Source organism: Quercus robur, chromosome 11 (assembly GCF_932294415.1).
Source record: "Quercus robur chromosome 11, dhQueRobu3.1, whole genome shotgun sequence".
Taxonomy (NCBI): Eukaryota; Viridiplantae; Streptophyta; class Magnoliopsida; order Fagales; family Fagaceae; genus Quercus; species Quercus robur.
This window is the reverse complement of record NC_065544.1, coordinates 2,339,018-2,410,879: the sequence shown is the minus strand read 5'-3', so window position 1 is coordinate 2,410,879 and position 71,862 is coordinate 2,339,018. Positions and strand designations below refer to the sequence as shown.

General features: G+C 34.7%; 6 protein-coding genes across 7 annotated transcripts; 2 read left to right on the top strand and 4 right to left on the bottom strand.

Annotated features, from left to right (window-relative positions):
* The first annotated feature begins 3,026 nt into the window (after nt 1-3,026).
* Nucleotides 3,027-3,944, top strand: LOC126706323 (pectinesterase inhibitor 3-like). The gene has a single exon (XM_050405735.1). It carries the CDS (start codon nt 3,131-3,133, stop codon nt 3,749-3,751), a length of 621 nt encoding a protein of 206 aa, XP_050261692.1. The 5' UTR covers nt 3,027-3,130; the 3' UTR covers nt 3,752-3,944.
* A 4,685-nt stretch (nt 3,945-8,629) lies between these two features.
* Nucleotides 8,630-13,550, bottom strand: LOC126705853 (double-stranded RNA-binding protein 4-like). The gene is made up of 5 exons (XM_050405074.1): nt 13,225-13,550; nt 12,299-12,564; nt 11,151-11,361; nt 10,689-11,052; nt 8,630-8,900 (listed from the first exon to the last, which is right to left on the bottom strand). The coding sequence occupies exons 1-5, from the start codon at nt 13,367-13,369 to the stop codon at nt 8,807-8,809; spliced, it is 1,080 nt and encodes a 359-aa protein (XP_050261031.1). The 5' UTR covers nt 13,370-13,550; the 3' UTR covers nt 8,630-8,806.
* Nucleotides 13,551-24,750: 11,200 nt separating this feature from the next.
* Nucleotides 24,751-36,222, top strand: LOC126704622 (uncharacterized). The gene is made up of 18 exons (XM_050403659.1): nt 24,751-25,372; nt 26,805-27,324; nt 27,464-27,724; nt 28,124-28,215; nt 29,012-29,221; nt 29,301-29,705; nt 32,010-32,188; nt 32,392-32,485; nt 32,598-32,654; nt 32,771-32,905; nt 33,028-33,099; nt 33,287-33,400; nt 33,671-33,832; nt 33,962-34,090; nt 34,199-34,300; nt 34,382-34,458; nt 34,943-35,092; nt 35,406-36,222. The coding sequence occupies exons 1-18, from the start codon at nt 24,836-24,838 to the stop codon at nt 35,977-35,979; spliced, it is 3,870 nt and encodes a 1,289-aa protein (XP_050259616.1). The 5' UTR covers nt 24,751-24,835; the 3' UTR covers nt 35,980-36,222.
* A 2,688-nt stretch (nt 36,223-38,910) lies between these two features.
* LOC126707088 (uncharacterized) lies at nt 38,911-40,934 on the bottom strand. The gene is made up of 3 exons (XM_050406694.1): nt 39,359-40,934; nt 38,970-39,246; nt 38,911-38,916 (listed from the first exon to the last, which is right to left on the bottom strand). Exons 1-3 carry the CDS (start codon nt 39,529-39,531, stop codon nt 38,911-38,913), a joined length of 456 nt encoding a protein of 151 aa, XP_050262651.1. The 5' UTR covers nt 39,532-40,934.
* An 838-nt stretch (nt 40,935-41,772) lies between these two features.
* On the bottom strand, nt 41,773-49,428 carry LOC126705581 (3-oxoacyl-[acyl-carrier-protein] synthase II, chloroplastic-like). Its single transcript, XM_050404654.1, is given in 15 exon segments — nt 41,773-42,191; nt 42,504-42,661; nt 42,788-42,847; nt 43,382-43,462; nt 43,580-43,734; nt 44,324-44,408; nt 45,063-45,131; nt 45,534-45,613; nt 45,714-45,759; nt 45,938-46,033; nt 46,133-46,243; nt 46,668-46,871; nt 46,954-47,159; nt 48,756-48,880; nt 48,882-49,428. Coding segments are annotated over 14 exon segments (1,569 nt in total). The 5' UTR covers nt 49,016-49,428; the 3' UTR covers nt 41,773-42,191; nt 42,504-42,544.
* On the bottom strand, nt 41,773-67,090 carry LOC126705580 (3-oxoacyl-[acyl-carrier-protein] synthase II, chloroplastic-like). 2 transcript variants are annotated; one of them, XM_050404653.1, is made up of 14 exons: nt 66,262-67,090; nt 64,929-65,134; nt 64,643-64,846; nt 64,108-64,218; nt 63,913-64,008; nt 63,689-63,734; nt 63,509-63,588; nt 62,479-62,547; nt 61,408-61,492; nt 54,740-54,894; nt 54,542-54,622; nt 53,948-54,007; nt 53,664-53,821; nt 41,773-42,191 (listed from the first exon to the last, which is right to left on the bottom strand). In XM_050404653.1, exons 1-13 carry the CDS (start codon nt 66,650-66,652, stop codon nt 53,705-53,707), a joined length of 1,701 nt encoding a protein of 566 aa, XP_050260610.1. In that variant the 5' UTR covers nt 66,653-67,090; the 3' UTR covers nt 41,773-42,191; nt 53,664-53,704. The 2 variants fall into 2 exon arrangements, with proteins under 2 accessions (XP_050260610.1, XP_050260609.1); XM_050404652.1 differs by lacking the exon at nt 41,773-42,191 and adding an exon at nt 52,898-53,352.
* Between the last annotated feature and the right edge of the window lie 4,772 nt (nt 67,091-71,862).

Sequence of the window (71,862 nt, the reverse complement as noted above, 5' to 3'; positions counted from 1 at the left end):
CTCATCTAAATTTTTTTTTTACCCAAAAAAAAAAAAAAAAAAACCTACAATAATATTCGTCTGTATTTGTAATTTTTATGTGGTGGAGTTCATTGTAGCAGCACATGCTCTGTTTCAGAGCTTAATAAATAATGCATTTACAATGAGAGGCTAAGGTCACAAAATGCATTCGAGTGACATTCAATAATTTACGATAAGGGCCCGGGGGTGTCCCTCCTACTGACATTTGGAGATCAAATTCCAATTAAATTCCCTATATATGGACCTGTAAAGTAAATGCCTTTTGGCTAATATAACTGGATCAGCCAGGTGAGCTTGTTAAATTAGATGCTGCAAACTTTTAGGGTTGGATCTTTCTAGTACTACATATTGTCAGGTCTACTACTAAATTGGGTGTCATCCAGACATGAATCACATGATATGGTACTGATACCACAGGCATATATGTAGTACTGTCCTAGATATAAGGGTGTTTTCGACATCTTGCGCATTCAACATTATCATAAAAATTGTGTAAAATCAATAGAGATAAGTTCTCGATCTCCACTAGGGAGTGCATTGGTTTCTATCTTCCTCCTTATTGCCCTGAGTGCATAGGAGTTGCCACCCTCCTACACATTTTTCTTAAAAAAAAAAAAAAAAAAAAAAAAGTATAGAATTTGAGTCACTTTAATCCTCAATAGTGAAAGCGTTGGTATCTATCTCTCTTTGTATTACCTTAGGCGCATAGAAGTTGCCACCTTCCCCTTTTAAGCATTTTTCTTAAAAAAGAGTTTAAGTCTAAAGAAACATGCATTCAACATTTTCCAGTAAATAAAAAGTCATGTTAACGGATGTCTTTAGGACAATAATTAACAATTTATTTTTAAAAAGTTTTAATATCACTTTTATGGAAAATTGAAAAACCTATTAAAACATTAATTACTTTTTTTTTAATATAAAAACTTTCTTTACGTTGATTGTTAACCATTGTCTTAAGAGCATCCATTAGCATTTACCGTAAATAAATAAGTACAAAGAAATATGTACTCACCTGGGGCAAAAATTGAATCTAACCAAGATGATATTTTTCTCCGATAGTGATAGGGTAGGAGGCAATGAAGTCATTGGTTGGTCTCCATCATTTAGTGAATCATTTATTGAATCTTGACACCATGAAGATTTTATTGGTTGATCGGTTCCCACTCCCAGAGAGGAGTGGGCAGGTAGAGCTGGATTTTGGTCGGAGGATATGGCTAATAAATATGGGTGTAATAACTAATAAGTGATTGCGATGCTGCTGTAAACTTTACGGTTTCACCCATTTTTACACTCACCTTTCCAAAACTAGCCTCATGGAGTCATGGAAAGGTGAGGATAAAAAAAGACCAAACACACTTTGATTAATTTTCACTTTTTTTAATTATTATTTGGGTAAAATTGACAGAATTTTATTGAAATGAGAAATATAATTCATGTGGAACGTAGCTAGTCATTGACTTCCCCCTAAATTTTTTTTTTTCAATTTAGTATATATAAGTATTATATTTTAGCAATTTAGTTGAATAAAATTACATTTGGTCATCCTTAATAATATCATTGATCCTTATAAAAGCCATAAAAAAAATTCATAGATCTAAAATTTAAAACAAAATTAACAAGTCCAAAAAAATTAACAAAAATTACCAATAGTAAAATTTTAAAAAAAATTAAGTCTAATCAACCCATTTTACCCAAAACAAACAAATCAGCCATTTAAAAAAAATTAGACAAAATAATTTTGCTTTTATCCAACAACAAACGCACGCATAAAAAAACGCATTGTTGAGTTCCATTTTTATAAGTAATTGCATTATAACATATAAATAATAATTTTGTATTTTTATCTTTGTTGACGGTTTGTTAATACTGATTAAATTGATGCTTGTTTTCATAATGATTTTTTTTTCTTTGTTTATACTTCCGTTCACTTAACTTCAAGTTTTGACTCCATTCCTGTATACAACAATGGATGTCAAGTGTCAACCCAAATGTAACTTAATGATAACCACAATTAACAACGTTAAGAAACATAATTACTATCATTTAGCTTTAGGAAATGAATTGTAAAATCTACTCCTTTTTACAAATGAGTCAAATCTTCCTATTGTAGTATACTATACTTTTTGGGAAAAAAAAAAAAAGGTGTCAAATTAGCCTCATGGTTTCTCCCGAATGACAGTAATGGACATAAGTAAAAATATAGAAATTAACAAATCTTTTTCAAACGAAAAAATTTTTTTAAAAAAAAAATCATAACTATTCTAAATTTCTTACCACAAACCCAATTTTACACCCTGGTTAGTTGTAAAATACTTTTATATAGCTCTATAACTCATTATTTTCATCATGTAATGATCACGACTTATTGATTGTATGTAAAACTGACTGTATTTCAAAAAAAAAAATTAAGACTTATTGAAGATCAAAACAAAGCAATCTTATGGTTAAATAGTGTCTGAACTCAGAACAGCATCCTAATCACTACAATTTGGCTTCAAGTGCCAAATTTGGCTTCAATTTTTTTTTTTTTTTTTTTTTTTTTTTCTTCTTCTTGATTGGAGTCACTGAACAACTTCATAAATGATGTTGATAAGCTGCCCATCATAAGTTCAAAAGTAAAGTGATAATAAATTGCCTTTACCCTTCTAGGCAAAAAAAATACCTTATATATACATCCAAATTTCCAAAAATCAATCATGCATTCACACTTCATCCAACCCAAATCTAATAATTAAAATACCATATAGGGCATGGCTTGATAGTAGGAGTCTTTATCTCAACATCTAAAGATAAGTGGTTTGCACAATAACTCTAGCAAGCCCATGTGGTATATGTGGTATTATCCATTGTTGTCATGTAGCATGAAATCGATGAACCCGAGTCTAATTTTTTTTTTTTTAAAAACCTAATAAATAAAATGGCAATTTAGTAATTTCCTCCCAACTTTAAGACCATAGTCACAAGTTTCTAGTTCCCTACTAAATGCACAATTACAAAACCCCTATTAAACCGACACAACAAAGTATCACTCTCACACACACTCAGATCTTGATAGTTGAAACTACTCAAAAACTCAAAGTGTGTCTCTATCTCAGTCTCACAAATCACAATGGCTCTGGCTCACCACCCATTCTGTCTTCTAATAACTCTAACACTAGCATTCCAACTCACTGTTTTCTTCTCCCACTTCGCATCTGCACGAACACCCACCAATGCTGCACCCCAAACCCAAGATCTGGTCCGTTCATCTTGTGAACACGCTAGCTACCCCAACATCTGTATCCGCACACTCTCGTCCTACACTGGACCAGCCAAGACCCCCAAAGACTTAGCCCAAGCCGCGGTGAAAGTGAGCCTGTCACGAGCCAAGCGAGTCTCCAACTACTTGGCCCAAGTGAGTGAAGCCAAAGACTTGAAAATCAGCAAGAGACAGAGAGGTGCGCTGAGTGACTGTGTGGAGCAGATATCAGAGTCGGTGGAGGAGCTGAGGCAGACGCTGAGCGAGCTGAAGCACCTGCGTGTTGAGACTTTCAGGTGGCAGATGAGTAATGCTGAGACTTGGGCGAGTGCGGCTTTGACGTATGAGGACACGTGTCTTGATGGGTTTCAAGGGGTTGATGGGAAGAAGCTCAAGTCTGATGTGAAGAGGAAGATTAGGAATGTGGGTAAGGTTACCAGTAACGCTCTCTACATGATCAATCGCCTTGATGAGAGTCGTGGTAAAGCCTAGCCTAGATTATTGATCTTGATAAAAATGATGATGATGGACGGCCCTGATCACTCTGTGTAACTGTGGTGTACGTGTGTATCATATATGATATATATTTATATATTATGGAACTTTTGAATATCAATATTTTTATATTTATAAATATATATTAGGTTTTGTTCTCATAAGGTTAAAGCTTTATGTATGTATGTTACCATTTTTACTACATCTCAATTGTAATATGCTATAGTATTTTTCTTCCACAATATGAGAGTGAGAGATTAATTACCTTTGTTTTACTAAGAGAAGAGCTTAAAAAAAAGGGTGGAAGAAAATGTGTGTATAATTTAGACAGTTCATCACCTCATTGTCGCACGCATTTGATTGTACAAGTACAACTTTCAATTACCAGTTGCCAATGCCATGGATGGGTTTTTTCTTTTCTTTTTTCTCTCTTTTGAAGATAAAACATTTATCATCAACGAGAAAATCTAGTACCTAACATTTTTTTTTTTGGCCAAAACTTGGTCTAACTGTGATGTGACTTGTGAGTAGCAAAGAATAATGTAAAAGCCATAAGCACCCCCTCACACTTTACCACATTACAAATATTGCAAAATTGTAGCAAAAAAATTTGTTACCGTAGACAACTCACTGCCTTAACTAACTGTCCAAAAAGTTGAATGATAGGTGGTGTAAATTGTAATGCAAATTACTGGTGGGTTTTTTAACTTCTTTAATGGGTGAGTTAATATAGGCCAATGGTACATGACAACCTGTGCTTCAGTATGCCCGTAAGAAGTACTGTCTGAGAAGGTCCATTTTTGCTGGGGCCATAGAAAAGGATATACATGCGCATTTGCTAAACAACTAAAGTCTAAAATAAAAATCGCCTCAGCTGAGCGAGAAGATAATTGATATCAAATAATACTATGTCAACAGTAGTGGGTTAGTTATTTTTGCACATGTATTTTTTGTTTATTAAATTTTGATATGGATGACATAATATCATTTAATATAAAATACTTTTTTCCAGCTGAGCACTTATCTGTCGGTGCCTATCCTACTCTTGGTTGTTGTCACGAAAGTAACGTCAAAGAGCATCTCCAACTCCAAGAGAGTGTCTTAAGTCACCGGCTTCGGCTTGTTTAGCTGAAAATTTCACATTGTGAGGGTCTTTGTATTTTTACACCTTAAAAACGTGTCATGAGTATTGGTCTGGAATTTTGTCAAGAGGTAAAGAAAAATCGGACACGGCACTCCTATAGATTATAGAATGGGACTTGAGGTCCTGTACCATTCTGAACACAAACGCTAAAGCCCAAAATAATTAAAGCAAAGAAATTGAGCAATGATCATGTTAGATATATGATAATGACCGCCACCCAAACAAGACATGGGATTGGGAAGTCCTTTCATTTTCGTCCCTTTTGAGTGCATAGGATATGTAATATGACTCTTTACTACTAGAAGATTCCCAAAATCACTGGAATCCCTGGTCCGACTTGATGCATGAAGCCTAAACCTCAATGGCACCTTCCACATTTCAAAGACCTGGAAAATTTAATTATTTTGGTCACAAGCCCTTGGATTTTCTGTGAATAGAGTGTGAATTAGATTATCCGGCATTTCATATGCTTATTTATTCAAAGGATAGTTAAATTGTTGCCTAGCTTAAATAAAACAAGAACCTGCTGTATTTTAAACAACACTCGGCACAGTCTCTTCTATTAAGGATGGGTTGCCATTATCTACACCTTCACTCCGGCCCGCCCCAATCAAAAAAAAAAAATTTTAGAAAGTATTTTTAAATGAAATAGAGAAAGGATAGAGAAGATGTTAGAGACTATATTTCAAAAAGTATCTCTTCCTTAAACACCCAAAATATCTAATTCTGCTTGATATCTCGAAGCCAGAGCAAATATGGGGCGAGTATTATTAGAGCCCAACTCATCAGGTTGTATGCCTCCATCGTAGAGAAAATTAACCAATCTCAAACGGTTAGATCTCTCCTCAAACAAGCTCATAGGTGAAATTCCTATACAATTGGCAGGTCTCACATCACTAGCAGTTTTAAACCTATTAGAAAACTATCTTTTTGAACAGTCACCTCAAGGTAAACAGTTCAATACCTTTACAAATGATTCTTGCAATGGGAACCTGGGGTTATGTGGATTTCCAACGACAAAAGCTTGTGGCAATGATGAGGGACAACAATTATTGCCATCATCAACCACTTAAGAAGATGATTTCAAATTTGAAAATGGGTTTAATTGGAAAATTGTATTGTTGGGGTACAGTTGTGGATTCATGTTTTGATTGGGTTTGGGTTATCTTGTAATCTCAAGTGGGAAACCAAAATGGCTTGTGAAAAAAAGACTATATTTCAGAAAGTGGTTAGTTAAAATAGAAAAAAAAAAATGGTTTTGGCTTAAATTTGGGTGAAAATTTAAATAAGCTATTGTAGATGCTCTAAAAGGACCATATTGGTTGCTAATATCGCAAAACTAGTCAAATAACCACAGACATTTTAAAGTAATAGAGTTAAACAAATAAAAATAATGATAAATGTGAGAACCACAATCCGAGAAGACCGCTTTAGATTCTCCTTTATAATCGATAAAAAAAATGAATCTCTAACTTACAAATCTAAAAGTTGAGATTTGCTATTGATATTGATTCCCCCTAATTTAGGACACATATAATGAAGTCGTCACTTACTTAAATAATTTACAAGAAAATTATGAAAACCGCATAAATAAAACTTTATTGTCATAAATGAGAATTACATGCAATGTCAATAGAATATAAATTACAACACTTTGGTCCTAGATACAATTTAAAAAGAAGCTTACACAGCTTTGTTTCCTAATTAGATTTGAAAAAGAAAACACAAAGGATAATTGCATAGATAAGACCTAATTTACATCTCATAAACTATGTTGAGAGGCTAGTTACCGTGTGGAAATGTGTTAAGGATCTACCCCACCCAACCTAAATTGGTCTCTAGTGTAGAATGGTTAATACAAACAAATTCACCTATCTTACATACAATAATGATAAAGATGTCAAAATGAAAAAACAAATAAGTAACTTTATGCACAAGTTGTTAACATAATGAAAAGAAATTGCTAACAAGCTCGCACAAACGAATTAGGCATAAAAGAAATAAATTGATGGCATGTTTAGTAAAGATGAACAAGAAATAAAAGCATGTAAGACAATCTAATTTAAGATGCATGAACCATCAACCAAATCATATGAAAATGTATGAGCATGTGAGAATATGATTATGCAATTGTAAGTCCTAGATGCTTTCTATACACGATGAATGAACATATTTCAAATGCATTCACAAAATCATGAACTTGAATTGAACCTATTTCGCATGATCATCTGAACTACTTTTTATTTTTATTTTTATTTTTTTGAGAAAAAGGATAGTGCATTAAAATTAAGAAACACCGGCTAAATCAGTCTGGAGTACAGAAAAAGACTAGAACGGAACATCTTTCATCCAAACTAAAAAACCTGGCACATGAACAGCAAACCAAGTCAAACAATGAACTACCTTATTACTTTCTTTCTTAACTATTATCATTATTATTCATGGAAAATGCATGGATCTATCTAGATAACACGTGGATAGACACTAAATAATAATAAATAAATAAAATTTATTTATTCGTTTTCTGTGATCTAAAATTAGAAAACTTAACAAATGATGCATGAACCTATTATCTTTTGTGTTAAATGCATGTTTGAAGCAAATCTACATCGTAATGTTATCATAGGCATACAAATCAATGAATCTAACTAAGATATGCATAAGAATGACTGATTGACAAAGATACAATTTACACTCTTTAAGTTTGGTGCATTGTCATCTTAGTTCCCTGGATTCATAATTTGTCATTTTATCTGTTAATTGTAACAATTCTATCATTCTAGTCCTTCCATCCATTATCATTTGAAATATGTTCTCTTAAAACAATGTTGTTTCTCTAATTAATAGAGTTATTCACACTAAAAAAATTATTAACTCATTAAAATATTCAATTTAATATATATATATATATATATATATATATATATATATATATATATATATATATATATATATATTCTCAAACCTTCTCCACCCAAAACAACCAAAACGAAGTCGCTGGGTGGGGACTTGTGGATTTCAAATCCCCAATTTGTGTCTGTAACAATAGCCTAATCAACTGATCCTCTTCCATTAATTCTAAGCCACTCCTCCCATCCTAATAAAAGCCAAGCAATTCATGGGACCAAAAATTTCAATGACAAGGAGCGATAACTCTTGGGAGGGATCATTGAAAATAATGAATTTGTGTACAAAGGCTTCACGTATTTGTTTTATTGTGAAATTTTTTATCAAACCCAAAATATTTTTGATTGACCAGAAAAAGAGTGTAAAATTGGAAAATCTTTTACAGCCTCCCTTTACATTTGTCTTTTACATTTATCTGACAGTGCTTACCATTGTCTAGACTTTGTGTATATCATAGTGGGTGAAAAAAAATATATATAAATATATATATATATATATATTTTAGAGGCATATATCATGATTCATGAATAGCACTAACTTTACCGCCTTAACATTTATTTGCCTTAACATTTATTTTCCATACAGAAGTGATCTTTACATTAGGGAGCAGAAAAATTAAAATAATTTTTAATAGAACAAAACTTAGATACTGTTCTTTATATTCCCCTTTTAAGATTTTGCCATGTAGATTTTTTCTCTTTTAAAATCCTGCCATGTAGATTTTTTCTCTTTTAAGATCCTGTGCCATGTAGATTTTTTCTCATGAGATGAAAATGTATTTTTTTAATTAAGTAGCCATATAGTTGAATCTTAAGATGAGAACCTAAGAAACAGCACCTAAGGTATTATACCTAAGTTTTGTCATTCTTAATAACACTCGGACAAAAACAAGGAGGAATTATTAATGTCTTAAAAAAACCCAAGATGAGAGTTTTGAGTCAGCCTAAAGCCCTAAACTAAATACATACACAACAGGCTAAACTAAATACACAAAAGACACATCACAAATGAGCCACTTCATTCGTCAAGCCTACCGAACAAGGTGGGGCTTGAGTCATTGGGGCTTGAGCTACTGGCATTTCGGCAATTGAGAACCTGCAAATTAAACAACAGATTCACTTTCATTTATGCAATATAAACACCTATACAAGAACAGCATCATGCACAAATAGATTTGTGATGCAAAAGGGCATGAAATGGGGACAAAGAAAGACAAATGCCTGCCAGCTTCAAGAGTTAGTGAAGAAAAGTTTTAAAATGAGTGAGGAATTTGCGAACATTTGCAGAACAAGAACTGATAGTAACTTGACAGAAATGTAAGATCAAGCTTTCTTTCTTATGTAAGTATCTAATTTATGACCTCAATGATCATCCAAAGGACAAAGATGTGTTAGTCTAATGAAACCACATACCTTGAAAATGTCATTTTTCCTCAGTAAGATACAAAAAGCTTAAATTATTTTTAGCTTTATGACTAATAAATAACAGCATGATATGGAAATTTTTCCCAAAAGGAGTAAGTAGCAACAAGAAATTACATAGATCCAATTAAAGTATTTAACCATAATGCAACTTCAACTTGAGAATTTAGTTAAAGTATCATTGTCTTGTGATTATTAATGGACAACATAGCTTCATTCTCTTTGCTTTATAAAAATACATAATTGTTATAGCTATGATCAAAATGAAGTATATGAAAAGGCAAAAACCAAAAAGCACAAGAATAGAAATTATCCTTGATTGTTTCTTTTGATATGTAAACAAAAAACTGTGTTGTATAGAATCTTAAGAATAGTGTTTGTATAATCAAAAAATGGCCCATGTCATTTCTCCAAAATGAGTGGTTAATTTTAATGATTGCTAATTTCTTTTATATAAAAAAATTATTAAAAAAAAAAGTGCACCTAGGCGTGCTTTCAGCTTCTTCAAAAAGCACCATCAGACCTTGGAGCTTTGAGCTTTGAAATTTAAGCATACCTAGCACACTTTTTACAACACTGCAAACAATATGGATTAATATTTTAATAATTATTTCCAATTAAATATGACAATGCCCCTGGTTCAGACTTCAAAACATCAAAGAATATGACCCAGCAGCTCAACATTCAACGACAGTGTTTAGTGGCAAAGGCACCAATACATCATATTATGGTCAGAGGTTTAAAACCATGTGTGGTCAGGTGGCTGGAATACATGTGTGAAGAGCATTAGCAAGGATGGGTTCTTAAGGTAAACTGGCAAGGAAATCATTTTCTTTTCTCTTCTCTTAAACAACTATTTTTTTAGAAAAAATTGAAACAATAACTCTCTATGATTGAATTAAGGGAGTAAAACAATAATTTTCAAAGTGGGAGTGCAAATGAATAATAACTACGAGCAAAGGGTGAAGAAAGTAGTCCCCAGTAAATATAAATTCAATGAGCAGGATATTTCTCAGAAAAAAGTATACTGTGCTTGATATTAATTTATGGAAGTGATTATTCTCCCAAACTTTTCACCTACGTTCGAGAGCTGCCACTGCATTCTGCTAACAAGTTTGTCGATAACATGATTATTATACCTGTCTATTTTTTTTTTTTTTTCAAAAAATATTGCAGGATTAAATGAAAAGATCTTTTGAAATCAGTAGCTCCAATGATACCTCCCAGAAAATTATAGTCAGCATACAGGGTCAGATATAAACAAATCACAACATAAATGCACAGTTAGTTCAAAAATTATGAATTAATTTTAAAGGGGAGAATCATTTCTGAAAGTTTATTTCCATAGGCAAAGAAGAATTAATAAGTGCCCGAAGTAGTAATATTAACAAGAGAATGAAACCTACAGCAAATAAGACAAAAGAATCATGCCAGAAATGAAAAGAGAGAGGCTAAGACTTACTGAGTGTCAGACCGCAATTTCTTGTTAGCTTTGTTCTTATTCTTGCGGCGCTTCTTTGAGGAACTTGGACCTACACCTGAAGGTTCTGGTAAAACAGCAGGCACAAATTCAATTGGAAGATTGACTGCTTGAGATGAGGTTTGTGCACTGATCAGTTGTGTTGATGGTTCAGGTTTTGGTATTTTCAGTTCATGGATGACTTGCGTTCCTGAGGAGGCCCCTGGACTTGCAACTTGCACTTCAACACTCTGGGGTATGGCACTAATAGTGGCATGGCTTACACTTTTCACTTTATGCAATGCAGCATAGAGTTTTTCTTTAGACTTTATTATCTCAGTAAGAATGGTTCCTGACCCAGAATTTCCTGCATTATATCCTCAATTAGTTAGCCACAAAGTTTAGAACACATGTGGCATAAATAGATTTAAAAAAACTTCATATTAATCAAAAAGGAAAAGATACCCAAAAGAGATACAATAACAGCGCGCGCTGCCAATTGTTCAGCTTCTTTCTTGTTCCGACCATGGGTACCAGTATAGCATACACCATTAAAAACCGTAGAAGATATGAAAACTGGTAGCAACCCTTCTGGCTGAACTGTATTGAACGTAGGCTTATCCAGATTCATCTTGAGAGCAAACTCGTTAAGTATAGCCTTGCAAAATACCGTATCCTAGAAAACAACCACAAAAAGGTTACTTTAAAAAGAAAAAGATATTGGTCAATCCTAGAAGGAATAATAGAACATATAACATAAAATATGTCAAACATACATAAATAAAAACCTATTTCTCAGCAAATTGAGCCTATATTACATTTATAAGCACATTAACAATACACTTCATATCTGCATTCATCATTCATAATTCCTTACATTCACATACCTAAACAATAAAGTGCAAGTTTCATAATTAGATGAGTTACAAATATAAAGTGACGTAATGATATTATTTAAACCCCTGCCATTCTTCTCACAAAGAAACTCATAAATCTCAATGCCTTTGGAAAAGGCATTGTGATACTAGGGAGAACATATGTATATATATATATATATATATATTGCTTAATAAGTGAAGTCTAATCTGGGGAAAAAAATAAAAAAAATAATCCCTTTTCTCCAACAATAACACACTTGTCAGCTTGTCATTTAGAAAACACATACCTTATCAATAAGACAATAACCATATAAACATTAATATATAGTAACATAATATTTATCTACGATGTTAATGTTAAAGCAAAATAACATGCACATGGTTGCACCTTTAATATTACAATGCAACTATGACAATGAATTTTTTTATAAGCATCTTTTAGCCTTATGATCTGGCCTGAATATTTATCATCTAGATTAAATTACTTATGGTCAAAATTAATCTACCTAGAAAAGATGCAACCTACATATTTATGTCGTAAAGACTTCAAGTCACCAATATTTATTATAATAGAAATGAAAAGGTCATCTTCACAGATGAAGATAATCTTTCACACACACACAAGCATCTTTCAGCCTCACAATCTAGGCATCTTTCAACCTAAAAAAATAGAATCTCCTATCCTTTGCAAAAAGATAAAATATATCACAAGTTTACAATCATGATGTAACAAACCTCATGAATGAGAGGACATCCTTCATCCCTTATCCTCTTTGATATGTGTTCTAGTGCAATTTTGGCAACGTCCTGTTCGGCTGCTTTTTTATGTAAAAAAGTGTTTGGAGAGGTATAGGTCGCTCCATCCACTTCCACTGTTGACCTAAACCTTCGTGCATTTGGTGGTTCTTCACTCATAGTTTGATATAATGGCTGCGGAATGGCTGACCTTTGTGTGTATTCCTGTAGACGGTTCTTGTACATCAAGGGGGGGTCTAAACGGCCTAAACAAATTCCATACACAAGTTTTAGTGAATACTTCTCTACAACTTCTAGCAAAACAAATTCAAGATAAATATGCTTATATTATAGATGAACATGAAGTCACATACATATTAAAACGACAAACAAATGGGTTAAACATGAGTCAACAATAAGAAAGCACTTTGCAATATTATAAAAAACATTGCTTAATTACAATAAAAATAGAAGTGAACTAGTCTGCTATTTAAGCAACAACATCATCTTGTACATGGGAAAATAAAATATAAATCTGCACAGCCATTTTACATTCAGATCACACATCTTCTGATTTTTCAACTAAATTACTCCTATAAATTTTGAATATGCACAGCCATTTTACATAAAGACCACAACCCAAGTTCTGATTTTTTCTAACAAAATATAAAATATGAATAAAGGTCACATCCCAAGTTCTGATTTCTTATTTGCCTTTCTTCATCCACAGAGTCCACCAAATTGTAAAGCTTCATTCATTATTTTGACAGAGAGACCCTTTGGTTGCAAAATATATGAAACCCAAAAAAAAAAAAAAAAAAACTCAGAATTTTAAGTACCAAGACAAGGACTATTTATCAAAACCCAAAAAGGAAAACGCATGAAAAAAATAAATAAATAAAACCCAAAAAAGTTAATATAGTTACGCGCAGAAGTAGAGGGAGGCGGAGGCCGAAGCTGAGGTTGAGAGGGAAGCTGTGGCTGAGGCTGATGCTGAACTGAGAGCTGAGGCTGAGGCTGAGGAAAGGCATTTGATACCATTTTCATGGGTTGAGAGGACGAAGAAGCCATTATCTATCTCACACAAAAGTAGTGAGCTCAAAGGGTCTGTGACTGTGAGTTGGTGTTCAAAGAAATGAGATGAGACAGCTTTTTCTAGGGTTCTGCTCCGTTGTTTAAAATTTCTTGCGTGATTTTGGGGTCGACGATTGAGAGATTTTGAGAATGCTTTATATCCTTTTTAAGGAAAAATGCAAAAGCTACTAATTTTTAATTAAGGCCACACAACAAAAGCTACGACTCAAAGTCAATAGAGTTCCAATCAATTTCATAATTTAATACAAACAACGATTAAATTTAATTTCTTTTAAGAAAAAAAATAAATAAATAATTTGTATTTATTGAATTGGGAATTTTTTTTTTTTTTTATAAACATGATGTGTCTCTTAAAATGAGAAATCAAATATACTTGCACTCAAGTTTTGTATAATTTTTATCTTAAAAATATTTTTGTAAATGTGTGAGTTACTTTTTATGGGTTATGAAATTATGATTTATGATACTACAAATTTTACCATATATGTCTTTTTTTTTTATGGAAAAATAATTTTATTACATAAGTCTTGTAAATTAGTGTATAATCAAATATATAAAACTAAATTTTGACCTGGCACAAAATATATTTTTGCCACATCAATTTATAAGTTTTTTTTGTAATAAAAATTGTAGTGACTATAACATTTCCCTTTTATATTATATATGTAAAAGTTGATATAATAGTTTATAATATGTGTACTAGTATATAGTAACATTTATATTATTCCAATAATTTTGGTTCTATCCTTTTAAATGGCTATGAAATTTCTATTACTTAGATCACTTTTTTAAAGGATATATATAATTAAAAATAAATTGAGGCATTAATAGTAAAAGTTTTATAATTTATAGTGAAACGTAGAAGAAGAAGAAATGCAGATTAGTGTATGATAAGACCAAAATTCCCTTAAGCCGTTTTTTTTTTTTTTTCATTTTTCCTTCATTTTCCATTTTCACCTTTTCATCTCTCTCCCATTCATCTTCATCCACCTAATGGCTCCATTTTAAAATTATATTTTCCTATTAATAAATATTAAAAAAATTATGCTTTGGACATTCTTTGAACTCTTATTAAAATCAAATATTCAAATTCAACTTAGTAAAATAAAAATAAAATCTTTAAAGTAATCATTATTGTCATAAATAATTTTATTAATTTTTTATAGAATCCTACATAATAGGAAAATATTTAATTAAAAGTTATAATGTTAAAAAAAATTGAAAAACAAAAAGAGGTGTGTGCATGCACGCATACATCTGTACATAACATTGTTAATCTTGAATTCGTTTGATGAAAGAGTTGTAACCCATTTTTTTTAGGGAGGCTAATTTTATTACTCATAAATCATAATATTGTCAAAAGGGCTATTTTCACATCTCTTTTGTACTTGATTCTTGCCCAAGTTTATACGATAGAGTAAGATTTGATTCCCCCTTTCTATAATTTGCTACCTTTTTTCTTCCAGCCAAAAAAAAAAAAAAAAAAAAAAAAGGTTCATGCTTAAGAACTTAGCCAAACGGACTATTAGTTCATGCTTAAGAACTCAGCAAAACGAGCTACTAGTTCATGTAAGGTTAATGAATATCTATGTATATGTAATTTTTTCATATTTCCATAAGATCCTTAACTTTGTCCATACTCTCGTGCTTAAGAACTTAGTTAAAATAAAAATAAAAATAAAAACAACAATAGCAACAACAAACAAATCAAATAAGGAAACAAATAAAGAGAAAAATAAATGAAAAACTAATTCTGAATCACATAGACTTGTGTTAAGAAGGTAACCTTTTATTTTTATATTAAATTAATGTCCAATTGGAATTTTAAGCTTAGGTTTAATTGGTCAACTAATGTGTAACCCTGTAAGTATGCACGAATACAATTAAAAATAATCACAATTATACAATTCAAATTATACCTTTTTTTTAAAAGAGGTTTAAATTATACATTTCTAAAATATGTAATGGTTTCTTATTATATATATATATATATATATATATTAGAATCTAATTAGATTTGGACTTTTTAATTTTTGTACCCAATAATTCATTTGCTACAAAATTAAAAATTAGATTGACACGTGGTCAAAATTGGATTCCAATTGAAATCTAATTGAATTCAGACTCTTCAATTTTTACACTCAATAATTCAATTGCCACAAAAATTAAAAATTAGATAGAACACATGGTATAAAATTAATAATCCAATTAAAATCTAATTGGATTTTTTCTAAGTTTTGGTTTTTAATATATATATATATATATATGGGGCTTAAGTATGTAACAATATAAATTTGCGGTAATCTAGAAAGATGAATATGTTATAGGGCACACGCAAGAGATACCTTCCCATAATTGTCCAACAATGTGGTTAAGGGGGACTAAGGGTCTGTTTAGATACCGCTTATTGCTGAAAATTAAAAACACTATAGCAAAATAATTTTTAAATGTGTGAATAGTGCCGTGAGGCCCAATTTTAAAGAAAAATTTGTTGAAATCCGTACTTACGGGTCCCGTGAATAGTGCATGGGACCCACACAAAAAAATAAAAAGCAGACACACAAGCCCCCTATTTTCAGTGCAATCCAAACATACACTAAGCTCACCCAGACAAGCCTAGCCACATCACAGCTCATGCTAAGAGGCTTTTTCTGCTTTTGATTTAATGCCAAAATTTTTCATTCATACCCAATTTGAGGTTTACATATTTGCCTAATGATGTTATGTATTTGCAACATTTTGATATAGTCAAGAGTGTGAGGAGGCTATCACCAAAAAAATGAACACTGAAATGACAAAATACATGCTAAGATAATCTGGTTACAATAATATATATATATATATATATTTGAAATTATAGAAGTATGAGAAATGATCATAAGTGTGAAACCATAGCATAATAATGAAATTGACATAAATTATGGATACTTATACCTATTTTTTAATACTCCATAGCCAAAATAAATGACTTTTAAAATAAAAGATATTGTTTTCTAGAGTGTGCATTGTTTAATAAATGACATTATATTTATAAAAGCAACCATATATAAATAAGTAAACAATCAAACTTTTGTAAGGTGCCTCGGCTTCTATTTTGCCACAGTTAATTTATCCTCTACTGTTTGTTTGGAGAGGAGTAAATGGTTTTGGCACTTAGCCCACACGAATGGGGTGGAGTCGTGTTTATTGCCTCTCAAGAGATAATGGACATTCTATTATTGTTATTGTCTCTCCTAAATTAAGGGTTTTACATTGGAATTACCATTTATTTAATTGGAAAAATAAGAATATCAAATTGAAAAAGTACATCGGCTTATTAATGAATTGAAAATGTACATCTCTTTGATTTTAACAAAAAAAATTGCATTACTTTGGTCCTAGACACAATCTAAAACAAAATACAACTCTTTGATTCCTAGTTACAATCTATAAAATAGAAGATTACATGGATAAGCCTAATCTACCAATTCTTGATATAAGTTCAGAGGCTACATTACAGGATTAAGAAGGTATTAGACACCCTACTTGCCTAGTAAAACCAATCTTCTAGACTGTGGTGGTTAATGATCATATCACATCATTCAAACAGTTTATATAATATGAAACATGTGATTGCAAGGTAAAACATCCAAGAACATGATGAAACCTCATTATAGGCATGCATAGATTGGATATTTGAAAGAGATAATGAATATGTATGTGATGTGACAAACCCTAATCTAAGAGTGTATGAACATGTTATTTGGATTGGAAAACCCTAATCTAAGAGCATGTGAACAGTTTATTTGAAATTGAAAACCCTAATTCATGCAAGACTATGAACATCCTAGATCTAATATACTAATATATAGACAAAAACATGTGAAAAACCTAAAAACTAAACATGCTTAGACCTAAAACGTTAGGGCATACAAATAGAAAAAGGTTTAGAAACCTTACATGTATGCATAACACTCCTAAGCACTCCGAGTTAGACAATACTTCCAGTGGGGTTTGTAAGCAAGAAGCGGGTAGCTAGCTTGAGACCATAAGGTCCAAACTATCCCTTTTAGTGAATTGAGATCAGGAGGTAAAAAACACCGAAGACACCTTCTTACTATTAATTATAGAGAGAAAGAGAGAGAAAACTTAGTTTGCTAGGAAGCTCTTAAAGTTTCTTTATTTTATGGGATGCTAGGTGTGTTTTTGGACTTATGGTAGAGAGGGGGTATTTATACTAGATGTGTGGGAGCTAGGGTTTAGTCTATAGACATTGTGGGATTTTTGGAAAATTAGGTTTTCTGAAGGAAAACTTAGGAATCAAGGTCAGACTAAGTGGGAGTAAGCCGAACTAAAATGGGAAGAAAATTTGGATAATATGGTCCAAGTGCCGATCAACACTTGGTCTAGATCCTCCTTAATCTTTTGCTTTTCAGGGTTCGTCTATTACCGTTTTCAGTTGTGATTTGATTTCCTCCGAATTTTAACTTTATTTTATGAGTTTCTTGGCCCTCAAGGTTAGAAAATTAATTTCAAATATATTTAATTAATTAATTACTTGTCTAATTAATCAATTTATGCTTATTTTGTCAGAAAATCAATGAATACTTTGACTTTTGATTAAACTAGTCTCAGACCCGCGCATTGCGCGTGATAAATTTTTTTATGATAGTGTTATTATTATCAATAATATTTTTCTATGTATTACTACTCAAGTTGCATTATATTTGTATCTCTTCTCAATATATATATATATATATATATATATATATATATAATTTTGTATTATTAGAGATTAGTATTTGGAATAGAAAGAGGAAATTTTATTGTAGAATTTTTTTTGAAACATAATTTCTACCACACTCAGTTGGCTAATTTGTACATTTCCAAGTAAATTGAGCACATTTTGCATGTTACATCTAATTCTTCGTTTCCATAAGGGTAAGGGCATTCACGATCCCAATGACCCACTCCATTTTTCTTGCATGGTTGGTTTTTTGGGATGTGAAATGTGTTTGTTCCAGAAGTTGTATGTTGAAGGATTTGTCGATAGTTTTGTAGCAATTGTTTTCCATCTGGTTGGTTTAGAATTGATAATAGTAGTTGTATTCCCTCATCTTTTGATTCGCATAACAACGCAATTGCGAGTCCATGTTTTGCATTTTTGTGAAGAAGGATTTCTTTTCCCGCTTTAGTTTGATCTTGTACAAAATATCTGTGAGCTCCGACCCAAAATAGTGCTTGTTTGTTTCTAGCCCTAAAGCATTTATGAATGAGTTTTTCTTTGTCCTTTTAAAGGAATAAAGGATTTTGGAGCAGTCTAGTCAAATTGATGTGGTGAAGAACTTTTGTTTTTTTGGCTGTTAACGTGGCTCAACGTGAGCGTAGTAGCATTAAATGCTACGCTTCAGTTTTTATTTATGAATTTAAATTTTTGTACCTCGTCTTCCAACATTGGAAAATATTTCGAGCAATAATTTTGTAAGTAATTCATGTTGTACGCTCATTTTCGTGATTGTGTAAAGAGTATTTTTATGATATTTTTGGTTTGTATTTTTTGAAATTGTTTAGAATTGTAATTTATAGTGTTTTGCTTGTTTTATGGATGAGTGATTGTTATTAGCAATTTTTTTTTTTTGGTGAATAGAAGCCTTTCATATTTCCTCCACCATAAAGCTTAAATCTTATGAATATATATTTCAATTGTAATTTACTTTTAATGTTCTCCTTTAAAAAGTGTATCATTATTAAGATATCTTGATTTGAATTGATTTGTGCTGCATAATTTTGATCCACCAACCTAGCTGTGTCTTAATCAATATTATAGGGTTTTCATTAGCAATCACATATTCCATGTATCTAAATAATCAGCAAATGATGAGGGTAGCAAATAAATTAACACGTGTCCGTTACTTTCATTAATGGTAAAATAACAGTTATGGAGCAACCGAATAATTCTATATATTTTGCATAATAGAGCAGTAAATTTTAAATTGAACATGTAACCTATTCAATAAATAGCCATCACTTTTATCTTGACAAACCTATGCCATACAACGACAACCTTGCTCTTCTGTTCTTTAAAGCAGTGTAGAGAAGGCGAGAAGTAAATATGATCAAAAGCTGATTCATTTTCTTGATTGGTTTTACCTTGATAGGCTCTTGAATAAAGAGAACAGCAATCAATATGACAAAAGTTCACATGTAAGATGATAGTGCAAGCATTGAATATTGAAAGAGGAAACAGAAAGAGAGTCGTCCAAACACAAACCATGCATAAGTTGTATCAATATATAAATAATTTATTAATAATTTTGAAATAGTTGAAACCATTCGTGCAACAAAAGGAATGGAAAAGCAGAAAGTTTGTAACTATGAAAACACAGGGTTTCACAAAGGGTTTGGGTTGAAAAGACTTTGGGTTTGAGCTTTATAATGAAATTAAATTAATAAGAAGTGGGTTTTATGGTGGAGATAGGGCTGAGATTTATTTTATATTTATTAGTATTTTAAAATTGATTAAAACTATTTTAAAATTGTTGGACAAATACAAAAAAGATGATGAAAATGACATAACTATTGGCGTGGCTTAACGTGAGCGCAGCAACATTAAATGCTACGCTTCAGTTTTTAGTTGTGAATTTAAAATTTTGAACCTCATCTTCCAACATTGGAAAATATTTGGAGCAATAATTTTGTAAGCAATTCATGTTGTTCGCTCATTTTCGTGATTGTGTAGAGAGTATTTTTATGATTTTTTGGTTTGTATTTTCTGAAGTTGTTTAGGATTGTAATTTATAGTATTTTGCTTGTTTTATGTATGAGTGATTGTTTAAGTTATTAGCAATTATTTTTCATTGTTGTTGTTGTTGTTGTGTTTTGTTTTTTTTTTTTTTTTTGTGTATAGAAGTCTTTCATACACCCTCCACTATAAAGCCTAAGTCTTATTGTATTGAATATATATTTCAATTGTAATTTATTTTTAATGTTCTCCTCCATAAAGTTTATCATTATTGAGATGTTTTGATTTGAATTGATTTGTGCTGCATAATTTTGATCTGCCAACCTAGCCATGTCTTAATCAATATTATAGGGTTTTCATTAGCAATCACATATTCCATGTATCTAAATAATCAGCAAATGATGAGGTTAGCAAATAAATTAACATGTGTCTATTACTTTTATTAATGGTAAAATAACAATTGTGGAGTAACCGAATAGTTCTATATCTTTTGCATAATAGAGTAGTAAATTTTAGATTGAACATGTAACCTATTCAATAAATAGTCGCCACTTTTATCTTGATAAACCTGTGCCATACAACCACAACCTTGCTCTTCTGTTCTTTAAAGCAGTGTAGAGAAGGCAAGAAGTAAATGACCACAAGTTGATTCATTTTCTTGACTAGTGTTACCTTGATAGGCTATTGAATAAAGAGAATAGCAATCAGTATGACAAAAGTTCACCTGCAAGATGACAGTGCAAACATTGAATATTGCAAGAAGAAACAGAAAGAGAGTCGTCCAAATACAAAACATGCATAAGTTGTATCAATATATAAATAATTTATTAATAATTTTGAAATAGCTGAAATCGTTCATGCAACAAAGGAAAAGAAAAACAACAAGTTTGTAACCGTGAAAACAAAGGGTTTCACAAAGGGTTTAGGTTGAAAAGGCTTTGGGTTTGGGCTTTACGATGGAATTAAATTAATAAGAAGTAGGTTTTATGGTGGAGATAGGGCTAAGATTTATTTTATATTTATTAGTATTTTAAAATTGTTGGACCAATACAAAAAAGAGGATGACAATGACATGGTTGTTGTCGTGGCTTAACATGAGCGTAGCAACATTAAATACTATACTTCAACTTTTAGTTGTGAATTTAAATTTTTGTACCTCATCTTCCAACATTGGAAAATATTTGGAGCAATAATTTTGTAAGTAATTCATGCTGTACGCTTATTTTCGTGATTGTGTAAAGAGTATTTTTATGATATGACATGAGCGTAGTAGTATTAAAGTCTACACTTTAGCTTTTAGTAATATATAGATTAGATGCATGTAACCTTATCATTAATCATATCCTTAACTAATAGGAATATGACACATCATTTAATTTAATATGGATTAACAATAGACCAATTAGAAATAAGAGATCATAATCACCTATGGTTAGAACCGGTTTTATGCAAGTACATATTATTGTTAAAATTTGATCATTTGATTTCTTTTAAGCCGATGGTCGGATTAATACTCATGAACTATCATTTTGATCATTGTGATCTCAAGATTTGTTTTATGAAAAGTATTTGAAGATCAAACGGTCAACATTACAGTCTTGCCTTGAAAACATGAGATGATGTTGATATGCAATACAATGCAAGTAAGGTTAAATGAGAGGTACAAAATGGGGTGTCTACAGGTTTATGGTGGAAAAATATAATTTCCCCATTAAATCTATAAAAAAAAATCATTAAATGTCATCTCAAAATGATTTTATTAGAACTTAAGGCTAAATATTTATGAAAAACTATATAAAATAAAATTTAATTACTTTTGTTTTTGATAAATCAATTGTTGGGGTGGGCGAATTGAAGGCTGTTTGGTTTTAAAAAAACCATCATAAGAGCATCCACAGCCGGAATTCCTATCTCATCCTATTTTACCATCCCAAAAAACCACTTTATCAATTATACAATACAATTTTACCATACATCCAGCATCCCAACTTTTATTTTCTTATTCTACTCATTAAAATAATATATTTACCCATTAAAATATATTAACCAACAAAATGCACTCCTCTTAGAAAAACCCAGAAACCCTGTTCCAAAAAAGAAAAACCCAGAACCCACCTTGCCACCACCACGCCACCGGCTAGCAACCACCACCTCAACCAAACTCACCACCAACAACAATCACAAGAAACAACCACCAAGAGGAAAAGAAACACAAAAAATTGCCAAAAACTACCACCACCGATCGAGGAAATTGCCAAGAAACACAAAAAATTTCCAGAAACACACCAAGAAGAAAAACCACTTCAAACCCACGCTCGAGGAAATCACTTCAAACCCACCACACCGACTCGCCGATCTCCACAAGCCACCGATCAGCAACCCTAAGCCACCAATTAGCAAACCCAAGCCACCGATTTGAAACCCAGGTCGTCGAAAATACTCTATCACCGATTTGAAACCCACGCCGCCAATTTGAAACCCACGCCATCACCGATCAGCAAATGCCATCACCACCACGCCTTCAACGGACCTTGCTTCGACCAATAGCGAGTTAGAGAGTGAGAGAGCGTAGATAAGAAAACAGAAAGATAGAGTTGAGAAAGAAAGAAGAAAACGTATCAGCCCCAGAGATAAAGAAAAAGAGAAGACAGAGGAGAGAGAGAATAAAAGTGATTAAAAAATTTATACAATAGTGCTACAGTGCCATTCTACATTTAGAATGGCACTGTAGCACAATTCTAAAATTTTTTACAATTCTTCAGTTTTACAATCCCAGCTGCTAACTCTTTTAGGCTTGAAATGCCAAAATTTCCTTAGATTTGGCATTTACAATTTCCAGTGCGGATGCTCTAAGGTGCCAATAAGTTAAACTACAAAGGCTGTTTGGTTTTAAAAAAACCATCACTCATCACTTATTACTCCTCACTCAATTTTCATTACTCATCACTTAAAATACTCCAATTTCCTAAACCCCACATGTTTGGCACACTATTTTCAGCTTCTCATCACTCAAATATTTCTACTTTTTGTGGGACTCATACCTGACCCACTGCCTGAGCACCATACCCGCGTATACATCCCCTTTTCTCCTTTTTTTTTTCCCCATCACTCTCCCCTAATACCCAAACACACGGTTCTCTCTTCCTCTCCGCCCCTCCATTCTCTTCCTCTCACCAAGTCCAAACAGCGCCGATCTCCACCTCAGCGAGTACAAACAGCGCCGATCTCCAGCAAAGGAAATCCACCTAGTGCTAATCTCCACTGGCACCTAGCTTGCAAGATCACCTCCGACAGGCAGGAGTGGCGTCGATCTCCTCCATTATGACCTATGAGTTTTTTGCTTCGCCCTCATTTATTTTGTTATTGTGGCTTTATACATCTCTCCAGGTTGAGTTAGATTGAGTTAGGAATTTTGTGGGTATATCAGTGATGGGTTTCCTTTGTATGGGTTTGGTGCTTGTACTTTCCTCTTTGATTCATTGATTTTCCAATCCGGTGGGTTTCAAATTTTGGTCAAAGTATTAGGTGTTTTGAGGCCTTTTCGAATCCTTGACATTAATTTGAGATTACCCATTTTGTATTATGTATTAAGTTCTACCACACGAGTGGATTTGCATTGATGATCTGAGTTGTGTTTGACAAATTATAATCTTTGAATGTGGGTTGTGTGACAACATAGGATGGAGTGGCAGACCGGGATGAGAGAGAGCAACTACTAGTGGGTATGGAGAGACTGGCTTGGGAAGAGAAGAGAAAGAAATTAATGGAAGGGAAAGGGGTTTGGTCTGGTATGAAGAGAGTCGTTGGGGGAGCAAAGGCTGGCATTGAAATGACTATACATTGACCGTGGGGCCCATTAGTTGAGTGAAATTACCAAAATGCCACCATAACTCTATTTTCATAACTTAAAAACACCAAAAACTTGTTTCTAGTTTCCATAATTCATCACTAAAAAATAAGAGAATTGAGTAATGGAAACAAAACTTGAAAACACAGCCAAACAGACTTCCTCTCTGTGGGACCCACTAGTTTTGAGTTATGAGTGATGAAAACAAAGTAATGGGTGATGAAAACTTGCAAATCCAAACAGCCCCCAAGTGACTCTTGACAATGACTCATTTGTTTAAAATGATGTTGCATATATGATTAATTATAAAGACTTCTTATTTGGTCTTGGGCTAACAAGACTTCACCATGTGGTGTTTATTAGGTTTTGATGACTTCTCCCCCACCACTGATATGTTAGTGCTTCTTATAAATGAAATTTTAGCCACATAGCAATTATGACTCCTATGGTAACATTTAGGTAGAGAAGTCACACTAGTGACTTCCTTTAACCATTTATTTTCTTTTCTTTTTTTTTAAAAAAAAATTGTTAAGATTGTAAGCTTATTGGCCATTTAATCACTTCCTAAAAAGTGACATGACCATGAATCAAAGCATTATATAACCTTAGGGGTTCAAATTCAAATTTTTAAAAGAAAAAAAATTACAAAAACCCCAAATTTAAATGATGTAATTTGCAATTTAATCCGTAATATTTAGACTTTTTTTTTTCCTCTGGAAAAGAAAAAGAAGAAGAAAAAAAAAAAAAAGGCAAATATATTATAATAATAATAAAAATAATTACCGCTCTTTCTTTTATCTCTAAAACCCTAGCTGAACCTGGCATCACTATCATCAACCTCCCCCGACTTTGAGCCAGGGTTTTTGCTGCAACCATGGAAGGCATCGAAATGGAGGATCCCACACTGTTCCTAGAATCACTCACCATCACCAACTCCAACGAAGACCTCTGCAATTGGATCCTCTCTCGCTTCGGCAGGTCCTTGAAAGAAGATCACCAGCACCTCTGCGCAGTCATAGGCGACATCTCTCAAACTCTCAAAGACCAATCCCTCCCTTCCACTCCCGCCGCCTACTTCGCCGCCGCGTGCTCCTCCTTGGACCGCCTCACCTCCGCCGACCCAATCACCGAGCCTCCTGTCCACGTCATCCAACCGCTCCTCATCATCCTCCACCTGGTACTCCCCAGAATCTCCGCCGCCGTTCTCAACAAGGAGCGGCAGTTCTTGTCTCAGCTCTTGTTCCGGCTGCTAAGGTCGTTGCCCTCGTCGTCCTCGTCACCCGCCGCAACAACTTTTGGATTGAAATGCGTTTCGCATTGGTTCGTTGTCGGTGACAACGCTCTCACCTGGTCCGAAGCTTCTCAGTTGTACGGTGTTCTATTGGGATTCGTCATCGATGAGCGCCCTAAGGTCATTGGGTTTTCGTTTTATTATTTGTTTAGATATAAATTATGTGATTTTCCTGTTTATTTTGTGATTTTTTTTAAATGGGGTCGTTGATGGAAATGGAAAAAGAATGCGAATTCGGTGTATTATGAAAATTTAGAATCTTTTGGACTTGTTATTTCACATTTCTTTTGGTCATAGATAGGAATTTGAACTTATGACATCCGTTCCATAATGGTTGGGATTAGAACCCAGGTATCTTATTCAATGATAAGAGGCTTTACAAAGAGTTTACTAGTTAAGCTCGCTAGAAACCACCTAGTTAAGTAGTTCATAAAGATTACCTTTACTTTCAATCAGGTCTTTTGGGACAATACATTATGGGAAAAACTTAGTTGTGGTTCTTTAGATGCTTACCATAGGTTCCCTAATTAAATTGAGCAATGTGGTTGCAGTTACAAATAAGTCACATAGTTGAATTTAATTGTAAAAGTTTTATGGGCAATTCGGTGATTTTAGATTAATGGGTTTGTTGATGGAAATGGAAAAAAGAATGTAAATTTGGTGTATTCTGCAAGTTATAATCTTTTGGACTGGTTATCACACAATATCAATTAGGTATTTTGGGACAAATATATTATTGGTAAAACTTAGTTACAGCGCTTTACCTTCGGTTTCTAATTAAATTCAACAATTTGGCTGCATTGACCAAAGAACCACATATGCTGAATTTAATTTAATTGTCCTCGGGACAAGATGACACTGCTTGTGGGGGGGAACATAATAGCTGCACTTTTGAAGATACCAAGAAACCAATGGCTCAATTGGAATCCTTGTTGATTCAAACTGTGTAGTTGGCCTTGTGTGTGGGGTTTTACACATATCAACTCCATTCTTGAGTTCAATGATTCATTTCGTTTGTCATTTTGTGTATAATTCTCTGTAATTTTTTGAGTTACTTTGTGTTCATCATCGTGAACATGAATTAGTCTTCTCTCTTAATAAAATACCGTTACTTATGTGTGTGTGTGTATAAACACTGTTTATCCATGTAGTTGAATTTAATTGGGGAAACTAAGTACAACACCTAAGGAATTGTACCTCAATATGATTACGCATCAAACACGCTATAAAGGATATGTGGATGTTGGTCCATTAATTGAAACTAGATTGTAACTTGTGCGTCACAATAGCGATGATGAGGTGGTCTTACCTAGGTGAGTAAGCTGAGTATTATGAATGAGTCACTTGTCATTGAAATTAAGAAAATTAAATTGAAACGTGGGGCAAAATCAAGCAACAATTAAAAACTAATTTGGATTCTAATTGTGTTTCAGCTTTAATATAATATATATGATTCACTTTTTTAAAAAATTATATGGGTTTTGAACATTTAGGATGATCAGTGCTATTTAGTTTTTAACCCTTGAAGCTGTGTTAATTTGATTTTGAACAGGTGAGAAGGCAATCACATCTGTGTCTTCGAGATGTCTTATCGAGATTTCAGGAAACATCGCTGCTGGGACCAGCAAGTGAAGGCATTACAAAGATATTTGAAAGGTCTCTTCTGCTTGCTGGTGGATCAAATGTGAATAGCAACGAAGGTCACAAAGGAGCACAGGAGGTCCTTTTTGTTTTAGATGCCTTGAAAGAGTGCCTTCCATATATGTCATTGAAGTGCACAACTAGCATCCTCAAGCACTTCAAAAGTCTATTGGAGCTGAATCAACCTGTAGTCTCAAGGCGAATAACAGATAGTTTGTATTCACTTTGTCTTGTCCCAGCTTTAGATGTTTCTCCTGATGCATTGCTCGATTTGTTAAGCTCAATAGCCCTATCTGTCTCCACAATTGAGACATCTGTGGATGCCATGACATTCGCTGCTCGCTTGCTAGATGTTGGAATGATTAAAGTGTATTCACTTGATAGGCAAATGTGTGTGACAAAGCTCCCTGCTGTATTCAATGCACTCAAAGGTCTGTTTTTATTTTAAATTTTTTTTTTTTTTTCATAGATTATAGAACCCTTTTTCATGTTATTTTTTTTAATATCTGTTTGACTCAACCAAACAAAAGTGACAATGTGCTAGTGTATTTCTCTCTTTGGTTTTGGCAGATATTTTGGCATCTGAACATGAGGAGGCTGTATATGCAGCCATGGGTGCATTTAAGAGTCTGATAAATGCTTGCATTGATGAAAGCTTGATAAAACAAGGAGTGGATCAGATTTTGATGAATGCACACAATGATTCAAGGAGGACTGGACCTACTATCATTGAAAAAGTATGTGCAATTATTGAAAGCTTACTTGACTATCACTATACTGCTGTCTGGGATGTCGCATTTCGAGTTGTCTCGACTATGTTTGATAAATTAGGTAATCCTGTTGCTGTATCTAACTTATTTTGTTCTAGTTCTATTCACTTTGAGATTACTATTGATTCCCAGCTCATTGTATCAGAAACATAGATTTGTAATAAGATTAAGCAATCTGATCCTATGTGTAGGGATGATCTCCCTCATTCTTTCATCAGATGGTTTTCACTTCTGTTTAATTTGTACTTTGATCTTCTAGTATGCTGTACACTTTTTTATTTTTCCCCTGGGGAGAGAGGGGAGGGGGGGAGGGGAGTCAAACCATGACATGGGATTTGGGGACTGGGCTAGGTGCCAATAGGGCTACAAGCCTGCTGGCTAGTATGTCATATGTTTGTTTTTATACATATAGGTCTAAATTTTTATAATATTATTTTGTTATCGAATTTCTTTCATACAGGGCATTATTCTTCTTACTTTTTGAGGGGGATTCTTAGCAGCTTGGCTAAAATGCAGAAGTTACCTGATGAAGATTTTCCTTTCAGGAAGCAGGTATTGTGCTATTTTTCTAATTGTCAGTATTGTCATACTATACCTATAAATGATCGTAATATCACCATATCTGATTTAAACCTATGGATATGGTTGAGAGTTGTGTCAGTTGAAGATATAGGATTTGCTATTCGAACAACATACCATCCATTTTTTTGGAGTTCTGGATTTTTTTCCTCATTTGGTATATCTTTGCTTGATTGCTATATATTGTTTAGAGATTTCTATGAAAATGTCCTGTATCTCTATATCCTCTTTTTCCGGGAGATCTGCTGGTCCTTGTTTAAATCCTTCAATCATAACCATTTTGTGCTGGATAGCAAAAATGTAGAACCTGCTGTTAGATATTGATTAAATTTTTGGGTTATAACCTTCCGGAAGAGTTTTGGAGCCTTTTGATCCAATAGCAATTGTTAATGGGACATAATGCAATGACCAAAAGATACTTGCAAACTGTATAGTGCTTTACTTTTTAAATAGATTTCAGTATTGTTGTGATCCATTATTGTGGTTTGTTGATGGAGATGCATACATCAGCAATAATGTAGAACCTGCTGTTAGATATTGATTAAATTTTTGGGTTATAACCTTCCGGAAGAGTTTTGGAGCCTTTTGAAGACTTTTATGTATAGCACTCATTGGCAGTAGTAAGCTACAGTTTCTTAGCTGCAGACTGTACTGCTATTATGCATATCTTTGCTGAAGATAATGTGGAAGCAACCCCATTTACGTGCTTTTATGTACTAGTTTTCATCTTTGCAATATGCACTAACTATACTGATTCATCAATATGCAGCTGCATGAATGCCTTGGATCAGCTATTGGTGCATTAGGACCTGAAACTTTCTTGGGCCTTGTACCTCTTAATTTGGAGGCTAAAATGCTATCTGAGGCAAATGATTGGCTCTTTCCAATTCTGAAGCAGTATATTGTTGGTGCTCGTTTAAGCTTCTTCACAGAGTCCATTTTGGGTATGGTTGGAATGATGAAGCAGAAATCTCAAAAGGTATGAAACCTTTTATACAAATTAGATGCTGTTTGTCTCTTTCTTTATGGCATTTGCTAAGTAGTTTGACTTTTGGCAGCTTGAGCTACAAGGACAAGTTTCTTCGTCAATGAGGGCTAATGGACTTGTCTACTCTTTGTGGTCCTTGTTGCCTTCATTTTGCAATTATCCTTTGGATACTGCTGAAAATTTCAAGGATCTAGAGAAAGCTTTATGCAGTGCGCTTCAGGAAGAAGCTGATACTCGTGGAATAGTATGCTCCAGTTTGCAGATTCTTATTCAACAGAATAAGAGAATTATGGAACAAAAAAATGAGATGCCTGGTCTTGAAGAAGGTACTGCCAGACAGCGAGCAGTGTCCCACTATACCCCACAGGTGGCAGCAGATAATTTGAATGCACTTAGGTCATCTGCTCGTGAATTTTTAAATGTTTTGTCTGGTGTCTTCCTGCAATCTACAAAAGATGATGGTGGTTCTTTGCAGGTACTTATTCTATCTCAATTGCGTTTACTGCTTCATTTGTCATGGTCACCAGGCAAACAGATTCTATTTTTAAGTTTCTTTTTAACTATATATAGAGATATAACATGTGTCTGTGTATGCACTTATTTATTTATTTATTTGTCAACTTTTGCTTCTGAGCCTAGAAAGTGGGACAAAGTATTTACTTGAAGATCGCTGGTTGGACTGTAACATAATATACTTTATATTGATTGAAACCTCAAATTTAGTGTTGTTTTTCACTTTACAAAAGTTGTTATAGGTTCTAGCATCTAGCATTATTGTAAAGTTTATAAGAGGATTCACAGTAAGAAAGCTAAAAATTTTAGCTTTTAGCAACTCAAATGAATACTTTATCTATTTTAACACCTCATTTTACAATACCCCAACAACCAAGGTTTTATTTTTTTACCGCTTAATTTAAATATTATTTTTATATTCTTCCATATATGCTTCTTTCTCTCTCTTCCTATCTGTCTCAGCAAACCCACCCCAGCCACCACCACTGAAAAAAGAAAACACCAGCCACCCATACCCACTCCAGCCACCACCACCAAAAAAAAGCACCAGGCACCCATACCCACCCCAGCCACCACCACCTAAAAAAGAAAACACCAGCCACCCGTAGCCACCCCAGCCACCACCACTGAAAAAAAAAACACCAGCCACCACCCATCACGAAACCCACTCCACCACCGCCACAGCCACAACAATCACTGCCACTGTCACTGCCACCCACAACCGGAACCCCCAAAATCACAACCAAATCACAAGCCCAAAACCACAACAGCATCCACCACCAACCAAAAAAACAAAAATAAAAACAAAAACAAAGATCTGACCACCGTGAGAGAGAGAGAGAAAAAGAGAGAGAGAGAGGGACAAGGAAGAGAGGAGGAGGGTCAGAGAGGAGCTAACTGAAACGATAATCGGAATGATGTGAGGGTGCCAACCACCGGACCTTGTGTCACCAGCAGGTACAAAGATGAGCTTGAATAGCCCTTGCCAAAAGAAAAAAAGATTGAAGAGAAGGGGGGAGAATGCAGGGAGAGGCTCGGCCAGAGAGAGAGAGAGACCAATAAATTTATTTATTTATTTTTATAACTCTGTTGCTTCAGTAAAAGCACTCACAGTAGTGGTGTTATATTGGTATATTGGTATATTGGTATTTTTTAGCTCCAGCATCACAAAAAACATGCTCCAGCAGTGGAAGCACTCACAGTAGTGGTGTTATATTGGTATATTGGTATTTTTTAGCTCCAGCATCACAAAAAACATGCTCCAGCAGTGGAGCTAAATCTTTTTTTTTTAGCTCCACTGCTACAATGCACATCTATAAATAGATGTGCACTGTTCTTGAGAGCTAAAAAAAAAAAAATTATTTTAATCAGCCAGTGATTAAAATAATACGTGCCTCTCTCTCATTCACTCTCATCTCATCTTTGAACATCTCTCTCAAGGTCTCTCACTCTCTCAACTTCGGTCTCTCACTCCAGTCTCTCACATCATTCAACTCCGGTCTCAAGCCTACCCACCAGCCGTCCTAAACCGCCGATCAGCCTCAAACCCACGTCACCATTTGCCGACCCGCCAGTCTCAAGCTGCCATCCACCATTCGCGATCAGTCTCAAGCTGACCCACCAGCCGTACCTGACTGGGAAACCCATGGAGCTCGCCGACCCTCCCCTTCTGCCGACCCAGCTCGCTGACGTTGTGCTTGTTTGTGATTGGTGATTTTGTTTGGTTTGGGTTGAGGAAAAAGATTGGAGATTTGGGTTGGTTTTTTTTTTTTTTTTTTTTTTTTTTTTTTTCTTGTTGTGGACTGGTGGTGGTGGTGGTGGTTGTGGCTGTGGCTGATGGTAGAAGTGGTTGTGATTGGTGCTGTGGATGTTTTTTGGGTAGTGAGATATATGATTTTATTGTAGTGGTTATATTAACACCATAAAAAGATATATTATTTTATTGTAGTGGTTATATTATTTTATTGTGATATTTATATTATTTTATTGTGTTGAAAGCTAAAATAAATTCACTGCTGTAGCATGTGTGTAGGTAAAATAGATAAAGTAACTTTTGGTGGAGCTAAATAGCTAAATTTTTAGCTCTACTGTTGTGAATGCTCTAAACTGCTATAGATGGCAGTTTACTGTAGCTAGATGGCAAAAAATTTTAGATTTAGCAATTTTGATCTAGTGAGTTTTTTTAGTGTTGTTGCTAAAATAGCAATTTACCTAATTTTAATAGCTTTGATGTGAATGCTCTAATAATGTTGTTTGCACCATGCAGTCCACAATCAATGAATTTGCATCCATATCAGATAAAGAAGTAGTATCAAGGTTCTTTAATACTACGATGCAGAAGCTTTTGAGAGTTACTCAACAGGCTGCCAAACCAGGAAATTCAAGAAATTCTAATTCTATGCGAATTGACGGTGCGTCAAATGAAGATTCGCTATCACTTTTGAGGTGTTAATTTTTCACCCATTTTTGTCTCATTCTATTTTTTAACATTTTGGCCATGCTTCTGAATCTCTGATGGCTTTTTGGTCTATTATGCATCATTTGTCAATTATAAAGTCTTAAATTGTTTCTTTTTTGTTCATGAAATGAACACTTTTTGGGTTTCATCAATATTTGACATTGTAATTATTCCTTCATCTTAACTTCAGGGCTAGGCTATTTGACCTGGCAGTTTCACTTTTGCCTGGTCTGAGCACAAAAGAAATTGATCTTTTGTTTGTTCCAATAAAGCCTGCATTACAGGTTTGTAAATGATTTTATATAATCTGGTGAATTTACCTTTTTTCTGTTTATGGAGGAAACCCCTCAAAATCAAATTTATTTACTTCAGAAAGGGTGAGTATTTGAACTGCAGGATGTTGATGGTCTGATACAGAAGAAGGCATACAAAGTTCTTTCTGTTATTCTTATGGTATGTCTCTTTTTGCCATTGCAGGAGCTTTTAAGTTGTAATTTTACCATCTGTCATTGCGTATTTTACATATTGTCTAAGTGATGTATCTCTTTGCTGTGAATTTGTGTGGGCAGAAACGCAATGAGTATCTCTCATCAAAGCACAAGGAAATGCATAATCTTATGACTGAAGTGCTACCTTCATGCCATTTTTCTGCTAAGCGTCACAGACTTGATTGCCTGTACTTTATAATAGTCCATGTTTGCAAGGTAGTTAAAGATAGAGATGAGATTCTTTTTAAACTTAATATCACAACTAAAATAGCTCTAGGTTTAAACTTGATAAGTATGCATCATAATGTTGACTTAAGAATTTATGCTTTTGTTCACAGGATGGTTCAGAGCAGATGCGACGTGACATTATTATGTCTTTCCTAACAGAAATAATACTTGCTCTTAAAGAGGTACATGTGTTAGCAAAGTAGCTCTCCCACCCCCTTACCCATCCTTTTTCTTGGTTGGTGTGATTATTATGGGAGCGTTATTATTTAAATTCATCCTTAATCTTTGGACACATGCAACACCCAATATCTTCTGAAATTTCTTCTTAATATATGATTATCTGTCTTCTGTTGTAATTTTTTCTTGCAGGTAAATAAAAAAACAAGAAACAGAGCATATGAAATTCTTGTCGAAATTGGCCATGCATGTGGCGATGAAGAGAAAGGCGGAAATAGAGAAAACTTGTATCAATTTTTTAACATGGTACTGATCAAACCATTTCATAATTTTCATTACTAAACTGATCATGGCACTTTTTTCTTTTTTTTTGAGCTAATAATTGATTATAGCACTTGCTTAGATACTTTTTTAGAAATGCCAAAAATATCCTGTTAATTTGCCTTTAATACCAAAAAAAAAAAAAAAAAACGTAAAACAAAAATATTGCTATTGACTAAATGTCATCTTGAATTTGATTATGTGGTAAAATTTACTTTTAGAACTTTACTAAGCAAAGTTTATTTATGGTTGAAGGTGGCCGGAGGACTTGCTGGTGAGACACCTCACATGGTCAGTGCTGCTATTAGAGGTTTAGCTCGCTTGGCTTATGAGTTCTCGGATCTTGTTTCATCTGCTTGGAATGTACTGCCGTCCGCATTTCTCCTCCTTAAGAGAAAAAATAGAGAAATAAATAAGGTTTTCCCCTGTCCTTTGAGATATGTAATTTATTCTCATTTTTGTTGGTTTTGTGGAACTAAGTATTCTATTACTCTCTCTTTCTATCTGATCTTATCTTAACTCATCCTTTATTGTTGTTCAATGCAGGCTAATTTAGGTTTGTTGAAGGTGTTGGTGACAAAATCAGAAGCTGAAGGGTTGCATACGCACTTGAGGAGCATGGTGGAAGGTGTGGTGAAGTGGCAAGATAACACCAAAATCCACTTTAAAGCTAAAGTAGGTTATTCAGCAATTTTGTTACTCTCTTCAGTTGCTATGGCAAATGGCTGAGTTCATATACTGATCATCCCAAGTTCTCTTTGGATAATTTTGAATTGCTTTCAGGTTAAGCTTCTCCTGGAAATTCTTATTAAGAAATGCGGTCTGGAAGCGGTTAAGGCTGTAATGCCTGAGGAACACATGAAACTCCTTACTAATATACGGAAGGTCAGTGGAAAGTCATCATATGGTAGAATAAAAACCAAAGTGGGTATTGTTTCTGATTTATGTGATACTTGTCAAACACAGATCAAGGAACGGAATGAGAAGAAACTAAGGGCTAATTCAGAAGCAAGGTCTCAACTATCAAAGGCAACAACGTCCAGGTTTCAATCTGTTGTAATATAATTTTCATAGATGTATATACATATACTACATATGTGAAGATGAACACACATGTCTTTGTGCTTCTGCCCTTGATGTTTAGATGAATTCAATGCTCTGATATATGTTTAATACATTCCAATTTCTAGTTTCATGAAGTAGGCACAGTGTCACTGTGCTGGTGTGGCAACTGCCATGTGTTCTGTACCAGAAGTCTCTGTGGACTAAATGTAGCTAGGCTAGCACTGAGGCATCTGGCTCCTGGTACTCGCATAGTATACAAAATCAAACGAATGCCTTCAATTTGTAAACTATGGGAGCTATTGAAGTAGTGAACAGCCATTGTGTGAATCAATGTCATACAAATTCAAATTCATGCTCCAAAAAAAAAGAATCCATCTGTTTTTAGTCACTAGACTCACTACTTCACCCGCACGTTGGTGACTTTTGTAAATTTTTTTTTTTAATTTTTTAATTTTTTTTCAGGCTAAGCAGATGGAATCACACAAAAATATTTTCTGATTTTGGCGATGAAGAAACTGAGGGAAGTGATGCTGAGTATATGGATGGCAGGACAATGACTAGTCAACAGAGCAAGGCTCCCTCACAGCGAAAATCCAAAGCAGCTTCATTACGGTCAGTTTTGGACCTTTGAGTCTGCTCATTTTATCTACATAATTGATTGGAGAATGTCATTTTGGGCTGTCAAAGATGAATGTGTGTAGGTCAATGACTGTCTGGGGATCTCATAGTAGACAAGGTTCAGTCCAATCGTGAGCAATGTACACCCCCCCCCCCCCCCCCCAAAAAAAAAGCGTGACAATTAAATTGTCCTGGCCTAAATAAGATAATTTCTTGTAATTATATTGTTAGCTGCTTCATTGAACGTCACCCTGTGTTTTTATCAACTTTTACTTCACGTCATAACAAATCCAATTTTTCTCTCCAGCTCCAAGAGAAGAGCAGGTGTGAGCTTGCCTGAACACTTGCTTGACCAACTTGAGGATGAGCCACTTGACTTGCTCGATAGGCAAAAAACATTATCAGCTCTTCGATCAAAACATCTCAAGCGAAAGGCAGATTCAGATGAGCCAGAACTGGACCCTGAAGGGCGCTTGATTATTCGTGAGGAAGAAGAACCGGAGGAAACTCCCTCTGAAACTGATTACGATCCAAAGAGTGAAGCAGATAGTCACTTGTCAGCAAATTCCTCGAAGGCAAACCAGAAGCGCAGGAAAACATCAGACTCTGGTTGGGCGTACATTGGTAGTGAGTACTCTAGCAAAAAGGCAGGTGGGGACTTGAAGAAGAAGGGCAAGCTTGAACCATATGCATATTGGCCGCTTGATCGCAAAATGATGAGCCGTAGACCTGAGCATCGTGCAGCCGCAAGAAAAGGAATGGCAAGTGTGGTAAAGATGACGAAAAAACTTGAAGGCAAAAGTGTCTCAAGTGCACTCTCGACCAGGGGCTTGAAGATTAAAAAGAGTCAAAAGAAAGGCAGCAAGAAAAAGAGCAGGTGAAGGAGAACTTTCTAATTGTTTTAATACATCAACTCAGAGATGTGCAATACTACAGGTTTTGAAATTTTTTTTTTGATTTGTTTTTTTGTTCCTGGTAATTTTATTTGGGGGCTCCAATTTTTGTAAGGTGTAAATTAGATAGGAATCAAGGTATTATGTTGGTTCTCTGTAACTACAATATGATGGGAAAAACCCATAACTGAAATATTTTTTGTTATTTATAGAATGTTTTGATGATCTGTATTTATAATGTCATTGGTAGTTTAGGTTTTAATATTTTTCTCTCATCAATAAAACGGTCTCATAAGATAATTTTTCGATCAAATGGTGTTAGGAAAAGGAAGTCTAATTAGGGCAACTGCGAAGTCCTGTTAATGGGCCCGTGGTGGTTTCCTGGCCCAAAGCCTTAGTTCATATTTGTTCTTTTTTTGTTTTTCTATGAAAAAAGAAGGAAAACCATTAATAAAACTGTGTTTCACTTAGGTAACTAGGTTTTATTTTTGGGCAGTAACTTTCTATCCAAGTTCAACTTTCTCTCTTTAATGGAGTTAGCTCTCTCTACCCATTCTGTTCAATGAGCCAAATTGTTTTACAATAGTAGGCTTATGTGAAACAGAGTTTAATCAGTGAATTTTTTGTCTCTCTGCTTTGTTATTGCTCAGAGGAACTAAAATAAATCAAGAAGATGGGATGAGCTTTAAATTGAAATTATTTCATAAGTTTGATTCTTTAATTAATAACAAAATGGTATTAATTTTTGGTCTTTCTTTTAATGAATCTCTCTCCTCCTCCCCTCTTTTTTTCGTCTTTTGTTAAGATAAGTTGTGAACCAAGTTTATTGGGAGAATATGAAATACTATTCGTCATTTAGTTCTGGAAATGTTTCTGATAGTTGAATAAGAAATCTAAAGTTCAATCTTCGTTTACACCAAAAACCGATTGATGTCTTAGTTTGATGATAAAGAGTTATCATTAAGAACGGACGTTATAAATTGAAACTCTCTCTAAAAAAAAAGTTCTGGAAAAAAACATGCCTTACCAATGAAATATTGGGTTCCCTAGGAGGTTTTTTATTAGCTCCAAAAATTTCCTTTCTATATCAATCTAAAATTGTGTGGTCTTCTAGTCAGATAGCACCTTTTTGATTATTAATTATTACCTCAACCATCAGCCTATAAACGTCTTCCCTTCAGCATGCCACATGCTGCATCAAGTGATGGGAGATTTAAAAGCTAAAACACTTGGAAGTGCAAGATTTTAAGAGAAACAAAAGGAATGGGCTAAAAAAATAGATTAAAAAGAAAAAAGCAGTTACACATGCCAGTTCTTCATGTGCCCTTTTGAGTGTGCAGGGCTAATGTGTGCTCTTTTTTTTGAGAATTCAATAGTTACAATGGGGTATAGAGATTTGAACTCTACACGTCTCCGTTGAGCTACACAGCTCTTTGGCTAATATGTGTTCAAACAATTGTTGTTTAGTTACTTTATGGTGTAATAAATCACAAGATTATCATGGATATTTTGGCTGATCTCAAGCAACATACTAGCAAGCAAGGTTGTCAAAATCGGGATCCTACGTAGGATCGTGAGAGGTAGGTAGGATTGTGAATCATAGGATCGAATCGTGGATCGTAAGATCCTACCTATTTTCAGATTTTAAGCAAAAAACCTATTGATAGTGACTTTGTATGTTATATAATCACTTAAAATATGAATCCATCCATTAAAAAAAAAAATTGCATCATAAAATGTAATTTGCACGCACTACATCGTTCTTATGTCATTCTAACGAAATAAAATATATTTAACTTTTGACATAATGTAACTAAAAAGTTCAGTACATGTTTAATTAGCAACTAAGTACCAAAATATTATCTACACATATAGAAAATGTTTTCCAAATTCTAAGTTCCAAATCCAAAATAAGTTAGGCTAGTTAGCATATAAAAATAGCTAACTACAAATTTACAATATGTAATCCAAAAGAGAATTCTCAATCTAAGGTAAGCTAGCTAATTACAAATATGAAATCCAAAAGAGAATTCTCATTCTAAGGTTCTTCTAATCTAATTACTGTCATTGTCATATCCTATTTTGTCATCTATATCCTTCCTAGTATCAACATCCATGGCGTAATTATCAAAATCCCTAACTCTCTCAAATCCAGGTAGGGGCCCATCACTATCATCATCATTAGAACCATCATCATTCTCATGATATTCATCACTAACATCATGAACTAGCACACTTTTTCCTTTGGCAGCAACTCTTGAAACCTCATCATCACCCAACATTGATAACCAAAATATACAAATTTTTTTGATAAGTATACAAATATAAATTAGTGATTAGTGGTCACACATTCAAACTATACATAGGTAACTTGTATAAATATTAGCTATAAAGGAAGGCTTTAAAGTTATAAATTAATACCTTCATTTTCTTCAAAATCTGCACTATCATCTTCTGAATCTACAGAATCTGTTGCTAACCACTCATCATCAGAAGACAAATTCTCCAAACCAATTTCTTCTTTTGTACTCAATGGTTTAGCTCTTTTCTCTTTTATCTTCAAGTTGTACATAACGAAGACCAAGTCATTCATTTTTTTTCTGGTGTAAGCGATTTCTCCTTTTTGAATGTACCTATAATTGTAACAATTTTAATTAAGAAGTCTCAAACAGAGGGGAGGGGGGAAGAAACAAACTTTTACTAAGAAAAAAAATGGAAAATCTTGTCATAATATACCAAAGTCATTTGGTCTTACCATTTTAAACGCACTCCAATTTCTTTCACAACCAGATGAGCTACATGTTAAGCTCAATATTCTTATAGCAAATTTTTTCAATTCAGGACAGTCATCTCCATATGAGTCCTACCACTCAGCTGATACATGTATGAATTATAATATCTTAGGCTTAAGAATATAATCTACAACTAATAAAGATGAATTTGAATGTAAAACAAAAAACGAAAAACAAAATTGTTACCTGGCTGTTAGTATTTCTGGCTAGTATGTCAGCTTCAATACCAAAGAGTCCCTTTGCTTGTTTGAATTTTTCAAGTTGGACATCTATCTTTTTCCTATCACTAACTTCTAGAACCATTCGTTGAAGACACGTATATAGTCCTAATTTGATATCTGAACCCAAATCAAAAGAAGGATCATTATGAATAGAAGGGTTCAAATAGTATCCCGCAGCATGCAAAGGCCTATGAAGTTGCATTTCCCATCGATCATCAATAACATCCCATATCTCTTTGTAACTACAATTCAAAACACTGGATATTATATTAAAAAAAAAAAGACTATATATTTAATAAGCTAATGAATTAAAAACAAATGTAAATTTAAGGAAGATATAAATAAAATGGTTACCTCTTTTGAACATTATTGAAATTTTTCTGTATTTCTTCTTTTGCTTTTTCCATTTCTAGATAAATGAATCCCATAGGAGGTGTATCAGAGTCAACCATGCGAAGTACCTTTAAAAGAGGTATTGTAGCCTTCAAGCATTTGACAACAAGTCGCCAAAAGCCGTTGTTATCCATAACTATGACATGAATTCTTTTCCCTTCTTTTGTTTTTGCAAATTTACTACACCTCCATTATTCAGAAGAAAACATTGTCATCAATTCTCCTTTGAACTCATTAAGACATGACAATGTCAAATATGATGTTGCAAATCTAGCGGCAGCAGGTCTAATCAATTCCCTCCCTTTAGTGAAATCCCTCAACCAATTTAAAAGCATAGCTCTAAAATATATGTATGTTGTAATCTTCTTCTCCTTTGCAATTGTGTACTTATGGTCCTCAATCTTTTTTTCAAAATTCTCAAGCATCAAATCCAAGCAATGGGTAGCACATGGAGTCCAAAACAAGCACTTTCTCTTCTGCATCAACATCTCTCCAGCTAGTTTGTAGTTTGCAGCATTGTCAGTCACCAATTGCACAACATTCTCCTCTCCAACCCTATCCACAACTTCATCTAACATTTGACAAACTTTTTCAGCTGTTTTATATATGTCAGATGTGTCTATAGAGTATAGGAAAATGGTTCCTTTGGGACTATTCACCAAAAAATTACAGATGGATCTCCTTTTCTTATCAGATCAGCCATCAGACATAATTGAACAACTTGTTTTTTTCCATTCAACCTTATATTCTTCAAACATTTTTTGTGTAAAATCTACCTCTTTCTTCAAGCATGTCTCCCTAATCTTATGATAGGAAGGAAGCTTGAGGCCAATTCCAAATCTTGAAATCATATCAATCATTCGCAGAAACTCCAGATTTTTGACACAATTAAAAGGGATGGCACTAGTGTAGAAGAATCTAGCAATTTGTTGGATCATTAGATCACGTTCTCCTTTTTTAAACACATGATTCATTGTTACTTGCTTTTTTTGGTAACAAACCTATTCATGGAGCCTATGTGTCTGGCCCTCCCTTTTGATGAATTTAGTTGTTGTACTTCAACTAATTAATCATCACTGCCATCATCCTTTTCTTCTATAGTACACCACCTTTTCTTTTTTATAGATGCTTCAGCTTGGGCATACAAAAGAGCCACAAATTTTTCCCTCACCTTTTCTGGCACACTAGGACAAGCTGAAACATTTTTCCTAGTCCTAGCTAAATGATGCTTCAGCCGATATATACCCCCACTATGAATTTCTTTGCAATAATTACATTGAACTTGCCTTGAACCTACTTCAACACCATGTTCCCAACCCAGGTCAAACTTATTTCCTTATGCATTTTTTCGCTTAATTTTCTTGCTAGCCAAAGTAAACATTGTATATTTGTACTAGAGCTGCAAAGAAGACACCAAGATACAGAGCATGCTCAAAAAATCACACAGAAAATTCATCAAACAAGTTGTGTGCAATTCTAAACTACTAATTGTGTTTACTAATATTTCTCAAAGAATCAAATACTGAAGATCCTGTTTCATAATTTTTCAAATTTTACTTAATTTAGTTAACAAAATAGAAAAATAAAAACCTTAAAAGCTTTGTCAAAATCATAAACACAACACAACAATCTGGAATCAAGCTATCAAAGTACAAATAAATGATAAACTACTAACTACCAAAACAAATTACCAGAAAGCTTAAAGGCAGCGATGGCTCACGACAACATCATTGAGAGGGCTGAGAGGTTCTAGGTTTTTGAAAGAGGATTGAGGAGGCGCGAGACTGAGTTGTTGGCGTTGAATGTTTCTAAATATTTTAGGTTTTGTTTTTTAAAACATTAAACTTAAGAAAGCTTAAAGGCAGCAATGCCTCCCCATTGAGAGGGTGAGAGGTGCTAGGTTTTTGACAGAGGACGGTAGAGGCACGGGACAGAGGTGCTGGGGCTTAGTTTTTCTAAAATATTTAGGTTTTGTTTTTGAAAATGTTAAACTTAAGTAGTATGGGTTTTTTTGAGATTTTATGTTGAGGTAGGGGTAAATTTGGGACTTCAATTCATTATTGGGTTCTGATAACCCATTGAGCTTGTGGGTTTAGGACCTTTAGGTGGACCATGGATTATCTTACCGGACTTACCCAAATGACCCAAATGAATCCCACTTAAAAAAGAAAAAAAGAAAAAAAAGCCGAATGGTAGGATTGGTAGGATCCCATACGATCCTACGATCCTACAAATGATCCTAATATTTTTGCAATCTTGCTACGATTTTAATCTTTTTGATGAGGTGGGATCGTAAAATCGTGTGATTTTATGATCCGAATCGCGATTTTGACAACCTTGCCCACAAGCACATAGAACATCACATATAATAACAGCTATGCAACTGCCAACTCAAAATTCATTACAAATGGCTATCAATACAATTAGAGCAGCCATCTAAATGTACATGAAAAACAAAACTTAAACAGGCCAATACTGCCAGGTAGTGGTGGTTCAAATTTCAATGGCAAGTATCAAGTATATCAAGCCCTACTTATAGCTTTGTCTATGATAGAAGGAAAAACTTATAACAACAATGGAAGCAAGAGTATTTCATGATAACCAACACGTTAATTTTGAAGCTTTCTCTATCTCAATCCAGGGCCATCCATCTTCTTTCCTGACCAGCCGTCCCAAAGTAATTCTATTGCATGAGGCCATGCAACTAAACAAATTGACGATTGGTACACAGGAACATTTCATGACTATTCACCAACTCCAAGATGTTGCTAGCCCATCAATACTAACAGCAAACCTGACAAATACACCATGCCAGTTTTCTTTTTCAATTAACTTGCCGGTAAATTACGCATGCAATGGATGTAAAAGCTGCTCATACTGTTCGACCTCCAGATAGTTACAGATAAACCTTTTGGTTTTTAAAATTTTTTGTCATAACATACTCAAAATTGAATGTCAGCATTGAGCGGCCTACATTGGTATCTTGGAGCAAAAAAAAGTATTTATCTAGGAAATTGTCTTGAATAAAGTGACCCTTGGCATGCTCTCTCTCTCATATCCCAATTTCCATTTACTACAGATAGGAGATATCTTGGAACCCACATACCTTCAGCATTACAGCAAGGTTGGAGTAGCCTGCCAGGTCTTTCACTTGTAAGGAGCAAATATGATTGATGAATTGTGACCACCAAACCCAAATGAATTAGACAACGCTGCCTTAATGTTCAGTCTCTCTTTCTTTGGGCCCACCAGCACATTTTTATCCTGAATTGATATGTTGACATCATTAGATAATCCTGTGCTCGATTCATCATGGTTAAAGAACACATAATGGCAAGGAATATCACGATATAAACAAAAAGTCACAAAGGATGCAGTAGGCAAACATACCACCCCTTCATCTGGGTTTTCCAAGTTGACATTAGGATGAACCCACCCTGTTCGTATTGCCTATCATGAAGAAACACATGTCAAAAAGCATTAATCTGCTTCATGGGTTCGAATTATGCCAACCCAAGGAAAAAAGAAAAACAATTCAAATAGTCCTTTTGGGAATACTTTCCATTATGAGAATAAATTTATAAAGATTATAGGCTAAGTTATATATTGCACCCTCTAACTTTAACCAAAATTCAATTCAGTCATCTAACTTCACTTTCGTTCAGTTTAGTCCTAACTTTCACGTTTATTCATTTCAGGCCTCTCATTAGTCTCCATCAACAAAGCTCCATTAGAGACCCTCTAAAGCATGGATTTGGCAGAACAAAATGTCGTCGTTTAGAGGGTCCCTAACGGAGCTTTTTTTGACGGAGACTAACTGGAGGTCTGAATTGAATAAACTTGAAAGTTCTAGACTTGATTGAATGGATTATAGTTGGAGGACTAAATTGACTTTTGGTCAAAGTTAGAGAGTGCAATTTGAAATTTAGCCAAGATTATATTTCTTGAATTTAGAATCACCATATCAAGACATAAATTGTTTACCTGTATCGCTGCAACAGCTTCCACCGCACCAGCTGCCCCTAATAGGTGACCAATCATAGATTTTGTAGAATTCACTCTTAACTGTAGAAAGCAGAGATATTATCAGGTATCAGAATACAGTAATCTCATCAAGTATTTGAAATATGGTATCATCAAAAGCAAATGGCATAAAGAACAAACATTATGAATACAAGTTACCTCAGGATTCTGGCCAAAACATTGAAGAAGTGCTTGATACTCTTTTAGGTCTCCAGCTGGTGTGGATGTAGCATGTGCATTTATGTAATTCACATCTTCCCTAGATACCCCAGACTGAGCTAATGCCTTTTCTATGCAAAGGATAACGCCAGCCCCTGTTTTTGGAGGGATATTAGGGACATTAGTTAAGAATTTTAGAACCCAATTTTATGGAAGGATACAAGGTACAGAAGTGTTGATGAAGTCAGGATTTGCATATGGTTCCTTGCCCAAAATATTTAACAAAATGGTAACCAATTAAGAAGGTATTCTACTTAGATAAAAGCAAATATCACTGTTAAATTGAGGGGTGGAAATATGCATGAGTAAAAGAAGAATTCATAGCAATCCTGGATGTATTAACAGGGGATATGGTGCCAGTTTTGACAATTATGCAACTGATTTTCAGGTTTTATTGTCTTTCTGTGCCACAGCCTTTGCTATCAAAATTGTGGACATAAAGCAGCAATTCAGGTGGTCAATTTGGTGAACTACAACTCACTTTATGAGGAGTTAGTAGCAACAAAGTATATTTACAGTATCATATAAATTAGTTTAAAAATTATTATGACAGAAAAGAACTCAGGAAGAGTAGAATAGATGCAGGAAATAAGTCCAATGTACATGCTCCCTCAAGAAAAACTATTAAAGAAATGCAACCTTTTCAAGGGTTGAAATTTAAGTACCAAAGAGAAGGCATGTTACCATCAGGATGTGGTTCAGTCACGTGATAAGCATCACAAGTGAAGCTTCCACCAAGAAATTCTGCATAGATATTTGCACCTCTCCTCTGCAAAATCAGAAATCAGCTGGCAGAGTTATTTACAAAAAAGAAACATGATATCACAGGCTATACAAAGTAATGATTGAGCTTCACTGATCACCACACTTTAGAAAGCAAGAAAATATAGAATTAGAAATATCAGTTCATGAAAATTCAGAGGAAGCAGAGGATAACAAAATAAAAAGTCATCTAATTCACACTAGTAAAATGAATACCAGTGGATATTCCAACATGAAAAAGTGATTTGATATAACTTGAAGAAACTAGAGGGACAACAGAAATGCCACTGAAAGTGGGTCAAGGAACACAATGGCTGGTAATCTAAAAGCAAATGAGGCCTGGAGAATAACTGACAGGCTTAAAGGGAAATGCCTACAGACATATAGGACATGGACTTTATTGAGTTAAGAGTTAAAAAAAAAAAAAAAATCTAATTCACACTAGAAAATGAATACCAGTGGATATTCCAACATGAAAAAGTGATTTGATATAACTTGAAGAAACTAGAGGGACAACAGAAATGCCACTGAAAGTGGGTCAATGAACACAATGGCTGGTAATCTAAAAGCAAATGAGGCCCCAAAGAATAACTGACGGGCTTAAAGGGAAATGCCTACAGAAATATAGGACATGGACTTTATTGAGTTAGAGTTAAAATACCTTAGCATGCTCTAATTCTTCTAAGAGCAAAACCCCGGCTCCTTCACCCAAAACAAATCCATCACGATTCTGTTGAATAACAAAAATCAGATGTTATGGTAACACACATGAACTATACCAAGAAACTAAAAAACAGGATTTAGACCTTGTTTATCTTCCCTCAATCAACAATCAAAGAAATGAGTGTAATATCTTTAGAAGAATTGCTTAAAGTTCAATTAGTATAGAAACTCAGATCTAGAGTATATTTGCTATCAGTATAAGAGCCATTGACAACATATAATAACAAGATATTATGAACTTAGCTTCCTATTTCTATTAGAAAATAGAAAATTAAATTCACATGATCCATAATGTCGATAATCAACAGTTTTGGATAAGTTAACTGAAACATGATATAAAGTTCTCAGATGTAAACAATGACAAAAGAAAAAAGAAGATATGGAAGCAAAAGGATTATTGATAACACACACTGTCCCAAGGGCGCGATGCTTTTGTGGGATCATTGTTCCTCTGGGAAAGTGCTCTGCATGCCACTAAACCTCCCAAGCCTGCACCAACAAGAAAATAATAGGTTATGTAAAATTCATGCTATAACAAGTAGGTGCATGCTAAGATAAAATCAGCATAGGTAAAGTAAAAAAGAGATACCAATAGGTATAATCATTGCATCTGAGCCACCAGAAAGCATCACATCCTGCACGACAATTTCAGAAGAAAACGCAACATATATTTAGATTTATTTTATTTTAAGTTTTTCTTTTCGAGGTTGCAACTTATCAACAAATCATTCTATGAAAATATGTAAAGACAAGACTAATATAAGAGATTCCCATGCTTTGTGGCTGAGAAAGAGTTGATTACAAGAAACTTACAGCTTCACCTCTAATGATATGGTTTGCTGCATTCATTATGCAAAAATTGCTTGTAGCACAAGCAGTAGAGATAGAATAGTTTGGCCCCATCCATCCCTGCAATTTGAATAAACAAATGAGCTGTTAAAAGGTTTAAGTCCCAACTTACAAAACCCATCAAGGTGTTTCACAAAGTTGAAAAAATAGTAAGTTGACCAGATCCATTGCAAGCATGGCAGAACCCATATTTGTAGTTGCAAATGGTGCGCAGAAAGGATTCATCTTCTTGTATGAGATCCTTAATGCTTCAATCGCATCATTAAAAACCTGTTCACAACACAAAACACAAGAACAAAGTAGTCAGTTACAATTGTTGATAAATTCCAGAATTAATATGCTTTCTCATCCTATCTGCAGGTCATGTAGTTTCATCTAAGGCTTTATACTTTGGATTCCACTTCCTGCCAAAAACCATTACAGCTAGAGAGACAGAAGACTAGCTTGAAAATATTCATTATTCCAACTCTAAGGCATGTGGCAAAAATCAGAACTTGACTTTAAGTTGCAAGTTCCACTGCATTAGGAAACCACAAAGGCAGCAGACATGACAATGACTTACAGATTTCATAAAGCTCTTGTTATCAATCAAATTGAATATCAGCCAATATTAGCTCTGGTTAACTTAATATTTTCAACCATGTTCCATTCTCATTATATACTGTATATCAAATTGCTGAAGGCTTGATGTTACCTTCATGCCACCCATTGCTGAGCCAATCAAAACTCCACATCTCGCTTTATCTAATTCATTCATTACATCTTCTGTAATTCCACCATCTGCCAAGGCTTTTTTCCCAGCAGTAAGCAAGTAAAGCATAAATTTGTCCATCCTCTTGGAAAGTTTTGGTGCAACCCATCCATCAGTTGAAAAAGACTTGATCTCTCCAGCAATTCTCTGGAGAAAAAGAACAGTAAGAATGCTAAGAATAAACTGCAGAGCAAGCACCAGAAGAAGAGAAATCTTAAATATAGTTTACCGTTGGAAATTGGGCACAATCAAAAGCCTCTATCTCACTTACGCCACTGACACCCTCAAGCAAATTATTGTAGAAGACATCTGGATCATGACCAAGTGGGGTCACCATACCCATCCCTGTCACAACTACTCGCCTTTGCTTTGTGACTGGTTTCTTTTTTGTTGCGACTTCCTTGGAAGGTTGCACAGCAACAGCCATAGCTTCCCCTAGAGTATTGATAAATGTGCAGTAGTTAGTACATCAGCAAAACTTTTCTATTTTAATGCTTTATCAAATAAGAGTCATGCCAAAGAATAAACATCAACATTAGGGTTTGAATTGATAGGACTGCCTCAAGCCTGCAACATTGACACTACTGAACCAATAAAAGTCAGAAGACGCTAGCAAGGCCCAAAATCTAATAATCATAAGTCTATTGCTGACAATATATTAAAATCAAGGTCAGTGTACCAGACTCAAGTAACCAACCCATTCAACAGACAGACACACACACAGCTGCATTATACTATGAATAAAAGAATGAACAGCCACAATGCTCCTGTACTTTGCAGCTCTAGAACTTCCATTTCATGCACATGATACACCAAGAAATGGTCTGATCTTAATTTTCTTCAGAATACTTGTAAAACATAAAATCTGAACGATCGCCACATAACATAAACTAGAAACAACCTAAGTTATGCAAATTCCCAATCCTAAGTCCAGGCATATCAATCCAACTGCAAAAGGCAGTACATGAATGAACCTCATTTGGTGAAATTAGTTCTCACCCAAAAAGTAGGGGAAAAATATATATTATAAAACCCTGTTAGTTTATCAATCCAACTGAAAAAAGCAGTACATGAATGAACCTCATTTGGTGAATTAGTTCTCACCCAAAAGAAGGGGAAAAATATAAAATATAAAACCCTGTTATTTTCTATTCCCCACTTTCCTATAGCTTTGGCATAAAAGTAATCCAAAGAACTCATTCAGCAATAAGCCAATCCTAAACTTAATTATTTGAATTCCTCATCTTTTCCTATTCTTTATTAGTTCTCAATGCAACCAAATGAAAAGTGAATAAAACCAAACTTCCACAGCACATGAAAAAAGGGGGAAAAACAAATTAATAAAGATGGAAAGAATCATTATTTCATTATCAAATCTACCTTCAAGAACATAGAAAAAACCCATTAAATTGAGATATTGGAAACAAACTGTAACGATCCAAGAAAAAACGCTAACCACATCTGCACTATACCTCAAAAGAACTAATCACAATTGAGACTCCTTGTAATTGTTAATAAAGCCTCGTTCAACCCAGTAAATACTCAATGTGGGACTCATCACACATCCACACACATCACACAATCAATCAAATTAGGAGCATCACAATCTCCCTGACTTAAATCCCTAACGTCCTCGTTAGGGTCCATTTGGGTAGTGTCTCTGAGCCCATATGGGATTATCGGGCTGGCTCTAATATTATATGTAATAATCTAAGGAAAAGCGCTAACCACATCTGTGTACTATACCTCAAAAGGATTAGTCACAATTGAAACTCTTTGTAGCAGTTAATAAAGTCTAGTTCAACCAAATAAATATTCGATATGGTACTCATCTCACCCACACACATCACACAATTAATCAAATTTCAAATTGGGGATCACACAAACAAAGCCGGAACAAATTACACACAAAATCTAAAACAAAATCCCAGATTTCCAATTCCATAAATAAAGAATAAAACAGAGAGAAGAATCAATGTTTAGTTAAGCAAAAAAAAAAAAAAGGAGAAGTTAATGAGGAATGAGGAGTACCTGAATGGACGGCTCGATTGAAACGGGTGTGTCTCCGATTTGAAGGAACACGAACATTGCTGGATCCGAAGAGAGAGGAAAAGGAAGCGAGGCAAGAAGTCATGAGGCCCTGAAAACTGGATCCAGGAAATCAAGTCCCCCTGGCTCTGCAATTCGGAGCTACATTTATACAAGAACACCCTCTTCCACCGACCCCATTTGCCGGCGACCGACATGCAAGCAGCCACAAGCCACGTGCACAGCGGAGATGTGACCGACATGCAAGCACCACAAGCCACGTGCACAGCGGAGATGTAACAGACGAGGCTGCAGCTATGTGAGAGAGAGACACACAAAGAAATATATATGTATATATGCAAACCACCAATGGAAGAAGAACAAGAACAAGAACAAGAAAACCGAAGAAAACCCAGAAGTTAAAATCGAAAACCCAGATGGAAAAAAGTAATTTTGAATGGATTAATGGAAAACGTCACTATTAATAAAACTGTGTTTCACTTAGGCAACTAGGTTTTATTTTTGGGCAGTAACCTAACTTTCTATCCAAGTTCAAGTTTCTCTCTTTAATGGAGTTTTCTCTCTCTACCCATTCTGTTCGATGAGCCAAATTGTTTTACAAACACTAGGCTTATGTGAAACACAGTTTAATCAGTGAATTTTTTGTCTCTCTGCTTTGTTATTGCTCAGAGTAACTGAAAAATAAATCACGAAGATGGGATGAGCTTTAAATTGAAATTATTACATAAGTTTGATTCTTTAATTAATAACAAAATAGTATTAATTTTTGGTCTTTTCGTTTAGTTCAGGAAAAGTTTTTGGATAAAAAATTTAAAATTCAATCTTCACCTACACTTAAAATTGATTGATGTTTTGATCTAATCTATATATATATATAACCGATTGAACCTCCTACAATTTTTCAAGTTACCCTATTTTTTATATAACCGATTGAACCTCCTACAATTTTTTAAGTTACCCTATTTTTTTATTTTAGATTTTATATCTTATATATTTATTATCTCTCTTTAACGTATAATTATTTTATCAAGTGTCACAATAGTTTAGTTTAAATAAAATTCTATTAGATATATGTTTCAAGAGTTTGAAAATTCTAATTCAACTAAAATTCTATAACAAAAATTTTAGTTTCACATCAACCGAGTGGTTTCTCTGTTAGAGCTCCAATTTGGGTCTAAAAATGTTCTAAGAACTTCAGTTATGTAAAGTTTCAGCCTCAAGATTTTAGAAATAAATCTGGGTCGCTCTAGGTGTGAACTTCAGCATCAAGATTTCGTCAAGTTTCAACTCCAATCTAGGTGTGAAATTTTGGGTTGATCAGGGTATGTGCAATCTTGTGTGTGAAATTTTGAATTTTTGAATTTTTCTGGTATGGAGAGAGAATAATCAATAATTAAATGGAATAGTAATAGATTGTTGAGGTAGTTGTTGTAAATTGTAAATTAGCAAAAATTGAAAAGTGGGATTTTTTTTACCAAATTTGACTATTGGAGTTGATTTAAATACTATAAGAAGAATTCGATGTTTATAGGAGTTTATTTTACTGCTAGGAGTCTCTTTTCCTCTTCTCTATGAATTTGAATTCCTTTGTCTTTTTCTTTTTCTTTTTTTCGTTGCAATTTTGTGCAATTTGAATTCTAAGACTGGCGAAAGAGCCACCTTCTATATAAAGAAGGGCCATTGCATTAAATTGTCTTTTGTGTGTTTGGCATGACTGAACAAGTATGAATTATATATATATATAGAGACATTGCCTTGTCTTGGTATTCCTACTATCGATGCCTTCAAAATTGTTGAAGATCTCAACAGTTATGGGTTAACAAGTACAAAGCTTGAACTAGTCCTAGTTACAAGATTTGTAGGATTACAAAGTTTGTAGTAAACAAGGATGAGTAGTAGAAGTAGGGTGAGTTCTTTCTCTAAGAAGGCTAGTTCTAAGGGAAAGGAAATCAGAAACCAAACTTGACTTCAGAAGCCCTAAGGGACAACCCCCCTTAAATAGGCAAAATTTTCGGAGTGAACAGTGTCATGAACAGTAAAAGTGAACAGTGATCTGTGAACAGTAATCCGTGAACAGTAATCAGTGAACAGTAATTAGTGAACAGTAATCAGTGAACAGTAATCAGTGAACAGTGTTTTTTCCACTTTTTGAAATAAAAACTTCTGAGCTTTTGGCTTTCATTTGGTCCAACTTGTCAGGAGAATCATGGCAAAAGACAAAAGGAAAGCATGCATGTCTTCCACCAAGCACTTGGATGCTTCATTCTTTTCTAAAAAGACTTCAAAGGTGGCATGGTTGGTCAAAAGGAAACATCATATCTTCACAACCATCATGGCTTGTGTCTTTCAATTCTGAATATTGTAATAGATGTATATATATATATATATATATTTATTTATTTAAATCAAATTTAACCAAAAACCTAGCCACCATACTCTCTCTACATCAATATGGTACCCGTTCTCTTTGAATCTCTATATATTATGCTTCAATCTCCATATTGCTCAAATCTCTCTACCATTTTTTTTATTTTTTCGTTCTAGGCTTATGGTTATGGGTACTTTTTGGCTATGATATAGTAGGATTTTGTTTGAATTTTTAGATTTTGTTGTATAAAACATTGCTGGAATTGTATTTGTTTGAATTCTTAATTAATTATATTAACTCTATGTTTGTTTTTTATTATGGATTTTTTAAATAAAAAAATTGCAATAATTTAGAATATAGTTTCTAGCTTTATACTCATACTGGTTTTATCTTTATTTTCTTGTGCATTTTTTTTCTTAGTGCTATTTGATTACTATTCTTAGTTGAGAAAAAGGTTGATGGACTTCCCATCAAAAAAAAAAAAAGGTTGATGGACTTCCCATCCAAAAAAGAAAAAAAGAAAAAAGGTTGATGGACTAATTATATAAGATTTGCATAGTATTGCTGAATTATGCAATGTCCTAAGCTTTTGGATTTTTGGTAACATAGTTACTGTCATGCTTTGTAAGGTCTAAATTTGCTGAATTATTTGATTAGTTGCCATTAATTTCCTATGTTACTTGCTAATTGGAAGAGTTATGGAAACAATCATATTTGGTCAAATATCTTTTGTTTTTAGTATGTTTAATCTTTTAGAATATTTGTATGGATCTAATCTCTAAACAATGAACAAAAGAGAATTAGAAATTTTCATAGAAAGCAAAACCCAAAAAGACACTGAATAAAGCTTGAAGATACAAGCATAATTATATATTATTTTGTTTACTTATTAAACCAAATGTAAGAGCATTTTATAATTATTGTAATATTTTACTCCATAATATTTGTATGTTTCTCATATTTAACGTTCTTATGTGATAAGATTTTGACAATTTTTCATAAGAAATGTTTAAACTACATCTTTCATCTGATATTGGAGCTAATTCAGCTTTCAAATAGTTGAAATTAGGAAAATATTTAAACTAGAACATTTTAACATTTGATCTAAAAGTTTTCCATGTATCGCACGAGTTAGCGACTAGTGATAAAGAATTATCATTAAAAATGGACGCTATAGGTTAAAACTCTCTCTAAAAAAAAAAAGTTCTGGAAAAATACATGCCGTACCAATGAAATATTGGGTTACCCAGGAGGTTTTTTTCATTGGGTTCCCCAGGAGGTTTTTTATTAGCTCCAAAAATTTCCTTTCTATATCAATCTAAAATTCTGTGTGGTCTTCTAGTCAGATAGCACCTTTTTGATTATTAATTATTACCTCAACCATCAGCCTATAAACGTCTTCCCTTCAGCATGCCACATGCTGCATCAAGTGATGGGAGATCTAAAAGCTAAAACACTTGGAAGTGCAAGATTTTAAGAGAAACAAAAGGAATGGGCTAAAAAAATAGATTAAAAAGAAAAAAGCAGTTACACATGCCAGTTCTTCATGTGCCCTTTTTGACTGTGCAGGGCTAATGTGTGCTCTTTTTTGAGAATTCAATAGTTACAATGGGGTATAGGGATTTGAACTTTGCACGTCTCCGTTGAGCTACACAGCTCTTTGGCTAATATGTGTTCAAACTATTGTTGCTTAGTTACTTTATGGGGTAATAACTCACAAGATTATCATGGATATTTTGGCTGATCTCAAGCAACATACTAGCAAGCACATAGAACATCACATATAATAACATCTATGCAACTGTCAGCTCAAAATTCATTACAAATGGCTATCAATACAATTAGAGCAGCCATCTAAATGTACATGAAAACAAAACTTAAACAGGCCAATACTGCCATGTAGCGGTGGTTCAAATTTCAATGGCAAGTATCAAGTATATCAAGCCCTACTTATAGCTTTGTTTATGATAGAAGGAAAAACTTATAACAACAATGGAAGCAAGATTATTTCATGATAACCAACACGTTAATTTTGAAGCTTTCTCTATCTCAATCCAGGGCCATCCATCTTCTTTCCTGACCAGCCGTCCCAAAGTAATTCTATTGCATGAGGCCATGCAACTAAACAAATTGACGATTGGTACACAGGAACATTTCATGACTATTCACCAACTCCAAGATGTTGCTAGCCCATCAATACTAACAGCAAACCTGACAAATACACCATGCCAGTTTTCTTTTTCAATTAACTTGCCGGTAAATTACACATGCAATGGATGTAAAAGTTGTTCATACTGTTCTACCTCCAGATAGTTCAGATAAACCTTTTGGTTTTTAAAATTTTTTGTCATAGCATACTCAAAATTGAATGTCAGCATTGAGCGGCCTACATTGGTATCTTGGAGCAAAAAAAAGTATTTATCTAGGAAATTGTCTTGAATAATGTGACCCTTGGCATGCTCTCTCTCTCATATCCCAATTTCCATTTACTACAGATAGGAGATATCTTGGAACCCACATACCTTCAGCATTACAGCAAGGTTGGAGTAGCCTGCCAGGTCTTTCACTTGTAAGGAGCAAATATGATTGATGAATTGTGACCACCAAACCCAAATGAATTAGACAACGCTGCCTTAACGTTCAGTCTCTCTTTCTTTGGGCCCACCAGCACATTTTTGTCCTGAATTGATATGTTGGCATCATTAGATAATCCCATGCTCGATTCATCATGGTTAAAGAACACATAATGGCAAGGAATATCACGATATAAACAAAAAGTCACAAAGGATGCAGTAGGAAAACATACCACCCCTTCATCTGGGTTTTCCAAGTTGACATTAGGATGAACCCACCCAGTTCGTATTGCCTATCATGAAGAAACACATGTCAATAAGCATTAATCTGCTTCATGAGTTTGAATTATGCCAACCCAAGATAAAAGAAAAACAATTCAAATAGTCCTTTTGAGAATACTTTCCATTATGAGAATAAATTTATAAAGATTATAGGCTAAGTTATATATTGCACCCTCTAACTTTGACCAAAATTCAATTCAGTCATCTAACTTCGCTTTCGTTCAGTTTAGTCCTAACTTCCACGTTTATTCATTTCAGGCCTCTCGTTAGTCTCCATCAACAAAGCTCCATTAGAGACCCTCTAAAGCATGGATTTGGCAGAACAAAATGTCGTCGTTTAGAGGGTCCCTAAGGAAGCTTTTTTGAAGGAGACTAACGGGAGGTCTGAATTGAATAAACTTGAAAGTTCTAGACTTGATTGAATGGAATTATAGTTAGAGGACTAAATTGAATTTTGGTCAAAGTTAAGAGGGTGCAATTTGAAATTTAGCCAAGCTTCTATTTCTTGAATTTAGAATCACCATATCAGGACGTAAATTGTTTACCTGTATCGCTGCAACAGCTTCCACCGCACCAGCTGCTCCTAATAGGTGACCAATCATAGATTTTGTAGAATTCACTCTTAACTGTAGAAAGCAGAGATATCATCAGGTATCAGAATACAGTAATCTCATCAAGTATTTGAAATATGGTATCATTAGAAGCAAATGGCATAAAGAACAAAAATTATGAATACAAGTTACCTCAGGATTCTGGCCAAAACATTGAAGAAGTGCTTGATACTCTTTTAGGTCTCCAGCTGGCGTGGATGTAGCATGTGCATTTATGTAATTCACATCTTCCCTAGATACCCCAGACTGAGCTAATGCCTTTTCTACACAAAGGAGAACGCCAGCACCTGTTTTTGGAGGGATATTAGGGACATTAGTTAAGAATTTTAGCACCCAATTTTATGGAAGGATACAAGGTACAAAAGTGTTGATGAAGGGAGGGAAGGAGTATGTGGGACAGCCGGCGGTAGGATGGGGAAGAGAGAGGGAGTTTTTGGGGGGGGGGGGGGGTGGTTGGTGGTGAGGGTGAGGGGTGGGGGAGGGAGAGAACTCATCTAATCATTTCTTATGCCTCCACCTGTTATGTAGGGTAGGAGAGATGCCACCTCAACTCCCACCTTTTGGTCTGCCTTCGTACACCTTTTGCCATCCCTCTATCCCTTCTAGTTTTTGCCCATCACCATACCCCTTACAACTATCCACATTGCCTTTTAAACCTTTTGTGCCTACACCTCCACTGTTACCCGTTATCTCCCTATACCTAAAACTGATACCAAACCAACTTCAAACCTTATTACCCCTCCATCTTCTTCGGTTCCCGGGGGGGGGGGGGGGGGGGGAAGTTTCCTTTTCGTATTGATGCAAAGTTTTTCTCTTTTTCTTTCAATGGTGGGCAACATGATTCGTATGCTATACATGAGAGCAGCCGGCATGTCAAGCACACTATTTGGCTAGGACGTAAAGGATTGGAGTGGATCCTTTCTTGTTTTGCTGATATTCGTGATTGGGTTTCGGAGAAAGTTTCCATTTGCAAACGTTTCCGGGAAAATAATAAGTCGTTGGAATTTTGTGGGAGGTCGAATAAGGCTGGTGTTTTTGTGGTCATAGCTGAATACTATGGTGGGGCTCGCCGAGGGTGTGTTATGATACCAGCAAGCTCCAACCGTGCAGGTTGGTCTTTGTTTCAAAGTGAGTTGAAGTATTTTTTCACTGGTGCTAAACCGGTTTCTTTGGCTGAAGTTTCATCCAAAAATGGTGGTGGTGGAGGTGGTCAGTCTGCTGGTGGTGACCAGAGTGGGAAACTTTTGTCTGCTTATAGTCATCAGCAAAAGTTCAGGAATTTTGAAAAATTTGGAGCAATTTTGGGGCAGAACGGGAATCCTGGATTACCTACAGTAAATGGTTCAGTTTTAAATGGAAAAGTTTCAATCATTAATGGCAGACCCACGCGGGCTGTTACTTTTAAGCTGACTCCTGCTTTATTGGCTTTGAGAGTGAGTAAACCTGAGGGCGAGAAACATTCTGTAACTTATATGGGTTCAAAGGTTCTCAGTTGGCCCAAGGCTTCAAGTGGCGGGCTAGAACCTATAAACCAATCTGGTGGGCTTGTCAAAGCCCATCTCGTGGAGACTGATTCTTCACTCAAGGGTACATTGGTCAAACCCATTCCTTTAATAGAGAGATACGATGGTCAACTTTCATGGGTATGAAGGGAGAGCTCGAGTGCGATGGAGGCTCCTAAGTCGCTGGTGACTATGGTGTCGCCAATGTCAGTAGCGGCACCGGTGATAGTGGCGGTGCCGGCGAGTACGACGGAGGGGTCTAGGTCCAAGTTTTCCAGTGTGGAGGTTGAGGGCAGAGAACCAGACTCCATTAGCTGGTGTTTTGAAGGATGGGTCAACGGCGAAGCTGATGGGACCTGGGTATGTTGTTCCTTCTGATCTTCGACATCAGGGAGCTGCCCAAAACTCTTTTTCTCCTCTGTTGGGTCTGGGTAGTGAGGAGGGTCTCTGTTTTGGAGAGAGAGATGACTCCATGATGGTTTCAGGTGAGAAGGGAGAAAAATGGAGCCATTTGGATGGGGTTGAGATGTTACAGGTAGGGCCTGAGCATCCTCTGCTGCAGTGGAAGCACAGTGAAGTTAATCCTAGTGGTTTATTTCATGGAAAGGAAGAGAATGGTTCTTTGGAGTGCTCACCTTTATCTAAATGGGATCCCAATGATCATAAGGAGTTGGAGGTGATCTAGGAAGGTGGTGAGGGAGAGGTTCGAGGGTCAGCGGTGAAAAACTCAAAATGGGTTTGTAGCCTGATGAAAAATTTCTGTAGAATTGTGGGGTTTCCAATTGTTAAGCACGAAGATCAATGCCTGGCTCTATTTCGTCTTCTTGAACAAGATTGTGTTGATGTTGTTAGTGTTGGGTCTTCTATAGATATTGTGAACTCTAAGTAGAAAGGGCTTAGGGAACTCAAAGGTTTGTTTTCTTCCATTAATTATGATGGGGTAGCATCTAAGGGGAGGAACAAAGACCTCTCACTAGGTAAAGGGGCGATTACCAGTTTTAAATGAGTTTACGGCTGCTATCTTGGAATGTTAGGGGATTAAATAATCCTCAGAAGCGAGAGGTATGTAAAAATCTTCTCAAGGAGTAGAAGTGTGATATAGTTTGCTTTCAAGAAACTAAGCTGTCTTCTTTAAATTCTTCTGTTGTTCGGAGCCTTTGGGGTAGTTCGTTCCTGGATTGGGTTGTTCTAGATGCAATCAATACAGCAGGGGGGGTGTTACTGGTTTGGGACAAGAGAGTTTTTGAAAAAGTTGATTGTGCTGTTGGTCTGTATTCTGTTAATGTGTTACTGAAAGGGGTTGCAGATGATTTTGTATGGGCTTGTTCAGGAGTGTATGGGCCTAATGAGGATAATTTGCGAGGTGCTCTGTGGGAAGAACTTTCAAGGATGCACTCCAGGTGGAATACGGCTTGGTGTGTCTTTGGGGATTTCAATACCATTCGATACCCGAGTGAGAGACTTGGTTGTGAGGCTTTTAGTCCAGCTATGTTTGCTTTTTCAGACTTCATTGAGGCTAATTACCTTGTGGACTTACCCCTTGAAGGGGCTTCGTTTACTTGGTTTAGAGATTCGAGGTCTGCTTGTATGTCAAGAATTGATAGAACCTTGGCATCGGTGGATTGGGTAGATCACTTTGGAAACATGTCTCAAAGGGTACTCCCTCGGGTAATTTCTAATCATTGCCCTCTTTTGGTGGTGGCGGGTAATGTTAAAAGAGGTTGGAGTGCCTTTAAGTTCAAGAATATGTGGTTGAAAGAAGAGGGTTTTGTAGAAAGGGTTCGGCATTGGTAGAATGGGTATTGCTTTTCGGGTTCTCCTAGTTTTATTCTGGCTCGTAAATTAAAAGCACTTAAAGAGAACTTGAAAAAATAGAATAAGGAGGAATTTGGGGATCTGGCCTTTAGGAAGAAATGTCTTTTATCTGAATTGCTGGGTTTGGATGCTAGGGAGGACTTGTTTGATCTTTCTCAGGATGATCAATCTCATCGTATTCACATTAAAGGAGAGATTGCTCATCTTGCCTCTTTGGAGGAGATTTCTTGGATACAAAAGTCCCGGATTTTATTTGTGAAGGAGGGGGACAATAATACTCGCTTCTTTCATCGGGTTGCAAACTCCCATAGAAGAACTAATCATATTCGGGGTATAGAGGTGGATGGAGTCCTCTATGAGGATGAAGAAGAGGTGCAGTCTAAGGTGGTCAATTTTTATCAGAGGTTGTACACTGAGTTAGTTTCTTGGCGCCCTTCTATGGACGGTTTAAAGTTTACTAGAATTGAGGAGGATGAGCGGCTTGAATTAGAGAGGGATTTTTCTAAAGAGGAAGTGGTAAAGGTTCTTCATGAGATGGAGGATGATAAAGCCTCAAGTCCTGACGGTTTCACTATGGCTTTTTTTCAAAAATGCTAGTGTAGTGGAAGTAGATGTCATGGCATTCTATTTGCATAGGAGCTTAGAGTTTGAACGGTCTCTAAATGCTTCTTTCTTATCTCTGATTCCCAAAAAAAATAATGCTGTAATTATCAAAGATTTTAGGCCTATCAGCCTAGTGGGCAGTGTGTATAAGCTGTTGTCTAAGGTTTTAGCTAACAGATTGAGGCGGGTGCTGGATAAACTTATTTCGGAGTCACATATTTCATTTGTTGGTGGCAGACAGATTTTGGATTCAGTGCTTATTGCTAACGAATGTTTAGACAGTAGACTGAAATGTCATACTCCGGGGGTGGTGTGTAAGCTAGACATTGAGAAAGCATACGATCATGTGAATTGGGACGCTTTGTTTTATCTGTTGGGAGGATGGGCTTTGGGGATAGATGGAGGAGATGGCTAACGACTTGTGTCTCTATCGTTCGCTTCTCAGTTCTAGTTAATGGATCTCTTGCTGGCTTCTTTGGTAGCTCTGGAGGTCTCAGACAAGGCGATCATTTGTCTCCCCTTCTCTTTCTGTTGATCATGGAGGTTTTAAGTCGTATCCTGAAGAAAACTGAGGAAGGGGGTTTCATTCAGGGTTTTCATGTGAGTCCTGTTAATTCTACTGGTATCCAGGTTTCTCATCTCCTATTTGCTGATGATACCATTCTTTTCTATGATGCCTCTAGAGAGTAGATTCTTTCTATTAGGCTAGTTTTGACTTGTTTCCAAGCCTTTACTGGTCTAAAGGTGAATGTGGGGAAAAGTGAAATTATCCCTATTGGGGAGGTGCGTAACATTCAGTTTTTGGCTATATCCTTCAGTGCAAGGTGGGCAGTTTGCCTATGATTTACTTGGGTATGCCATTGGGTACTTTGTACAAAACAACCTCTATTTGGAATCCGATTCTTGAGAGGATGGAAAAGAAGCTTTCAGGCTGGAAGCAGCTTTATTTGTCAAAAGGTGGTAGACTCACCTTGCTGAAGAGTACCCTTTCAAGCCTTCCGACATATTACCTTTCCCTTTTTACCATCTCTAAAGCTATGGCAACTAGATTGGAATGCATCCATAGGCACTTTTTGTGGGGTTCATCAGTTGAGTGTTTCAAATATTCTTTAGTGGCTTGGGAAAAGGTTTGCTTACCGTGTGAGTTGGGTGGTTTAGGAATTCGGAAGTTGGTGCCTTTTAATTAGGCCCTACTAGGGAAATGGCTTTGGAGGTATGGCCATGAAACCTCGCATCTATGGCGAAGGGTCATTGCCATGAAATATGGGGAAAGAAAAGGGGGTTGGTGCATTAGAGCTTGTAGTAGGGCTCATGGTTGTGGGTTATGGCGGAGTATTAGTGAAGGTGGGGAAACTTTCGCTAAGCATTTCTCTTTTGTGCTGGGGGATGGTTCTCGTATTCTTTTTTGGCATGATAAGTGGACTGGTAATGTTCCTCTCAAAATTCTTTATCCTCAATTATTTTTGTGTTCAGCTAATAAGAAGGCATGTATTTTTGAGATGTTAAGCCCTCCTATGGGTGATAATGACTGAGTGTGGAGTTTAAGTTTTCGCAGGAACTTCAATGATTGGGAGTTGGCGGCTTCCTACTCCTTTCTTCATTTCATCTAAACCCGAATTCCTAGGGAAGGAGGGTGTGACAGACTTTGTTGGGATCTTAATGGCAGTGGAAAGTTTGATACTCGGTCCTTTTATCATAAGATTCGAAATGCAGCTCCTTCCATTTTCCCTTGGAAAGGAATTTGGAAAGTTAAGGTTCCTAAAAGGGTGGCTTTTTTTATGTGGACAGCAGCCCATGGTTAAATTCTAACTTTGGATAACCTTATGCTTCGTGGTCGCCCTTTGGCAAATCGTTGTTGTTTGTGCTGTTGTAATGCGGAATCTATGGATCACCTGTTACTTTTTTGTCCAATAGCTCATTCTTTGTGGATGTATATGCTTCGGTTGTTTGGGATGGAATGGGTTATGCCAGGTTCAGTTGTGGACTTATTATTTTGCTGGTATCATTAGCTTGAGAAGCATAGCTCAGATATTTGGGATTTGGTTCCAGGATGTTTAATGTGGACTATTTGGACTGAACGGAATCGATGGTCTTTTGAGGATGAGGAGAAAACTGTGGTTCAGTTATTAGAGTATTGCCCACGGACCCTCTTCGATTGGTCTCGTTGTTGGGGCTATTCGGATTGTTCTACCCTTTTGGATTTTCTTTCATCTATTAGTATAGATTAAGGGCTGCTTCTGTCTTTTTGTTTCTTTTTTCCTTTGTTCACTACCGTGAATTTTGTGTGTTTTTCTTGCTATTCTTTTATTAATAATATTCTCTTCTTACTTATCAAAAAAAAGTGTTGATGAAGTAAGGATTTGCATATGGTTCCTTGCCCAAAATATTTAAAAAAATGGTAACCAATTAAGAAGGTATTTTAATTAGATAAAAGCAAATATCACTGTTAAATTGAGGAGTGGAAATATGCATGAGTAAAAGAAGAATTCATAGCAATCCTGGATGTATTAACAGGGGATATGATGCCAGTCTACCAGGGAGTATAGCTTAGTGGAGTTTTGACAATTATGCAACTGATTTTCAGGTTTTATTGTCTTTCTGTGCCACAGCCTTTGCTATCAAGATTGCGGACATAAAGCAGCAATTCAGGTGGTCAATTTGGTGAACTGCAACTCACTTTATGAGGTAGTTAGTAGCAACAAAGTATAGGTGCCGTATCATATAAACTAGTTTAAAAATTATTATGACAGAAAAGAACTCGGAAGAGTAGAATAGATGCAGGAAATAAGTCCAATGTACATGCTCCCTCAAGAAAAACTATTAAAGAAATGCAACCTTTTCAAGGGTTGAAATTTAAGTACCAAAGAGAAGGCAAGTTACCATCAGGATGTGGTTCAGTCATGTGATAAGCATCACAAGTGAAGCTTCCACCAAGAAATTCTGCATAGATATTTGCACCTCTTCTCTGCAAAATAGGAAATCAGCTGGCAGAGCTATTTACAAAAAAGAAACATGCTATCACAGGCTATACAAAGTAATGATTGAGCTTCAATGATCACCACTCTTTAGCAAGCAAGAAAATGTAGAATTAGAAATATCAGTTCATGAAAATTCAGAGGTAGCTGAGGATAACAAAATAAAAAGTCATCTAATTCACACTAGTAAAATGAATACCAGTGGATATTCCAACATGAAAAAGTGATTTCATATAACTTGAAGAAACTAGAGGGACAATAGAAATGCCACTGAAAATGGGTCAAGGAACACAATGGCTGGTAATCTAAAAGCAAACGAGGCCCAAAGAATAACTGACAGGCTTAAAGGGAAATGCCTAGAGACATATAGGACATGGACTTTATTGGGTTAGAGTTAAAATACCTTAGCATGCTTGAAATTTCATTGGTAGTTGAGGATAACAAAAAAAAAAAAAAAATCTAATTCACACTAGTAAAATGAATACCAGTGGATGTTCCAACATGAAAAAGTGATTTGATGTAACTTGAAGAAACTAGAGGGACAACAGAAATGCCACTGAAAGTGGGTCAATGAACACAATGGCTGGTAATCTAAAAGCAAATGAGGCCCCAAAGAATAACTGACAGGCTTAAAGGGAAATGCCTACAGACATATAGGACATGGACTTTATTGAGTTAAGAGTTAAAATTTGTTAGCATGCATGAAAATTCGGAGGTAGTTGAGGATAACAAAATAGAGAAACATCTAATTCACACTAGTAAAATGAATACCAGTGGATATTCCAACATGAAAAGTGATTTGATATAACTTGAAGAAACTAGAGGGACAGCAGAAATGCCACTGAAAGTGGGTCAATGAACACAATGGCTGGTAATCTAAAAGCAAATGAGATCCCAAAGAATAACTGACAGGCTTAAAGGAAAATGCCTACAGACATATAGGACATGGACTTTATTGAGTTAAGAGTTAAAATACCTTAGCATGCTCTAATTCTTCTAAAAGCAAAACTCCGGCTCCTTCACCCATAACAAATCCATCACGATTCTGTTGAATAACAAAAATCAGATGTTATGGTAACACACATGAACTATACCAAGTAAGAAACTAAAAACAGGATTAAGACCTTGTTTATCTTCGCTCAATCAACAATCAAAGAAATGAGTGTAATATCTTTAGGAGAATTGCTTGAAGTTCAATTCATATAAAAACTCAGATCTAGAGCATATTTGCTATCAGTATAAGAGCCATTGACAACATATAATAACAAGATATTATGAACTTAGCTTCCTATTTCTATTAGAAAATAGAAAATCAAATTCACAAGATCCATAATGTTGATAATCAACAGTTTTGGATAAGTTAACTGAAACATGATATAAAGTGTAATATGTGCATTTTGTATGGACCGCAGCCTTGGTGAAATGTCTGACAATTGACAATTTAAGGAAAAGAAAGGTTTGCATTTTGGATTGGTGTTGTAAAAGTGAAAGTGTTGACCATCTATTCCTTCATTGCCCGGTTGCTTCGGAGCTGTGGGATATGGTTTTTGGTTTATTTGGAGTTTGTTGGGTCATGCCAATGTCTGTTGTTAGGCTTTTTGCTTGCTAGCAAGGTCGTTTTGGTCGCCATCGTAATGGAGATATTTGGAAGGTCGTTCCTCTTTGTTTGATGTGGTGTATTTGGAAGGAGAGAAATAATAGGTGTTTTGAAGACATTGAGCGTTCCATGCCTGATCTCAAGCTTATATTTTTCCAAACCTTACTTGACTGGTTCTCTGTGTGGAGAAACCAACCTTTTTCTTCTATTTTGAATTTACATGACTTTTGTAATGTTCGTTTTTGATTTATTCACCCATGTATACTCCCTATGTACTTGGGTGTCTCTCTCTATTTGATATCAATGAATCTTTATTACTTATAAAAAAAAATGATAAAAAGTTATCAGATGTAAACAATGACAAAAGAAAAAAGAAGATATGGAAGCAAAAGGATTATTGATAACATACACTGTCCCAAGGACGTGATGCTTTTGTAGGATCACTGTTCCTCTGGGAAAGTGCTCTGCATGCCACAAAACCTCCCAAGCCTGCACCAACAAGAAAATAATAGGTTATGTAAAATTCATGCTATAACAAGTAGGTGCATGCTAAGATAAAATCAGCATAGGTAAAGTAAAAAAGAGATACCAATAGGTATAATGGCTGCATCTGAGCCACCAGAAAGCATCACATCCTGCATGACAATTTCAGAGGAAAACACAACATATATTTAGATTTATTTTATTGTAAGTTTTTCTTTTCAAGGTTGCATCTTATCAACAAATCATTCTATGAAAATATGTAAAGACAAGACTAATATAAGAGATTCACATGCTTTGTGGCTGAGAAAGAGTTGATTACAAGACACTTACAGCTTCACCTCTAATGATATGGTTTGCTGCATTCATTATGCAAAAATTGCTTGTAGCACAAGCAGTAGAGATAGAATAGTTTGGCCCCATCCATCCCTGCAATTTGAATAAACAAATGAGCTGTTAAAAGGTTTAAGACCCAACTTCCAAAACCCATCAAGATGTATCACAAAGTTGAAAAAATAGTAAGTTGACCAGATCCATTGCAAGCATGGCAGAACCCATATTTGTAGTTGCAAATGGTACGCAGAAAGGATTCATCTTCTTGTATGAGATCCTTAAGGCTTCAATCGCATCATTAAAAACCTGTTCACAACACAAAACACAAGAACACGGTAGTCAGTTACAATTGTTGATAAATTTTAGAATTAATATGCTTTCTCATCCTATCTGCAGGTCACGTAGTTTCATCTAGGGCTTTATACTTTGGATTCCACTTCCTGCCAAAAACCATTACAGCTAGAGAGACAGAAGACTAGCTTGAAAACATTCATTATTCCAACTCTAAGGCATGTGGCAAAAATCAGAACTTGACTTTAAGTTGTAAGTTCCACTGCATTAGGAAACCACAAAGGCAGCAGACATGACAACAACTTACAGATTTCATAAAGCTCTTGTTATCAATCAAATTGAATATCAGCCAGTATAAGCTCTGGTTAACTTAATATTTTCAACCATGTTCCATTCTCATTATATACTGTATATCAAACTGCTGAAGGCTTGATGTTACCTTCATGCCACCCATTGCTGAGCCAATCAAAACTCCACATCTCGCTTTATCTAATTCATTCATTACATCTTCTGTAATTCCACCATCTGCCAAGGCTTTTTTCCCAGCAGTAAGCATGTAAAGCATAAATTTGTCCATCCTCTTGGAAAGTTTTGGTGCAACCCATCCATCAGTTGAAAAAGACTTGATCTCTCCAGCAATTCTCTGGAGAAAAAGAACAGTAAGAATGCTAAGAATAAACTGCAGAGCAAGCACCAGAAGAAGAGAAATCTTAAATATGGTTTACCGTTGGAAATTGGGCACAATCAAAAGCCTCTATCTCACTTACGCCACTGACACCCTCAAGCAAATTATTGTAGAAGACATCTGGATCATGACCAAGTGGGGTCACCACACCCATCCCTGTCACAACTACTCGCCTTTGCTTTGTGACTGGTTTCTTTTTTGTTGCAACTTCTTTGGAAGGTTGCACAGCAACAGCCATGGCTTCCCCTAGAGTATTGATAAATGTGCAGTAGTTAGTACATCAGCAAAACTTTTCTATTTTAATGCTTTATCAAATAAGAGTCATGCCAAAGAATAAACATCAACATCAGGGTTTGAATTGATAGGACTGCCTCAAGCCTGCAACATTGACACTACTGAACCATTAAAAGTCAGAAGAAGCTAGCAAGGCCCAGAATCTAATAATCATAAGTCTATTGATGACGATATATTAAAATCAAGGTCAGTGTACCAGACTCAAGTAACCAACCCATTCAACAGACAGACACACACACAGCTGCATTATACTATGAATAAAAGAATGAACAGCCACAATGCTCCTGTACTTTGCAGTGCTAGAACCTCCATTTCATGCACATGATACACCAAGATATGGCCTGATCTTAATTTTCTTCAGAATACTTGTAAGACATAAAATCTGAAAGATGGCCACATAACATAAACTAGAAACAACCTAAGTTATGCAAAATTCTAAATCCTAAGTCCAGGCATATCAATCCAACTACAAAAAGCAGTACATGAATGAATCTCATTTGGTGAAATTAGTTCTCACCCAAAAAAAAAGGGGGAAAATATAAAATATAAAAACCCTGTTAGTATACCAATCCAACTGAAAAAAGCAGTACATGAATAAACCTCATTTGGTGAAATTAGTTCTCACCCAAAAAGAAGGGGAAAAATATAAAATATAAAACCCTGTTAGCATCTATTCCCCACTTTCCTATAGCTTTGGCATAAAAGTAATACAAAGAACTCATTCAGCAATAAGCCAATCCTAAACTTAATTATTTGAATTCCTCATCTTTTCCTATTCTTTATTAGTTCTCTATCCAACCAAATGAAAAGTGAATAAAACCAAACTTCCACAGCACATGAAAAAAGGGGAAAAAAACAAATTAATAAAGATTGAAAGAATCATTATTTCATTATCAAATCTACCTTCAAGAACATAGAAAAAAGCCCATTAATGTAAAACAAAATCCAGAACAAATTACACACAAAATGTAAAACAAAATCCCAGATTTCCAATTCCATAAATAAAGAGAAAACACAGAGAGAAGAATCAATGTTTAGTTAAGAAAAAACAGGAGAAGCTAATGAGGAATGAGGAGTACCTGAACGGACGGCTCGATTGAAACGGGTGTGTCTCCGATTTGAAGGGACACGAACATTGCTGGATCCGAAAAGAGAGGAAAAGGAAGCGTTGGAGGCATAGTACTGATTGCAAGGCTCGAAAGCGAGGCAAGAAGTCATGAGGCCCTGAAAGCTGGATCCACAGAGAGAGGAAATCAAGTCCCTCTGGCTCTGCAATTCGGAGCTACATTTGGACAAGAACACCCTCTTCCTCCGACCCCATTTGCTGCCAAAGAGTCGCTTGTTGCGGCTGTACGTGGAGGAGCCCAACATGGAAGTGCACGTGGATTGGTCCCCTCCGCACGTGACCGACATGCAAGCAGCCACAAGCCACGTGCACAGCGGAGATGTGACAGACGAGGCTGCAGCCATGAGAGAGAGAGACACACACACACACACAAAGAAATATATATGTATATATGCAAACTGCCAATGGAAGAAGAACAAGAACAAGAAAACAAAAGAAAACCCAGAAGCTAAAATCGAAAACCCAGATGGAAAAAAGTGATTTTGATTATATGGCGATGAAAAAGGCTGTAGGAGATGTTAATCTAGATGATGAAAATGAGAGAGAGAGAGAGAGAGGCATAGAGAAGAACGGCAGTGAGAGTAGTTGGCGAAGAAGGAGAGGTCACATTCGATTGGTTATATGGAAGGAAGCGTAGTAATCTATAGCAGGACAAGTAGTCAAGAGTATTTGGATTAGGAAAGCGTTTGAGACGCCAAGTTTTTGATTTTGTGCAATCGGAGTCGTCCTCGCAACAGACCGACAAGCACTCTCTCTCTCTCTCTCTCCTCTCTCTAAAGTCTCTACTCTATTATACTCCCTACAAAAGAACAAATAAATATATTAAACGAAATAAAATTTAGAAGATCTCTGACCAGAAAAAAAGAAATGGAAAAAAAAAAAAAAAAAAACAATCTAACAATATTTTAAATTTTGGTATATTTTTATTTTTAAGTAAAAACTTTTAAATTTTGGTATACTTTTTCAAAAATATCACGTTTATACCAAGAGCACTCCTCTTCTTCCACTTCTTGAAATGAAATGACAATATTGTGCATGATTTAGAGATGATACGAATTGTTAGCTTAATCGGTAAAGTTTATTGTCGTCAAAAGTAATGTTATAATTACAAACTATTATGTATTATTTTTATAAATTATTAATGTGGCTAATTTTTACAAGTTCTTATATGGGTTTCACAACTAATATAACTTTTTTACTTATCAATAATCATTCACCAACCATCATGTACCTTTGGCATAATACACTAATAACCAATTGACTTCTTAGTTTAATGATAAAAAACAATTATTATGTAGTATATATATATAAACTTGCATATGTTTATAAAGGAAACATTTAAAGTTTAAATATCTCTCTACTAACTATTAAATTATTATTTTTTCAAATGTCCCCTCCATCAACTATCAAATTATTATTATTTAAAAAAAAAAGGAAAAAAAGATATGATGCCAATTAAAAAATACTATCTCAACGTGGCTGCTATGCTATACCTATCACAGTTTTCCCTTATAAAGTAACTCGAGTATAAAGGGGGCAAAATCATATACTAAACATACTCTAATTGTTGAAATATAAATTGGAAGGCTCTTAATGAGATTGAGTATTTTTTTTTATTACTGCTAGTCAAGTGTAGAACTATTAAGGGATTTAAAGGAGGGGATGAGTGTGCTCCAGTTAACTTGACTGGTAAAGTTTTTTATAGTTGAATTAGAAATTTAAGTTCAAAACCCTATCAATACCAAAAATCAACTAGTGTTTTAATCTGATAATATGAGCAATCATCATAAAGTTAACAGCATAGGTTTAAATTTTACCATATCTCTATATAAAAAAATTTAAAAAGAAAAGAAAAGATAGGAGGGATGCCCTTGGATTTTTATTTTTAATCTTATATGTTAATAGGATTTACAATAAGGATCTATTTGGATACCGCTTATTTTGCTGAAAACACTATAGCAAAATAATTTTTAAAAGTGTGAATAATGTCGTGGGACCCAGAAATGCATGGTTATGCGCGTTTTTGCTTTTTTGGCTGAATTGCGAACAGTGTCGTGAGACCCAATCAAAAAGGCAAACGCAAACGCACGCTAAATAAAATTGAGAAAAGTTTCAAAAAATTCAAAGTAGTCCTATTTGTGACAAGTAGTCCATTCCGAAACAAAAACAATATATATATATATATATATTGTATCAAAAGTCAAAACAAATCTTTTGCTCAAAAAAAAAAAAAAAAGTCAAAACAAATCTCTTATATAAAAAACTTTTTGCTAAGGGAAAATAAAAAAGAAGATTTTTGCATTATAATTATGTGCTTGTTATCAAACTTTGGTTGTTTGTTTATTTGGGATCCAATTTAAAAGTTGGGACTTTGATATTTGAATATTTGAATATTTTTCTGTTGTCAAACGCCACTTAAAGGACCGTCTAGGTGTTTGGTAAGATGACTTTATAATTGAGTATTATTATCAATTATATATTTTCCATCTTTGTAATAAATTCTTAATTTAAAGAATTAAATATCAATTTACTGAACATATAGTAGTGAAAATACTTATTCTTAGCAAAAGGTCTTGTAGTTGAATTGGCACCTCTCCATGCACATAGTGCTTGGGGGTCTAGGAGAGAAAGAGTTCGAACTGTAAGATTAGCAGCATGTTGTAATTATCTCTCTAAAAAAGAAATATATTAATTCTTAACTTAACTCTTGATTCTTGAGAGGCACATGAATTTTATTTTAGATTGATGATAATTATTTGTTGATAAACACATTTTATCCACAAGAATTCACAAATTCACTAAAAGCTACATTTGAAAATGGAACTTCACTATTATGAGCATAACATAATTCAACATCTGGATTTTAAAATTTTTTAATTTTTTTTAATTGTTTCATCAACTAAAAAATCAATACACTACCAATTTGCTTTAAATTGATTGTATTTTTACACACTCTTCTAGTTTCAATTGTAATTATAAAACGAGTACTTTCAATTGTAAATATTATTAATAAAATAAGATTTCACAATAAAATAGAAGATGATATTATAATAGACTTTTGAGTTCACATTTTGAACCCCAGATATAAAATTCTGATTTCATTTGTGCCAATATTTTTGTCAAAAATCTTGTAACTCAATAAATAAATTTTAGAATCAGTTTTTTTTTTTTCATGTGTCTCTTGACCACAACCACTAGACTCGTGGACTATTGGTACACTAGTGAGTAGCCTGCGTCTTGTTTGCCCGTGAGTGTGGGAGGCGTGACATTAGACTTGCTTGCCTATTGCGCCACGAAACATTTGATTGGTGTTAATGTGTTATCTTGTGGAGCTAGCATTGGATTTGCACGAAATTAGTGTTTTCTAGTGTTTGTTTGCATCATGAATGGTTTGTCAATTACATCATCCATTGAAAACATGTTGCTCCAGGAACAAAGGTATCTTTTCAACCAACACTTCTTACATACTCTTCTAGAAATTGTGCATTAAATGTTAGCTTTATGCATATACTAGCTTAAAATCTCATGCATTAAGATGTACAATATAATTTTTATATATATAATTAAAATATTATTAATAGTCATTCTTATATTTTTTTTTAACTCTTTAAAAGGTCTTGTAAGAATATTATTAGGTAAAAAATGTAAATTGTCTATTTTTTAATTTTAAAAAAATATTATTTTATGCTCATTAATTTTAGACTCTTTGGTTTTTGTATACAATAACTCACTTGAATGAATATTTATGATATGATTCCACATTTGACTCCAAAATCAAGAAATAAAACTCTCTCTAAAAATAAATAATTTATGACACATTAAGCAAAATTGGGGAAAATTTGTCTTATTTGTCGAATATAATAACAAACTAGCTTGTAATCCATGCATATGCATGGATACACTTAAATATATACAATAAGATGCATAACATAATTCCTATATATATAATTTAATTACTATTGATAGTCATTTTTATATTTTGTTAACTCTTTAAAAAAAATTTGTAAGGATATTATTAGGTATAAAATGTAAATTGTCCATATATTTTTTTAAATTATTGTGAAGCACTTTTTTTTTTTTTTTTTTACGATTCATTTATTCTAAACTCTTTAGTTTTTATACTTAATAATAACTCACTTGTGTGTGTGTTAAAAATATTTAGTATTCTCAAAAAAAAAAAAAAAAAAAAACCTTTTTAATATTTATTGAATGCTAATAACATATCTTCAAGGATAGAGAAATAAAACTTTCATTGTGGAATGGAGTTGCTGTAACAATTATTGAAAATTACTTCAAACAAGATGAAGATCCATATATAATTAGTGTTACTTCAACGATTGTAAAAGCATTTCAAGGTCACGAAAGATAAATGGTATATGTATATGTAATTTAAAAAAAAAAAAACATAAATAGTGGTGTATGACAAATCCTTCAACATGTTATATGGTTTTTTTAGGCAAACTGAATCTTAGCACCACAAGTACAAGCAAAGTTTATTTCAATTTGGATATTATAGATGTTTATGAGCTTATTGACATGTTCATAGACATTTACTTTAATAATTCTCTATGATGGATTACCAATGGATTTTTTGTTTAATTTATCTCTTATTATGTACATATATAGAGCTATTGAGGATGAAAGATAATGTTTGATGGGACTGACGAACTCGATTTCCTTGGACGATCTCATCAAACATACTCGTCCACCTTAGTGCGACACGGACGAATACAGAGGAACCATTAATAAGAACATTCAATACCTTGAGCAGTTACCAAACAGTTGGTAGACCGTTGGAGCCTCATCAAAACCCATATTCATAAGCCTTGAGGCGTTACAAAAAGGGCACTAAAGCCACAATTAAGGCCCCCAACGGCTAAGAACCACAAAGCTGTATATATACACTTCGAACAGCTACAAACCAGGTACATAGACACACTAAAAAGCATTCATAGTTTCTCTGATTTTCTGTGTTATTCTCTAAGGATTTCCTTATACTGACTTTGGCATCGGAGACGTTGTGACAAGCACCACATCAGTGTCCACCTCAAGGAAGCCATTTTACCATATTTTGCAAAGACACAGACGAGGACGCAGCTCCATCTGGACGCACTTACAAGGACTAATGATTTTGGCATCATCAATGTTGTTTGACATATTCCAACACGTGACAAAAAACCAAAATCTAAATCAGAACTGTTAATGCAAACTACGATATCATGGGCAAAAATGGGAAGGAGTAAAGGTTTTCTTTATATTGAACTATTTCAAATCTAAATCTTTATTATCCAAACTAAAACTAACCACAATAAATGATTGCAAGAAAAGTTTATTACTTGCTATGCTGATATTGTAAACATAGAAGCGGAATTTGGGTGGAATTATATCTCATGTCAACTTTGCAAACAAATAGTAAAGTTGCCAAATAATATGTTTTGCAAATCTGAATCTTAGTTCCTGATGCCTTGGTGACCAAATTGTTCCTTACTTATATTACATAAATATGAAAATGATTGCATAGGAAAGCAAAATGATAATTGCTTTAATTGTAGAC

Coding starts and splice junctions, on each gene's coding strand:
- LOC126706323 (XM_050405735.1), top strand. CDS start 3,131: ATGGCTCTGGCTCACCACCCATTCTGTCTTCTAATAACTCTAACACTA.
- LOC126705853 (XM_050405074.1), bottom strand. CDS start 13,369: ATGGCTTCTTCGTCCTCTCAACCCATGAAAATGGTATCAAATGCCTTT. Junction 11,362..12,298: donor GATGTCCTCTCATTCATGAG/GTTTGTTACATC, acceptor GTTGTTTTCTAG/GATACGGTATTTTGCAAGGC. Junction 8,901..10,688: donor AAATTGCGGTCTGACACTCA/GTAAGTCTTAGC, acceptor TTTAATTTGCAG/GTTCTCAATTGCCGAAATGC.
- LOC126704622 (XM_050403659.1), top strand. CDS start 24,836: ATGGAAGGCATCGAAATGGAGGATCCCACACTGTTCCTAGAATCACTC. Junction 27,325..27,463: donor TGTATTCAATGCACTCAAAG/GTCTGTTTTTAT, acceptor TGGTTTTGGCAG/ATATTTTGGCATCTGAACAT. Junction 32,655..32,770: donor TTCTTTCTGTTATTCTTATG/GTATGTCTCTTT, acceptor TTGTGTGGGCAG/AAACGCAATGAGTATCTCTC.
- LOC126707088 (XM_050406694.1), bottom strand. CDS start 39,531: ATGGATAACAACGGCTTTTGGCGACTTGTTGTCAAATGCTTGAAGGCT. Junction 39,247..39,358: donor TTCAATAATGTTCAAAAGAG/GTAACCATTTTA, acceptor TTTGAATTGTAG/TTACAAAGAGATATGGGATG.
- LOC126705580 (XM_050404653.1), bottom strand. CDS start 66,652: ATGGCTGCAGCCTCGTCTGTCACATCTCCGCTGTGCACGTGGCTTGTG. Junction 63,735..63,912: donor ATATCATTAGAGGTGAAGCT/GTAAGTGTCTTG, acceptor ATTGTCATGCAG/GATGTGATGCTTTCTGGTGG. Junction 54,008..54,541: donor AAGCTGTTGCAGCGATACAG/GTAAACAATTTA, acceptor TCTTCATGATAG/GCAATACGAACTGGGTGGGT.